Raw genomic sequence first — 69,763 nt, 5'->3', positions numbered from 1 at the left:
GAGGGAATGTAACTAACTAACCTCAGTCTCAGCCAATATGCGTGAAGAACTGAGGGAAAAGGAAATGAATTCAAATGAATGAATATGTCCGTGGCCTGGCACGGGTTAGTCCAAAATAGGCAAAAGAAGGTGTTGTGACTAAGCAGTCACATGGTGGATTCTGGGCGAGTTGCTCTCCCAGAATATTCCCACGCTAACGCAGGAATGTGGCTGTTCAGGTTAACTCCGCTGGAGTACCCTCATAGCACACGGTTCCTCCAACAGTATGCAATGTGCCAGGAGCAGTGGGAGGAAAATTTTGGTCTCTAAAAAGTTGAAAAAAAAAATTTAGGGAAAAAAATCAAAAAAATTCAGGAACTATAGTGCCTTTAAAGTGCTTTCAGGACATATAATTATTTGTGAAATTGAGGAAGAAATGATGGAGAAAAATGGAAAATACTTTTGGAGACCTGAGAAGTAATGAGAACTGAATTGATGGGAAAGTCTGAAAATTGAATAGGAAAGTGAGGGGAAGCCTTGTAGCATTGTTATTTTCTGCTGTTGTGATTTTTCCTGATTGTTCTTGGTCTCACTCCCAGCTGCTCCTGGACCCTCCCAGGAGCTTTCAGGAGCTTCCAGGAGTATTGAGGAGCAGCTGGGAATGAGACCAAGAAGAATCGGGAAAAATCACAACAGCAGAAAATAACAATGCTACAAGGCTTCCCCTCACTTTCCTATTCAATTTTCAGACTTTCCCATCAATTCAGTTCTCATTATTTCTCGGGTCTTCGAAAGTATTTTCCATTTTTCTCCATCATTTCTTCCTCAATTTTGCAAATAATTATATATCCTGAAAGCACTTCAAAGGCACTACAGTTCCTGATTTTTTTTTTGATTTTTTCCCTAATTATTTTTTCAACTTTTTAGAAGTCCCTATTTTTCAAATTTTCCTCATTTCCCTCTATATTCCCCCTCATTCTCCCCCTCATTCCCCCCTCATTCTCCCCTCATTTCCCCCCTCATTTCCCCCCTCATTCTCCCCCATTTCCCCTTCCTCCATATTCTGCAAGTCCGAAAGTGATTAAGTTGCCAGATTAATCATATATCAGGCCATAAATTTTGACTGTGTATTGGTGAGTCTCAGTGTCCTTGATGTATAGTATAGTGTTTGACCTAAATGTTAAGTAGTGTCTTGTTGTGTTAGTCTTGTGGTAGGGGGTATTCATGGGGAGTCTTCCCTCTTTTTTTTTCCTTTTCATTTTCAAATGCTCCAGGAGCTCCCAGAAGCTTCTCACCCCTATACATTTTGAAGCATTAAATTGTATTTACTGGATATGTTTGTGCACAAAGCAATGCCCCATGCCCTCCTGGGAGTGCCCTGGAGTACCTGACCAACTCTGGAGGAAATGAGCTGTTCCTGGACTGGCCAATCTCCTCCTGATTCTCCCAGTGCTCCCCATACTCCGGAGCACTCAGGAGCATAACAATTTTTTGCTGATGGTGTTAGAGACCAGAAGCAAGACAAAGGAGTTGTCTCCATGGCAGAGGGCTTCGGCCTCAGTGACTCAGACCAGGAGCACTGTGCCAAGTTACATGTCCGTGCCCTAATTTTCTTACTGGCAATGAGAACTAAAAAGGGGGATCAACTCTAGTCAATTTTATCACTGGAGTGTAACCTATCTACAAGTTAAGTATATATAGTTACAGCGAGGTGGTCCTGTGAATGGCGGGACCGAGCGGAGCAGAGCTGATGGAGTTAAACATTAGCTGACTGAATATTACCGATGAGTCAGGTTATGGAGTTAGCGGAATGGCAGGCAATAACCCAGAAATGGAAAGGAGGGATAGGCCTGAAGGTAGACTTGCAGGGCAAGCAAGTGAATTGCCCAGCAGGGGTGGGAGTGTGCTAGCAGACATTGGAGCTGTCCGGAAGCCTTTGGGGCTCTGTACTTAGGGAGGCGTAGGTAATATATTGAAAAGAGAGGGTGGTGACCATTGAGGGAGTCGGAGGTGATTGTGGAATATGGGGGCTCTGAGGTTAGTGAAGAAGGAGCGGAGGTAATCCAGAAGGGTCGGAGGTAGTGGAAGATGATGGCCATGGATGGATATGACATTGGGGTTGTTCCCTCATCCAGTCCCCCTTTGTCTCCTTCCAGTTCCCTTTGTCCTCTGACTCCACTCCTGTATTATTATATATACACTCTGTACTTAGTTTCCTGTATCCCTAGTCTGAAATTGACAACAATGTCATGGCCATGCATTCTGGCCTGTTAGCCACCTGTCCCAATGCCGCCTGAGCCCATTCCCACTGCACAAGCATGAGCACGAGCCCTGACCTCAGCCCTATCCTCCCTGAGGACTCCCTGCTCACTCCCCACTTGCCCCTAGGCTCCCCTACACTTGGACGACTCCCCCCACAGCCACACCAGCCTCCCCACTGTAGGAGAAATAATATTCAAAGAATAAAACAATGATCTATCAGAATAGTCAACAATCAGGTGACAAGTTCAGATGTTTAACAGATCTCATGATCTTTATAAATTATCCACACCCATGTAGCATGAGATTTAATCTACTACAAGCATGCCTAGAACCTGGCATAGGTGTAGGAAAATATAATATTCAAAGAATATATCCCTACAACAAGAAAATAGCACATAGACAGCAGAATAAGAAGGAACATTGGGAAAGAAATGTAAATATCTCGGGAACCAGTAAACTTTTGACTGTAATCCTTTTACCATCTAAAAGGACTGTTTCTAAACCTTATCCACGGTTTTGTTTCATTCTAAAAGCTTCAAAACTGACGGATATATTGCTCAAATGGCGAAACACCTTATAATTCATATATATTTGTTTGCTAATTCTTACAAAAAGTAATGTGACTCAAGGGAAATATATTGACGCCCGGAAGTCTGGCAGACCAAATAGCATATGGCAGAGTATCCCCTGGCACGGACGGACAGTTTTTGATCACATCAGAAGAGGAGAAAATGCTAAAACAACTGGATCTTGTATATTTTCCCATGATTCATGAAAACTTTTTGATTTTAAGCTCAAATAAATCGGAACAAAGAAATGATTGATGATCTGGATCTTGGATCATAAGAATAAAGTGATTCAGAAGTCCGTGGATCAGTTAATTAATTGGGAAAGCTCTAGAACATTAGTAATGATGTGGCTTCACAAAAAGGGGTGAATTAGAGAACAGTCTAGAAAGTTCCTTTATAGCTGAGTCATTTCTAAAGATAACTGTTCGTAATTAAGGCGGTGTAGAGCATAGCTTTAGTGCTACAAGATCCCGCTGAGATCGGCCCAAAAGACAAAGAACTGAATTACTTATTGCTGAGTCATGTCCTGAGTCCATTATTAAGCTTACACAGCCCAAGCCCCTATATCATTCTAGAACTATCTATAATACAAATGTAGCACATGTAACTAGTGCAAGGCATGGGAGTAGAGAGGCCTCTGAAAAGCATAAAAGGCTGCCGCTTCTGCCCCCTCTCAAACCCCAGGTAGAAATATAAGTTTAATTCTCCTCACCAGTGGTTGGTTTGTTTGCTCCAAAAGATAAAAGCAAATATTAGTTGTTAGCTAATATAAAACTAACACGTCACTCTAAGCGTGAGTTAGGGTCAGTTAGACACAGCTGAACAAAAGTGTCATAGTGAGAATTAGTGAGAATTTGGTGGAGGGACTTCTTAATTGAATAATCTCTCAGTAATATTTGGTTATCACACCACAGGAGAAAAGTGAGTGATCCTGAACCTGCTAGATAACTAGCATGCACTCTAAGCGATAGAAAGAGCAGTTTGGTCACTCCTGTATTGAGTAACATTTATTGTGGAATTATTTTATTAGTAGATTTCCTTCAGTAAATTACCAGGAAAATCATGTCCTACTGAAAAGTGGTATATTGTCAGGGGATGCCCAGTTATCCGGCCCCCCTTTACTCTAAGCGATATCAATGATGTAATCATTAGCCAAGATTGTGTGAGATAATTATGTCGTTAGAATGCAGATATAACTCATTGTGCTATATTCGCTATCACGTCACCCCTTACCCGATATTCCCTCATTTCCTGCATCTTCTATCTTCCTATTTGATGTCGTGTTTCTATCGGTTACCATCTTCCCAATGTAACTGCGCTCTCGTGAGTTAGCAGAACTCATGTACATAAGGCTACTATGCCAGCTGGGCTAGCCCCCCAGCTTTGATATCAACTAGTTTCCTGGGGATACTCTTATGCTGCGAATAGATGTGCAGACTCTGACATATATCTAGGTGTAATATTGACTAGAAATCATAGTAAAGTCAATATAGAATTTTATCTGTAGACAATCTATACGTCAGGTGAGATCGTTGGGGGTGTTTAGTGTTGTTTAGACAGTGAACAATTATATATTTGGCAACCAAAACATGGTCAGTAAGCAAATCAGCACAAACTCTAATATTGTTATTGGATGTAGGAAACTGGTTACATAAGGTGATCCAGCTCCGGTCCTTCAGCGGTGGTGCCAGAGAAGATGGGGGAGAGCTCAGAGTAACTGTCTTGGTAGGTTTGGAAGTTCGGAACGTAATACTGCTTGGGACCCATGTCAGGGTCCGGCCCTCGTTCCGTGACGGGCCCAAGGGGATCCTCCGAGTCGCTGGGGTATCTAGTCCCAGTCCGAGGTCTTCAAACTCACTGAGGGGGCTAGCCCCAGCCTTCACAGGAAATGAGTTGCTACGCATTTAGGGAGTAGCTTAGTTACACTTGCCTTCACAGGAAATGAGTTGAGAAGAAGGGTAACCTTCTCAACCTCCTGTGAAGCCGCTACAAATGGGAGCCGGGAACTATACAGTTTTCGGCTCTTTGCCAACTTTCCATAATTGGCACCCCCCCGTGGGAAGATTCTGGGCGAGCAGCTTGCCCAGAAAGTTCCCACGGTTGTGGCTGTGATGGTTTCTGGGCGAGTAACTCGCCCAGAACGTTCCCACGGTCTGCATGCATGCGGGATTGTGGAACAGTGAAGGGAAAAATAGGAGAAAATGGGGGAAGGGTACCTGAGGGTGTGTGGGGTCAGGGGCTGTGCCCTGACAACCCAGTCAATCAATGGATTGTAGTGGGTAAGCCAGTTGTGTCCTAGGACTAGAGAACAAGATCCATCCAGCGATGTGACAAAGAAAGTCATGGGGGTGATGTTTCTGGAAGCAAAGTGGAGGGGAATATCAATGGTGTGGGTTATTGTCAGAGTCCGTGCGTCTATTTGCAGCATAAGAGTATCCCCAGGAAACTAGTCGATATCAAAGCTGGGGGGCTAGCCCAGCTGGCATAGTAGCCTTATGTACATGAGTTCTGCTAACTCACAAGAGCGCAGTTACATTGGGAAGATGGTAACCGATAGAAACACAACATCAAATAGGAAGATAGAAGATGCGGGAAATGAGGTGTCAGAGTACAGCCCGGTTAAGTCCGGACTGCTTACACACAACTGATGACACACCTGCCCCATACCCACACAGCCTGATCATCATCCCCGGACTGGCACAGACATTTGTTATATTTCCTTCTGCAGAGTGGCCCCGCTTCGCCGGGTATACTGACTTTATCATTCCCTGGGTAGCGAGTGAGGAAGATAACTTTCTTCTCTCACTTCCCCTTGCTGCTCAGGTATGTTGTACATAGTATATACAATGATATGATCTCACTTCCCCTCGCTGCTCAGCTGGAATCCCTATCGCAATCCGCTTTGCCGGGTTCCCCCATTGAGACTGATCCTGTCCCCCTCGGCCTCAGCTCCAGCGAAGGCTCGGGATCCCTCAACTAAGAGTCCGAGCAGCTCGGTACCCTGACATGAGGGAATATCGGGTAAGGGGTGATGTGATAGTGAATATAGCACAATGAGTTATATCTGCGTTCTAACTATGTAATTATCTCATGCAATCTCAGCTAACAATTACCTCATTGATATCACTTAGAGTAAAGGGGGCCGGATAACCGGGCGTCCCCTGACAGTTATGATTGAGTTGGTGCTACCATCGAAAAGGCATAGTTGTAGAGGTTTTATCTGATATGTTTTCAGGGCCAGCTTCTTCATGAATGTATCATTGATGAAGCAGTCCAAAGACCCAGAGTCTATGAGTGCAGGAACATTCTCATAGGTGTGGAAGAGTTTATTTTTTTGTCCTTACATTGGACAGGGAAGAAACAGGAGAAGAGAAGAGAAGAGAGGTGGAATGATCTACAGAAGTAGTCGGAGGTGGAGGAGGAGGATGTCACATCCATACAACTCCGGACCTCCGCTCCTGTTTCTGGACTTCCATTTCCTCCTCCAGAACTTCACATTCTCCACCTCCTCCCCTGTTGGTTGTTGAGAGCCCACTCTACCTCTGGCTCCAACACAATGTCCAACACTACCTCTGGTCCGACTCTGGTTTACTCCAGGTCTGATCCCAACCTCGTACCTTCCAGACCAGAGTTTGCGATGCTCCATACCTCCAGCTCCGGACTCCTGTACTGGAACCTCATCGCACCTCCACCTCCAGAACTCTGGTCACATCTCCGCCTCCAGACTTTGACCTCCTCCTCCATCTTATCTCCTTGTATTCCTTATTACATTTCATTTATTACATCTTGCCAATATTCCGGACTTAGACTTCCGACTCCAGACCTCTGGAACTTACTCCGGACCCTGCAGTCTCTACTGTATGGTGTCATTTAATCCTCTTCCTTATTTAGACAGCTGCTTCCTTTTGTTAGACACTGGTCCGGGGTCAGCACCGAAGGTCACCGTTGCAGGCCGCTATAGGCCACAATGGCCATGATGCCATGAACAAGGCCTGAGGGTAGGGCATTTGGCCTCAGCGACTCTAAAGGAGCGCTGTGCCCCCTAGCTGTCTCTTGGCCCTCATTTCAGACTTACTGGGGTTGCCTTGTTGGGGTCAGGACTTGAGGGGTCATGGTCAAATCAATATTAGAGCTAAAGTACTATAATGTAGTATACAGGATATATATGTGAAGGCAGAATGAATTGAAGCGGACCTGGGCCGAAGGCCGAAGGGTCTGGAAGCAAAAGGGAACAAGGAGTGGGGTTGGCCGCACAGCAGCTGGCAATGACTGAGGGTCAAAACAAACAATAACAGATAAATAAAGGAAGGAGTGTAGGGCTGCGATAGCGGCGATGGTATCATAGCGGTGCTGGACTCGGAGTTGGGCACGGGAATGGTAGCAGCCCTGTAGGGGCCAAGTGGGCAGGGTAGAGGAGTCATGCTGGGCATGGTGCTGGAGGCAGACTCAGGGCAGGAAGGTTGGTGTGGCTGTGGGGGAGTTGGCCAGGTGCAGGGGAGCCTAGGGGCAAGCAGGGGAGTGAGCAGGGAGTCCTCAGGGAGGATAGGGCTGAGGTCGGGGCTTGTGCTCATGCTTGCATAGTGGGAATGGGCTCGGGCAGCATCAGGACAGGTGGCTAACGGGCTGGAATGCATGGCTGTGACACCTTTCCATATTAGTCAGCTGTCATTCCCCACAACCCCCTCCACTCCTTCCCCTCTTGGCCTTTGTTAGAGACTGGAGCAAGACAAAGGAGTTGTCTCCATGGTGGAGGGCTTTGGCCTCAGCAACTCAGACCAGGAGCGCTGTGCCAAGTTACACATCCATGCCCTAATTTACTTACTGGCAATGAGAACTAAAAAGGGGGATCAACTCTAGTCGATTTTATCACTGGGGTGTAACCTATGTACAAGTTAAGTATATATAGTTACAGTGAGGGTGGGCCTGTGAATGGCAGGGCCAAGCGGAGTTAAACATTAGCCGATTGAATATTACTGATGAGTCAGGTTATGGAGTTAGCAGAATGGCAGGCAATAACCCAGAAATGGAAAGGAGGGATAGGCCCAAAGGTAGACTTGCAGGGCAAGCAAGTGAATTGCCCAGCAGGGGTGGGAGTGCGCTAGCGGACATCAGAGCTGTCTGGAAGCCTTTGGGGCTCTGTACTTAGGGAGGTGTAGGTAATATATTGAAAGGAGGGGGTGGTGACCATTGAGGAGTTGGAGGTGATTGTGGAATACGGGAACTCTGAGGTTAGTGAAGAAGGAGCGGAGGTAGTCTGGAAGGATTGGAGGTAGTGGAAGGTGATGGCTGTGGATGGATATGACAGTATCCCCTTCTTAGGCCTAAACCCTTGAAGGCCCAGAATTAGTAAGGTGAGGGGAGCTGTACTTACAGAAAAAAAGAAAATGGGAATGAGGAGTGGAGAGAAAGGAGAGATGGGAGAGGAGTCGAGGTTCCTAAGGAGCTTCAGGACCAGGCTTGTCTGGGTACCAAGAGTGGAAAGCTTTGACAAGGTCAGAGGCATGATTGAGTTTGCCAGCAAGGAGCCATTGTGTCTCCTTGTCGGTCCCTTCATAGCCTAGCCACTTGACCAGGTAGAGCAACTTGTTGCATCTACATTGGTCGATCTTGGAGTCAAGTATCTCTTTGATCTCAAACTCCATTTTGCCTTCAATTTCTATTGGAGGCAGAGGTGGCTGGTGGTGGTTCAGAATGACGTTTGGGACAGAGGGTTTGATCTGTGAGACATGGAATACTGGGTGAATGGCTCACATGTTTTCCAGCAGGTGGAGAGTGAGGGAGTGGGTTCCAATGCAGGCAATGATCTCAAATGGGCCAAGGTTTTTTTTGGAGAGCTTCTTGGAAGGTCGGGTGGAATGGAAATACTTGGCCTTTACATAGACCGAAGTTCCTGCCTTGAAAGCTGGGGCAGGACTCCAACAGGAGTCTGCTGGGTCCTGGTAACAGATCTGAGTGTGGTGCATTTCCTTGTGAAGGAAGTGGTGGAGGGAGTCAAGATCTACCAAGTACTCTTGGGTGCATACTGATGTTAGGTCTTGCTCCAGGTGAACGGTGATGTTCGGATGGTAGCCCTTATTGGAAAAGAATGGAGAGACGCCTGTTGTGGCATTTGGAGCGTTGTTGTATGCAAACTCCACAAGAGGTAGGAGTTTGGACCAATTATCCTGCTGGTAGTTACTATAGATGTGCAGGTACTGCTCGAGTGTCTGGTTCATCCGTTCGGTCTGTCTGTCTCCTTCCAGATGATAACTGGAGGTGAAGTGGAGGTGGATGTCGAGGGCCTTACCAAGTGAACGGAAAAAGTGAGAAATGAACTCCGGACCCCTGTCAGAGTTGATGTGGTGTCAGGGAAATAGCCCCAAACCCTGAGCCACATGTAATTAGATACATATAGTCACATGAGTAAGCTGTTAGAGATGGGCGGAAATGGACGACTCCGGAGTGGAATCGGAGACTTAGCGTGGAGGGACCTTGGCCTCAGCGACTCAAGCGGAGCGCTGTGCCATTGCTGTTTGTCCATTTGGTCCTTAATTTCACAGTAGGTGAGCAGGAAGTCTCTTGGGGGCATTTCAGGTCGATTTCGGACTGAAACCAGACGAGTATGTACAAGTGCCGATATATATATAAGGAAGGGGCAAAAGCACAAGGAGAAACAAAGGGCGACCGAATCGGAACGAAGACGTCCGAACGGGAACAAAGGGTTAGAGGGAGTGGAGCGGTACCGAAGGTCATAGGGCAAGACCTGTGATACGTCCGAAAGGAGGTAGAGTGGGTGAGGCCCAGAGGGGCAGGAGGATGAGGGGAAGTGGGGGTGATGACTAACTGGCTAGAATAGAAGGAAGCAGTAGTCCAAATAGGGATGAGGGGGAATTGCGAGAAATACATTACAAACGGCGAGAGTGCCGGAGGCGGTCCGCGAAGCTCGGGGGTTGCGGAGCTTACGGAGGTTACGGAGGCAGGATTGGAAGTCCGAGGAATATTGGCAATGGTGTTTACGTAGTATGAGGTCACCAATGCAATGGACTAAGACCGAGGTGGAGTCAAAGTCCGAGGTATGGACTATGACGGAGGCTCGGAGTAAGGTACAAACGGTGTCCGAGTGTGAAGTACGGAACAGCGGTGGATGGTCGTAACTTGGCGGAAGGGTGGCGGAGGAGTGACGGAGGAAGGAGAGAGGGGACAGGTAAGGAAGAGTAGTCAGGTCCGAAGGTGGATATCGGAACGGACGGAGAAAGCGTAGGGGATGACGGGAGGGTGGAGGTGTGGTGAGGGGGGAGCGGAGTTGTAGGAAGGGTGGCGAGTAGGGCGATGTTCGGTCCGAGATGAGTATCGGAACGGACGGAGAAGGGGTTGGAGAGGTAAGAGGAGGGGTGTGTTGCCAAGACCGAAGGTGAGTATCGGAAAGGCAGCGGTAGGTTATGACTCCGGAGGTGAAGAGGGTGGAGGTCCGGAAGTCGGGTCGGGGTCGGGTATGCACGGATATGACATAAGCGGGAACCTCTGGGTAACTGCTTACACACTACTGTAAAATACACACATTTGTATCACTTATGGCTCTGTGTGCTGAGCTACCCCCAGAGACCTCACACTTTTTTAAGTGTATGAGGTGTGTTTTACAACACAACCCACAACAACTATCAAATCTTAACATCTGACTCGGTAGTGCCTATGGTGCCTAAACATGCCCACAAGGGCAAGGTCGCATCTGCAGCGACACTGAAAAGAAACGAGCAGTTTATTAAGAAACTGCAATCTCCCATCATGGGAGATTCAAACCAAAAGCCGTCGTCAGATGACGATGAGGATCAACACGATCCAGCATTAGCAACCACCTCAGGGCTGGCCCCTGAAGGTTTTAGAAACTTACGTGGAGTAAGTGCAGGGCCTAATACCCCTAGAACTCCATGACATACCGATCTAACCCAAGCTGGGGAAGATCCCTCACCTCCTCACGAGGTGATTGACTTGCGTGATAAACGCGTAAGCACCAAACGATCAGCCCAAAAAGCTGATCGGATAGAGTCGCAGGAAACTCCAGGGCCCAACTATCCCCTGGAGTCCCCCCTCATGTCCCCAAGCCAAGCCCCAAAGGCAGACAAAGGGAAACAAAGGGAAGAGCCCCCACGTTGGCTATCCAAAAAACTACTGGACTTGTTCCAGGTTCTGTCCAGATGGAGGACGGAAAGTGAAGACCAACTTCTTCTCAGGCTGAAAGCCCAAGAAGGTGCGAAGATACGCCCTGAGAGCAGGATCTCCCAGAGCATGGAAGCTCCAAAAGAACTTCCGCTGTTTACACTCCCACATGCCATGCCAGACAAGGCAAGGTCACCAACCTTGGAGGAGGTCTCCAAGATAATGAAGAGGAGGCGAACTGAAATGAGGGAGTTCGCTGAGGAAGCCTTACGGAAAAGTAAGGAAAAACCAACGAACAGACCCCTCTATGAAAGGGAAGCACCCTCCGCAATGGCCTCGCCTAAACAAAGCGAGCATGGAGTGTTCACTCCAAGAACCCCTTCTGGAACCCCCAGAAGCGGTAATGTCAACTGGGGAGAGTCTCTGCTCGCCCAACCAAACTTCCTCCTGGAAAACCAGGAATTGCGCATAATAAACACGATAAACTCGATCCAAAAAAAGATCGAGGAAACAAACCACAATAGTATGGCTCATCTAGAGATAACTCTAGAAAGAATGGCCAACACAATCGATGCGTTGACTGAAAAAATCAGCAAACAGACAGACTTGCTGAAGGAAATAAACTTCTCACAAAAAAGTGAGGAAACAAATAAACACCCCTGGACCATGGTCCAGGACATAAATAGAACTTGTGAAAAATTCACGAAAAGAACCACCAGTGAAAGCACACTGGAGTATCATCAGCAACTTGACAGAGATGCTAAAGAGATCCTTCTCCCAAGGATAGGAGAAGATGATGCCAAAAGAAGGCATCGTTCAGAGATTAGGAGGAGAATTGGCATGTACCAAAGGTTCGGCCAAACGTCCACTTACAATGGACCTCTTGAACAGAGAGGTAACTCAAACACACACTCTCAAAACAATGAGAGAATCCAAATACAACTTCAGGCAAATTCGCCTGAAACCAAAGAAATGCTGTGAGGAAGATTTCCCCCAGCAAAAACCCCCCCAAAGGAGAGATCTCCATTGGATAGCAACCCCACGAAGGCAGGGGAGCAAGAGGAGTACCTGGAGAAATGGTACGAAAAGGCCATAAGAATGGCCGAAGTGAGAATACTCACTCCTTACCCAGAAGGAGTGAAGCCTGAAGCCCTAAAAAATCAGCATTCCCTGACAAGAAATGGTCAGGGGAGAATGACATGGAATCATTCTGGCAGTGGTTCACAGAACTACTGGGATTCCTCGCTTCGCAAGGATGCAAAGGTCCCCAATTCAACGAAGTCCATCTGGACTGCTTGATTCATGGATTAGGGGGGCCCGCGTTCAACCTCGGAATAAGACTCTGAGACGAAACCCTCCTCAGAGGAGACGAGGGCATGTTCCTTGAAGTTCTCAACATATTGATGAGAACTTTCATTAAAGCCTCTGCTGCGTTGAATGCGACAAAGAAGTACTGCAACGTCAAATACGAAGTGGAAAAAGGCCTAAAACAGTTCTACCTAGAACTGTCCAAAGCAGTGTCCCAGATGGTGACGCCGCCAGACCAGGCGTCCTTCAACGCCAGGTTCCTAAACTACATTCCCCTCGAATGGAAGAGGGAAATGATTGCTCATGATAGAATCAGAGCAGACTTCTCCTCAAATGAGGAGATGTTAAAAGCAATATCTCGTGTAGACGAGATAATTGATGGGCTGAAGATGTCTTCAGCCTACAAATCAGGATACTATACCCAAACAACTACCATGGCAACCACGAGCTGTGGTAGAGCCCTCCCATCAGGAAAGAAGGCTGAAGAGCTGAAACCCAGATGGAAAGAGGATACATCCTCGAAAAACTTGAGGAAAACTGACCAAAAGTCAGTTCCAATTTGTGGCAAATGCGGCAAAATAGGGCAAACGAAAGATTGCCCAAGACACAATGTAACGAGCAATGAAAAACCAAGGCGCATAGCCGCCATGGAGATCGCAATCACAATGGAAGAAGAGTCAAAAGACTCATCAGATGAGAAACCAGAGAACAACTCTGGTAACTCTGAAGCATCAAGCTTCGAAGTAGAGGACCCATACGAAGGACCTCAATACTCACCTGACTCAGAGGGTGAGGAAATCAACGTTGGGACCATAAGGATGGGCCCAATGTCAGTTGTTGATCATGACAACATAAATTACAAAATCAAACTGGCTGTAGCATGCCAGTTAGAAAACACGGCAGATGAAAAAGTCGCTGAAGCCTTGGTGGAAGCACCAAGAAAAGATGCCTTGGGGAAATACACCAAAGTACCCAAGGAAAACAAGGACAAAGGGAAGAAGGACCAAAAGTCCATCGAAACCCAGTCCCCCTTGTTTGATGCGAAATTCCGCATCTCAAAAGATGCAGGAAAATACCCTGCAAACAGACCGCTCTCAACAAAGAGAACGCTGACAGCTCACATAAAAATAGCAGGCATAAAAGCCTATGCGCTATTCGATAGTGGAGCCGAAACAGATGCTTTATCGCTGGACTTTGTCCGCATGGTCCACATCCCAATTCTCCAATTGGAGAACCCAGTTGTCCTTCAAATGGGGATGAAAGGAACAAGATCACAGATCCTGTTCAGAACAAATGTGGATGTTGAGATTAATGGCCACGTAGAAAAACACTACTTCGATGTAATTAACATCGATAGATATGATGCCATATTCAGTGCCCCCTGGTTAAACAAAAACCAGGTAAGCTTAGACTTCCGGTCCCACAAAGTGGGAACGGTGAACAAGGGCAACATAGACACCCTTGGAGTAAGCGAAGACCATGTGACGAGATCACATGGATGGAAAACTCGAGCAAGAGCTCGAGAACAACCAAAAAAGAAGCCCCCCTGACAGGGAGGCAGGATTGAAACACACCTCAGGGTAATCGAAAGAAAGTACCCTGAAGGTTGGCCCAATCCTAGTCCAGAAGGACTAGAACTTCCAGACGTACCACATCTGGAAGGTCTCTCCATGAACAACCCCGAGTTCAAAATACTCAGGGAGTGGTGGAGAGAGAAATTCGAAACCATAATGGTGCCAGCACCATTAGAAATGCCTCCCTTGAAGGAGGTGAACCATCGAATCCTGTTGAAGGATCTGAACAAGAAATTTTGGGAAAACACCCCGAGATGTCCTGCAGCACTGCAGGAAGCACTAGCAACCAAAATAGATCGCTATGTAAAAGCAGGATGGTGGTATCTGGCGAACAGCGAGCAAGCATGCCCGCTACTGTGTATCTGCAAAGCAGATGGATCTTTGTGCACGGTAATAGACGCGAGGAATTGCAACTCAAACACAATCCTCGACGTCACACCAATGCCAGACATGCGACTGATCCAAGAATCAGTTGCCAGAGCAACATACCAATCCAAGATCAATATGTCAGACACGTACGAACAAATACACATGGATCCAGACAACATCCATAGGACGACATTCTCTATGCCCCTGTCAGGGCCCGGCCTCGGACTCGGAGGCTCCCTGACCTCAACCCCCATCTAACCTGTCCTCACACTATGCGGGGCATGAGATGTATAGTAAAAGGAAAGATAATATATACACTTGCCTATGTGGGGCATGAGATGAGAAGAAGGGTAAAGGTCTCATCTCCCTGCATGGTTGCTATATAAAGGAATGGGTCACATGCCCACAACTATACAGCTCCTAGAGTTGTGTAGTGTGACCCGGAGGGAACATCCAGGTGGCAGTGCCCAGTAAGTGTGGGAACGTTCTGGGCGAGTTGTTCGCCCAGAACTGTGGCTGTGACCTGTGGGAACATTCTGGGCGAGCTGCTCACTCAGAAAGTTCCCACGCTATCCCGTGCGCGTGCATGTACACAACACACAAAGGCAACAACAAGGCAACAGTCAAAGAATAAAAGGGGGTAAAGTAGGTGGGGAGTCCGGGGCACCCTAAGGCAGGGTGCTGAACCCTGACATCCCCACGGGACATACAACTTGAACACGATGCAGCAAGGAGACTGCAACGCTCCCTGCACCTTCCAGTGTGCACTGACCTGGGAACTACGAGGAGAAGTAGGCAGACACCTACACATCTGGTTCGATGATATATTCACCAGCACAAGCTTGGTGGAAAACCACAATAAAGCATTATTGTGGTTGTTCACTCACCTAAAGGGGGCGAAATTCTACATAAGCCGGAAAAAATTCCAGCCATTTGCCCCAATCCTAGACGTTCTAGGAAGCCATGTGGACGAACAGGGCATCCACGCTCAAGCAGATAAAATGGAAAAAATCCGCAACTGGCAAGAGCCAGTAGACCACACAGGAGTCCTAAGATTCCTGGGAATGGTAGAATATCTATTGACATTCATGCCAAACATCAGTGGCTACACAGGACCACTGCAAACAATCTGCTCAAACAAGCAGACATTCAGGTGGACACCACTCCACCAGAAATGCTTCGATGAGATTAAATGTCTAGCATGCAGGGCTCCAATCCTGAAGCCCGTCCAGTGGAATCCAACGGAAAGCCTCTCAGAAGAAGAGAGGACCAAACTCCACATCTGGGTCATAACAGACGCATGCCCAGCAGGCATGGGCGCATTAATTGGACAAGGCGAAAAGTGGCAGACTTGCCACCCAGCTGCATTCATGTCCAAAAAGTTCACCAACACACAATGTAGGTACTTCGCCTACGAGCTCGAGGCACTGGGTGTCCTCGAAGCACTCATGAGATGGCAAGATGATCTCATGGGAGGCCGTGAATTCACAGTAATCACAGACCACAAAGCTTTGGAATATTTCAAAGCGAAAAACCACAACTCAGGTAGACACCTGAGATGGCAAGCCTTCTTCGCAAGCTTCAATTGCGAAATAAAATACATGGAAGGCCACAAGAACAAAGTGGCAGATGCACTCTCACAGTACTACGACTCATCAATGGACAAGGATCTGCATTTCGATGACTATGTGTCAGTGGACATCCATCTGGACAAAAATGCAGAAGATACCATCCCCAACAGAATCGAGGAATATGAAGAACTGCTACTAAGTGTCAGGGCACACCCACTTGACCCACCTCCACCCAGGCCCACCTCACCCGGTACCCCTTCTCCCACCCTGCACCCTTCCTTCATATCCCTTCCCCCTCTATCCCTCTCTCACTTCTATTTCTATTCCTATTTCTATTTCTATTTCACATGGATGACCTTTCCCTTATATCTATGTATTATTGACCCGCCTGTGATGTGCACATGACATGCCTAGCCCTGGACGACCCTGGATGGCTCTAGGGTGCAACCTAGTGTGCATGCATGCAGCATATGCCCTCGGGATCCCCCATGGGGACAGCCAGGTGACTGCAGCTGTATGCAGGGTGACGTGGTGGACCTCATGTGACCCAAGCCGCATGTATATAAACACACCTGGGGTGGGAACCAAAGAAGTAACCTTCTTCTCAACATTCCCACTTCAGGTAAGTAGCATAGTTCTGTCAGGAACGTGCCAGAAGCATATCCGGGTGACCTGCGAGGCGCATGAAGTTGTCTGGGCTCATAAGGTCGGAGGGGTGGGACTTTTAGCTTCAGCGACTCGGGTGGAGCGCTGCGCTTCGTTCTTATGTTGGTGTCCCAATTTCAGACAGAAGCCTTACAATGAGGATAAGAGTTTAGAGGGGGAATCCAAGTCAATATACGAACTGAGGTACATCCGGTGTAACCTACACACGTTATAAACACAAGTAACTAAATGAGACCGGCCCGGAAGGAGTGGCGGATCAAGCATGATATTAATGAAGAAAGAAACAAATAGTTAATATCGGCAAACTTGGTCAACAAAAGGAAGAACAATAGTCCGCAAGCGGACAAAAGAGAAAGAACCATCTGGCCATCTAGCAAGCCGTCCAGCTGGCAAGCGGACAACAATGAAGCAGGCAACCTAGGTTGGAAGGTACGCATGCGAGGGAGGAAGTGTGGGTGATGGTGACGGGTGGATGGATGGGTGGACAGATGATGATGATAGCAGGAGGGACGGGCCAAGTGGCACTAGGACACGTAGAGGGAAGTGATGGATATGTTGGGTCGTGACAGTATCCCCTTCTTAGGGCCGACGCCCCTGGAGGCCCAATTGGTGCACATGGGAATCGTTCGCCCAATTCTGAATTTTGAATCCGCGTGTGAAAACAAACATCCTCTGATCAAGTCCAGTCATTACCCAGCACACTTACTCAATACCCCACCCTCATGTCCAAGAATCTCGAACTAAACAACATCGCGTCCTGGGAGGAGGAGGACATCCAGGAGGCGACGGACGACGAGCCTGCCATGATGCAGGCAAAGCTGAATGAGCGGGTGAGGCGCAAGGTGGTCAAAAAAGTGGCCAAGGCAGCTAGGCGGTGTTAGAATGGGCGGATTCAGACGACTCCGGAGTGGAATCGGAGACTTAGCGTGGAAGGACCTTGGCCTCAGCGACTCATGCGGAGCGCTGTGCCATTGCTGGTTGTCCTAGGGGTCCCTAATTTCGGATCTAGCAGAGGGAAAGTCTCTTGGGGGGAATTCATGTCGATTTCGGACTGAGGTTACAAGTTACTATGTACATTGTATATAAGGAGGGGTCCGGAATCAAAAGGAGCGAGGGTACTCCGAAAGGAGACAAAGGGAGCTGGAAAGAGGAACAACACCGAGGGTCAAAGGTTTGACTCAATGGTGTTTCTCAAAGGAGGAATGAAGGGCCAAGGCCCAAGGAGGAAGGAAGGAGGTTGGGAGTGGGGAATGGCTAGCTGACTGAATAGAAAGGAAGCAGCAGCCCAAATAGGAATGAGGGAGAATAGCGGACTTGAATAGGACAATGCAATAGTTGCAAGGTCCGAGGTAAGTCCGGAAAGTCCGAACTCGGAAGTTAAACTCCGGAATATTGGCAAACATAATTAAATGGAATGAGCTAACCAATACAATGGGTATAAGCAGAGGTGGGGTCAAAGTCCGAGGTCGGAGCTAAGACCGGAGGTTCCGGAGACGGAGATGCGAACAGGATTCCGGAGTGGAGGTCCGGAGTCGAGAGCATAGGTTTTGCGTACTCATCTGGAAGGTGTCGAGGTTGGGGTCGGACCCGGAATGTCCCGGAGTCGGACTGAAGGTGGTGTCGGAGCCGGAGGTGGGATAACCTCTTGGGAGTTGGCAAGGAGGAGGTGATGGAAGGGAAGTAAGACTCCGGAAGTCAGGTTCGGAGTTCCGGGAGCCCGGAGTGGAGGTTGGGATTGTATGGATATGACAGGCGGGCGGCTGAAGAGAAGAAAAGACGTGAGGAAGAGGAAGCCAGGGAGCGGGAGGCAGAGGTGAAGCACCAACAGGTGCGGGCGCCTGGGTTGTCCAAAGGCAAGGTGAGTAGCCAGTATCTGTCATATCCATACAATCCCGACCTCCGCTCCGGGCTCCCGGAACTCCGAACTCCGACTTCCGGAGCCCTACTTCCCTTCTGTCACCTTCTCCTTGCCAACTCCCAAGAGGTTATCCCACCTTCGGCTCGGACACCACCTTCGGTCCGACTCCGGAACACTCCGGGTCCGACCCCAACCTCGACACCTTCCAGACGAGTACGCAAAACCTATGCTCCCGACTCTGGACCTCCGCTCCGGAATCCCGTTCGCATCTCTGTCTCCGGAACCTCCGGTCTTAGCTCCGACCTCGGACTTTGACCCCACCTCCGCTTATACCCATTGTATTGGTTAGCTCATTCCATTTAATTATGTTTGCCAATATTCCGGAGTTTAACTTCCGGGTTCGGACTTTCCGGACTTACCTCAGACCTTGCAACTATTGCATTGTCCTATTCAATTCCGCTATTCTCCCTCATTCCTATTTGGGCTGCTGCTTCCTTTCTATTCAGTCAGCTAGCCATTCCCCACTCCCAACCTCCTTCCTTCCTCCTTGGGCCTTGGCCCTTCATTCCTCCTTTGAGAAACACCATTGAGTCAAACCTTTGACCCTCGGTGTTGTTCCTCTTTCCAGCTCCCTTTGTCTCCTTTTGGAGTACCCTCGCTCCTTTTGATTCCGGACCCCTCCTTATATACAATGTACATAGTAACTTGTAACCTCAGTCCGAAATCGACATGAATTCCCCCCAAGAGACTTTCCCTCTGCTAGATCCGAAATTAGGGACCCCTAGGACAACCAGCAATGGCACAGCGCTCCGCATGAGTTGCTGAGGCTGAGGTCCTTCCACGATAAGTCTCCGATTCCATTCCGGAGTCGTCCGAGTCTGCCCATTCTAACAGTATCTTACAAACACATACTGCCACACGATCCCTGAGGCTAACACAAGTATATTTTTTTTGTTTTTGTTTTTTAGCGCAAGGCCTCAGTCGACCCACCACAGGCTGCAATGGAAAAGCCCCCTTGTGGTCGTTGCATCAAGTCCCAGCTGGTTTGCGAGCGGGGCAGGTACCAGGTGTGCACGAACTGCACGCGTGCCAGGGCCAAATGCGACCTGGTCACAATTCGAGTGGGGACCATGATGCCCTCACAGCAAAAGAAACCATGGGTGATCTCACCCAAGGTGCCAGTACACGCGTCTGAGGATGGGGGAGATGATACGGAGGACGAAGAGGATGATTGGGACAAGGATGGGGGTGATGTGGAGAAGTGGGGTGAGGCGATCGTTGATGCCCTCAAGGAGCTGACTGACGCTGTGAGGCAGTTGCCCAGCAAGGTCGCCGAGATTATGCGGGAGGAGAGGTCGAGGAAGAAGGAGAAGTCGGAGGGTGGGGGAGCGGGTGACCTGCCCATGTATACTTCCCGTGGTGTGGGCACGTCGCCCTGAAATCATCATTTTTTGTTTTTTTTTTTTTTGTTTTTTGTATATACCTCCATTTGTGCCATACCCTAATCAACATGGCCAGTTGATACGTGAGTACTCTAAGAAAAGTGAGGGCCTGGCTTGTCAGGATACAGTGCGTGGAAGTCAGAAACCAAGTCAGAGGCATGGCCAAGCTCTGTGGCCAGCAACCAAGAAGTCTCCTCATCCGTCCCATCATACCCGAGCCAATGTACCAGGTACAGTAACTTGCAGTTACGATGCCTACAATCCAACTTTGAATCTATTATTTCAGCAATCTCATACTCAGGTTCACTGTCAATCTCAACGGGTGGAGGCGGAGGTTGTACGTGGTTGGGGATGGTGTTGGGGATGGCCAGTTCGAGTTGGGACACATGAAAGACCAGGTGCATGGCTCTCATAGTCTCAGGAAGGCGGATGGTGTGGGAGTGGGTTCCTGGCATGGCGATGATCTCAAAGGGCCCGAGGTTCTTTTCTGAGAGTTTCTTCGAGGGTCAGGTGGATCTAAAATACTTAGCCTTAACAAAGACCATAGTACCAACCTCAAAGTCGGGTGCAGGTGAACATCTAGCGTCCGCAGGGCCCTGATAACGCTGTTGTGCTGAGGACATTTCCTCACGTAGGAACTGATGTAAGGAATCGAGATCAACCGAGTACTCTTGGGTGTGTACTGAAGTCAAATCTCGTTCCGGATGGATGGAGAGGGTCGGATGGTATCCCTTGTTGGCAAAGAATGGAGAGACACCAGTAGTAGCATTAGGGGCATTGTTGTACGTGAACTCAGCCAGGGGCAATAGCTCAGCCCAATTATCCTGCTGGTAGTTGCAATACACCTGAAGATACTGTTCTAACGTCTGGTTCATCCGCTCGGTCTGACCATCCCCTTCTGGGTGATAACCCAAAGTGAAGTGAAGGCGGATGTCAAGAGCCTTACCTAGAGAGTGGAAGAAATGGGATACAAACTCGGATCCTCGATCCGAAGTGATGTGGGAGGGTACGCTGTGTTTCGAGAATACATGGAGGAGGAACAGCTTAGCGAGGCCAGGTGCATCAATGGTGCATAGGAATAAAGACACACTGCTTAGAAAGACAGTCAACGACTACCAGGATGGCCATGAAGCCAGAGGATGGGGGAAGCTGTTCGATGAGGTCCATGGATATCGAGTTCCACAGGTGACCGGGGACAGGGAGTTGTTTCAGCAAGCCATAGGGCTTGTGACGAGGGACCTTGGCACAGGCACAGGCAGTACAGGACGAAACATAGTCCTTGACAAATGAACGGATACCCGGCCAAGTATACTCTCGACGGACCAGGTCCAATGTGTGGTTCTGACCAAAGTGTCCGGAGAGTGGATGGTCGTGCTTGTATCTCAAGATCCTGAGACGAAGATCGTTTGCGTCTGGTACATAGATACGCTTATCAAGCCTTAACAGGCCGTCCATGTCTAGGGACCAACAAGAGTCTGCAGGGATAGGATCAGAGAGATATTCAGCAATGGAGGGGTCGGATGGCAGGGCAGTGAGAATGTCCCTGTGGATAGCTTTGACATCAACCATAGAGCTGGCCCGGAGGACCAGGGTGGCTAAACAGGTGGCTCGTAGGGAGGCCAAGAGCTGTTCTGTGGTAAAGACAGGGCGAAAATTCTGTGGATTGACATGGGCATTGTTGTGGGGACAACTCCGTGTACCGCAAAAAGTCGGATTCTGCGGAATTTGGCCACCAACATATACCACATACCCTCTGATGCTCCCTATGTTCATTCTATCACTATCCAACACTCCACAAACTCATTCCTTATTTTTCCCTATTTTCCCCATCATTCCCGACAACCCCAAGCAAAATTCCCACACCCAACCACGCCGCCAATTTCACCCCCTCTCCAGATCTCCATACCTACACATACAACCCAGCCATTTTTCCACCCGATAGTGATGCTCTACCTTCCTTCTTCACCCCCGGAGCATTTCCCAGAATGGCAATCCCATGCCTGGATGGTTCAGCACGGAGTAGAGTCTCACGTGGTCTTGACAGCACCTGTCAATGGCCACATCTCAACAACTACTGCACCAAATGGGACGAATAGGGGCTCGTTGGAAAGCTGGAGACGAGGAGGTTGCTGACGGGAGGATAGGCGGGCGCTGTGGCGAAGCGTTACGGACTTAACTTTTACATTTCCCATTTCGGACCCGTTATGATATATCCCCCATTCATTCATATTTCTTTTATTGTTTCTTTGTTCCCAATTGGATATTCATCATTTACGGTTGCCTAACAGCCCGTTTACATTCCCCCAGTCCATTCATTCCATTTCAAACATATATAAACTAGATAACAGCTTGTACATAACAAGTAAGTATTGAATAGACCTGTGAAGGGACAAGCAGAAGTTGCATCCAAGTGGCAAAGACACCATCCACAACCCTAACGCCCCCATTGAGCTAGTTGATAACGTCTAAGACCCCTCTTATCAGAATCCTCAGCCTTGACGTCCAAGAGAGACATAGGTGAGTGTTTGTTTGAGGTTTTTGCAGACTCAGTAGCGCCCACGGACCAAAACCCGGCCCAACGAACCACACCTGCACACACTACCACCCTCCCCCTTCTCTCTGTCTCGAGTCTAGGCGATAGACCCGTTACAGCATAGTCCCTATCCCCTTCTTTGGGGTAGATGTCCCAGCATCTAGTCAACACATCAGGCTTCGTGCCAAGTCTTCCTGGATGGAAACAGACAACCATGTTAAACTGCGAGAGAAACTCTGACCAGCGCGCCTGCCTGTGGGTCAAGAGTTTGGTAGTGGTGAAATATTCTAAGTTCTTGTGATCCGTGACAACGTCAATAGGAGTGCCAGAGCCTTCAAGATAGTGTCGCCAAGAGCGGAAAGCTTCAAAGATAGCCAGGAGCTCCTTATCATGGGTATCGTAGTTGAGTTCGGGCGCTGTCAGCGTTCTCGAGTGAAAAGCAACCGGGTGAATCTCATCATCCTCACAACGGATGGAGAAAATACCTGAGATTGCATAGTTGGACGCATCAGTTTCAACTATTAGCGGACGATCGGGTACCCAGTGAGTAAGGATGGGGGCGGATGTGAAAGCCTCTTTGAGACAAAGGAAGGCGGAACGACACTCATCAGAGAAGGACCAAGCCACATTTTTACGGGTGAGTCTGGTCAGCAGAAGAACATACTGGAATAATCATGGATGAAACAGTGATAGAAGTTTGCAAATCCCAAGAAGGACTGGATGTCCTTGACCTTACGGGGCTCGGGCCAATCCTGAATGGATTGAATCTTTTCAGGCGACATGGACAAACCAGTCGGCAAAAGGATGTAGCCCAAATACTCTGTAGTGTCAGTTGAGAATTTGCACTTCTGCAGATTGGCAAATAACCCATGCTTGCGTAGCCTACTCAGGACTTCCCGGACATGATCCTCATGCTGAGTCTCATCTTCCGAATAGACCAGGATGTTGTCCAAGTAGACTACCACGTGAGTGTTGAGAAGATCAGCAAAGATGGTATTAATGAAGCGCTGAAAGGCTGTGGGTGCATTGGTCAAACTGAATGGCATGACGAGCCACTTGTAGGATCCGTAGCGCGTGTGGAAGGAAGTCTTCCACTCATCGCCTGCTGCTATCTGCACCAAATGGTATGCATGGCAGAGGTCGAGCTTGGTGTAGATCTTCGCATGGCTAGGAACGTCTAGGAGATCAGAGATACACGGCAGTGGATACCTATCTTTCTTTGTGATCTTGTTGAGGCCCCTGAAGTCCACACAAAGACGTAGAGAACCGTCTTTCTTGCAGATGAAGAGCACTGGCGCGGCGTGGGTTGAAGACGAAGGATGGATGAAACCGGACGCCAAGTGCTCATCAAGGAATGTATGGAGAGCCTCAAGCTCAGACTGGGACAGGGAATATAGGGTGCCAAGGGGAGGATGGGAGCCTTCCTCCAACTCGATCTTCAGGTCATATTCATGGTGCGGTGCGAGAGTATTGGCTTTACTCTTACTGAAAACATCCGCAAACTCGTGATACACCTTAGGAACAGTTGAGGGGTTGACGGGGTCAGAAGAGGTGGATGTCGAGCGCAACTCTGCTAAAGTGGACAGATTTTCCAGGCAGAAAGTGATGGACCCATCGAGTCGGGCAGTCCAGGCAAATACAGCCAGACTGACGATCTCGATGGTGATTGCCTGACGGACGGATGCACACTGTGGGTCGGAGGTCGGATTCCCTTGCATTGGGACTGGGTCCACAACTACAGGAGGAGAGTTCAGGGTGGTTGGACTGGATTGCACAGACGTCTGGAAAGTTATACTGCTCGAGACCCAGTCAATCAACAGATTGTGTCAGGTGAGCCAGTCATGTCCTAGGACGATAGCGCAAGAGCCATCCAACGATGTGACATAACATGTCGTTGGAGTAACCTCACCAGTGGCAAATCGGATGGGCAGATTGACAGCTTGGGTAATCATGGAGTTCATGGTACCGTCAAACAAACAGAGTTGCAGAGGCACGACAGGGTACGTGGAGATGTGGTGTTTATTGACGAAGGATGTATCTACAAATGTGTCAGAAGATCCTGAGTCAATAAGAGTGGGAAAGTTTCCAGATGGAAGAGAAGAAGGAAAAGACATATTTTTACAGGGTTCAGACCCCCTGGAAGAAGGAAACAGAGCAGAGCCGGGAGCATTCTCCCTTGAAGCGGAACATAGATCAGAGCCAGGAGCACACTCCCTCGAAGTTGGAAATCGACCATCATCAGAACAAGGAGAAAAAGAGATCGGAACAGAAAGAGAATGAAGAGCAGATAGTCCAGACGCGTTCAAGTGCAGGACTCTAGACGTACGAGGAGGGTCAGCATGACCAACCGGTTGTACGGGGCCCGGAGGGTCACTATCTAGTTTTTTTCCTCGTCCAAATCCACCACAGAATCCGTGACATCCTCAGCCTGGGCTGCTCTAGCTTTGGCTGCACAAGAGGAGGACTTAGGACACTCTTTGGCCACATGCCCAGAGCGCCCACAGAAGAGGCAGAGGTTGTTCTTGAAGTGATGCTGGCGTTCTTCTTTGGTGAGCTTGCCACTCTTGTCAAGCTTCGAGGACAGGTCAGAGTCGGGTTGCTTTCCCTTAGACTTTTTAGGGTCCTTGGTAGAGCAATCAGCGGAGGTGGAGGGGTCGGATGTGGAGTCAGGAGGGTTGGAGGACTTAGAGTACTTCGGGTTCTTGCCCGATTTCGCATTCTGCTTGGAGGAGTTGGGTGAGGTAGCTCGATCTCTCGGACGGTGCGACAACTTGCCCTTGTGCTCCCAATATCGACCATCGATATCTTGGGCAAGAGAGCGCATGTCGTGCAATGAGCGTGGCTTACCATAACGAGTGATCTCATCCTTGATCCTATCCAGCAACCCATTATAGAAATGGTGCCTCAAGGCAACCTCACCGTATCCGGGTAACTGTGAAGCATTGCGATTAAACTCGACGATGTACTTGGCGATCCTGTGATTATCCGACATAGTCAGAGTACTCAGACGATGCTCAGCATCACCAAAGGGGTCGTGCAGGCCAAAGTTCTCTTCGAGTTCTCGGACGAAAAGTTCATAGTCATCCATCCAACGTGGACGGTGATGCGGGTTACCGTGAAGAAGTTCAGGCTCAAACCAACTCAGAGCGATCCCCTTGAGGAAGGACGTAGCGTAGATGACTTTTGTACGCTCGTTAACAAATGCTTGGGGGCGGTTCTGGAAGTTGAGTTTGCACTGAACAAGGAAAGTGCGGAGTTTCTGAGTGTCAGGGTTCAGCACCCTGCCCTAGGGTGCCCCAGACTCCCCAACCAATCCCTTCCTTCCATTCCTTCATTGTTGCCTTGTTGTTGCCTTTCTGTGTTGTGTATCCGCGCACACGGGATAGCGTGGGAACTTTCTGAGTGAGCAGCTCACCCAGAATGTTCCCACGGATCACAGCCACAGTTCTGGGCAAGCAACTCGCCCAGAACGATCCCACGCTTGGCACTGCCACCTGGATGTTCCCTCCGGGTCACACTACACAACTCTAAGAGCTGTATAGTTGTGGGCATGTGACCCATTCCTTTATATAGCAACCATGCGGGGAGATGAGACCTTTACCCTTCTTCTCATCTCATGCCCCGCATAGGCAAGTGTATATATTCTCTTTCCTTTTACTATACATCTCATGCCCCACATAGTGTGAGGACAGGCCAGATAGGGGTTGAGGTCAGGGAGCCTCCGAGTCCGAGGCCGGGCCCTGACACTGAGGGTCAGTACCGTCAAACTGGTCAGGCTCACAAAGCTTCGTCCTACAGCTGGGGTCTGGAGGTTGATGAGCAGCAGTGGTCGAGTGGGCCAGGGCAGCAATAGCGTCCATCAACTGGGCCAATACATGGCTACCCGGGTCATCTGGCAGCTGATCCTCAGGCAGATCATCACCACCATCACCACCACCACCACCATCACCGTCACCACCACCGTTACCACAGTTGGGTGGGGCATCTGGCGGGTCCAGAGGGTTAGCAGGATCAGGATGTGGAGTAGGGTTATGAGAGGCTTCGGGGTCATAGTCATCAGCTTGGCTGTCCGGGTCGACATCTCTCTCAACAGCAGCCACCTTGTCATGGTCTTGGAATATGGAACGACGAAATCGATGGGAGGGTGCAGGAGTGGAGGAGGTAGGGTCATCACAGTCAGCCGTAAAGCTTTGGAATGGTGGACGTTCAGAAGGGTCTAGATCGTGTCTGCGCAGAAGTTCTTCAAGCATCCTGAGACCTGGAAGCCTAGAAGAACCAGGTTCGGTGCGCATCTGTGAACGGGTTTGATAAGCTCTAGACATAGTTCAGTGAAACAATGATAGAGCAAGGAAAGAACGTAAGAGCGATTTGAGTTCGTATATACTGTCAGGAACGTGCCAGAAGTGTATCCGGGTGACCCATGAGGCACGCGAAGTCATCCAGGCTCATAAGGTCGGAGGGGTGGGACTTTTAGCTTCAGCGACTCAGGTGGAGCACTGCGCTTTGTTCTTACGTTGGTGTCCCAATTTCAGACAGAAGCCTTACGATGAGGATAAGAGTTTAGAGGGGGGATCCAAGTCGATATATGAACTGAGGTACATCCAGTGGAACCTACACACGTTATAAACACAAGTAACTAAATGAGACCAGCCCGGAAGGAGTGGCAGATCAAGCGCGATATTAATGAAGAAAGAAACAAATAGTTAATATCGGCAAACTTGGTCAACAAAAGGAAAGCAAGAAACAAAAGGAAGAACAATAGTGTCAGAGACCAGATTTGAGATGAGGGAGAGTCTCCGTGGCGGAGGGCTTTGGCCTCAGCAACTTATGCCAAGAGCGCTGTGCCTAGTGACACATCCGTGCCCTAACTTACTGACTGGCAATCAGAACTGAAGGGGGGTCACTCTAGTCGATTTTATTACTGGAGTGTAACCTATGTACAAGTTGGATATATATATGGTTACAGTGAAGACGGGTCCACCATTGGCAGAGCCGAACGGAGCGGAGCTAACAGGGTTAAACATTAGCCAACTGAATATTACCAATGAGTTGGGTTGCGGGGTTAGCGGAAAGGCAGGCAATAACCCAGAAACAGAAAGGAGGGATAGGCCCGAAGGTGGGCTCTGCAGGGCAGGCGAGTGTATTGCCCAGCGGAGGCGGGAGTGCGCTAGCAGATGTTGGAGCTGTCTGGAAGTCTTCGGGGCTCCATACTTAGGGAGGCGTTGGTAATAAATTGAAAGGGGGGGTGGTGACCATCGAGGGGTACCAAGAGGATTGCAGAATACGGGAGCTCCAAGGTTAGTGAGGAAGGAGCGAAGTTAGACCAGAGGGATCGGAGGGACCGGAAGTCGATGGCCAGGAATGGATATGACAGTATCCCCTTCTTAGGCCTGAACCCTTAGGGGAGCTGTACTTACAGAAAAAGAAAGAAAAGAAAATGGGAAAATGAAAACGGAAGTGAGGAGTGGAGGGAAAGGGGAAATGGGAGAGGAGTCGGGGTTCCTAAGGAGATTTGGGTCCAGGCTTCGCTGGGTACCGAGAGTGGAACGCTTCGACGAGGTCGGAGGCATGATCGAGTTCGCCAGCAAGGAGCCATTGTGTCTCCTCGTCGGTCCCTTCATAGCCTAGCCACTTGACCAAGTAGAGCAACTTGTTGCATCTACATCGGTCGATCTTGGAGTCGAGTATCTCCTTGATCTCGAACTCCATCTCGCCTTCAATTTCTACAGGAGGCGGAGGTGGCTGGTGGCGGTTTGGAATGATGTTCGGGACGGAGGGTTCGATCTGCGAGACATGGAATACCGGGTGAATGGCTCGCATGTTTTCCGGCAGGCGGAGAGTGAGGGAGTGAGTACCAATGCGGGCGATGATCTCAAATGGGCCGAGGTTTTTCTCGGAGAGCTTTTTGGAAGGTCAGGTGGAGCGGAAGTACTTGGCCTTTACGTAGACCGAGGTTCCTACTTCGAAAGCTGGGGCAGGGCTCCGACGGGAGTCTGCCAGGCCCTGATAACGGATCTGAGTGAGATGCATTTCCTCGCGAAGGAAGTGGTGGAGGGAGTCGAGATTGATGGAGTACTCTTGGGCACATACTGATGTCAGGTCTCGCTCCAGGTGAATGGTGATGTTCAGGTGGTAGCCTTTGTTGGCGAAGAATGGGGAGATGCCCGTGGTGGCATTCGGAGCGTTGTTCTATGCAAACTCTGCGAGAGGCAGGAGTTCGGACCAATTGTCCTGCTGGTAGTTACTGTAGATGTGCAGGTACTGCTCAAGTGTCTGGTTCATCCGTTCGGTCTGACCGTCTCCCTCCGGATGATAACCAGAGGTGAAGTGGAGGCGGATGTCGAGGGCCTTACCAAGTGAACGGAAAAAATGAGAGACAAACTCCGGACCCCTGTCAGAGGTGGCGTGGGATGGAACTCCGTGCTTGGAGAACACATGGAGGAGGAAGAGCTTGGCCAGTTCCGGAGAGGTGATGGTATTGTGGGTAGGGATGAAAATGCACTGTTTGGACAGGCGGTCCACGATGACCAAGATGGAAGTGAATCCGGAAGAGGAGGGTAGCTGTTCGATGAAATCCATGGAGATGGAGTTCCAAGGACATTCGGGGATGGGGAGTTGTTTGAGTAAGCCGTAAGGCTTATGACAGGGGACCTTGGCATGGGCACACGAAGTGCAGGAGGATATGTAACTCTTGACGAAGTTATGGATGCCCGGCCAGGTATACTCACAACGTACTAGATCCAGAGTCCGGTTTTGCCTGAAGTGTCCGGAAAGTTGGTGGTCATGTTTGTCTCACAAAACGCAGAGACAGAGATTGTTAGAATCCGGCACGTAAATGCGATTGTCCAGCCTTAAGAGGCCTTTGGCATCAATGGACCAGCGGGAGTTGGGGAGGTTGGGGGAAGCGAGATGAGAAGAGATTGTGGTGTTGGAGGAGAGGGAGGTTAGGATGTCTCGATGAAGAGCCTCTGTGTCAATGAGTATGGCTGCTCAGATTACTGTGGCAGCTAGGAACGTAGCTCATAAGGACGCAGTGAGCTGCTCCGAAGTGAAGACTGGTCGGAAGTTCTGCGGATTGACGCGAGCGTAGTCCATATCCCCTTCTTTGGGATAGACGTCCCAGCATCTAGTCAACACATCTGGTTTAACTCTGAGTCTTCCGGGACGGAATCGGACAGTCATGTGGAATTGGGAGAGGAACTCTGACCAGCGGGCTTGCCGCTGGGTCAAGAGTTTGGTGGTGGAGAAATACTCGAGGTTCTTGTGGTCAGTGACGACATCGATTGGTGTTCCTGAACCTTCGAGGTAATGACACCATGATCGGAATGCATCATGAATGGCGAGCAGTTCCTTGTCATGGGTGTTGTAATTGAGCTCCGATGCCGAGAGTGTTCTAGAGCAGAAAGCAACGGGGCGAATCTCTCCATCATCACAGCAAATGGAAAGGATTCCGGAGATCGCGTAATCGGAGGCGTCGGTTTCTACAATGAGGGGGGCATCGGGTAGCCAATGTGTGAGGATAGGAGCGGAAGTGAAGGCTTCTTTCAAGGTGTTGAAAGCAGAGCAACAATCGTCAGAGAATAGCCAGGGGGCTCCTTTACGCGTGAGGCACATCAAGGGGACCACAATGTCGGAGTATTGGTGAATGAAACGCCGATAGAAGTTAGCGAAGCCAAGGAAGGATTGGACATCCTTGACTTTACGGGGCTCAGGCCAATCTTGGACAGCTTTGACCTTCTCAATGGACATGGTGAGTCCGGAAGGAGAGAGGCAGTAACTGAGATATTCCGTAGTGTCCATATGAAACTCGCATTTCTTCGGATTGGCATATAGGCCATGTTTGCGGAGTCTCCTAAGAACTTCTCGGACATGCTCCTGATGTGAAGCCATGTCTTCCGAGTAGGTAAGGATGTCGTCTAGGTAGACTACCACAGAAACGTCCAAGAGGTCGGCAAAGATCATGTTGACGAATCGCTGGAAAGCCGCAGGTGCATTTGTGAGACCGAATGGCATGACAAGCCACTCATAGGAACCATAGCGCATGTGGAAGGAGGTCTTCCATTCGTTGCCTGCTGCAATGCGAACCAGGTGGTAAGCATGCCGGAGGTCGAGTCTGGTGTAGACTGTGGCATGGCTAGGTGCATCAAGGAGGTCGGAGATGTGGGGAAGTGGGTAGCGATCCTTTTTGGTGATCTTGTTCAGCCCTCGGAAGTCGACGCAAAGATGGAGGGATCTGTCCTTCTTGTGGACGAAGAGGACCGGAGCCGCGTGAGCGGAAGTAGCAGGGCGAATGAACCCAGAGGCCAGGTGCTCATCTAAGAACGCCCGGAGGGCCTCGAGTTCCGAAGTAGAGAGAGAGTACATGGTACCCAAGGGTGGGGAAGTGCCTTCCTCAAGGTCGATCTTTAGGTCGTGCTCACGGTGTGGTGCCAGCGTCGAGTGCTCTTACTGAACACATCTGCGAACTCATGATACTCTTTCAGAACGGCCGAGAGGTCGATGGAATCGGTGTGGGATGAGGCAGCCCTCAAGCGGCTTTCCTTGGAAGGGATGGTTAGGCTGAAGGATACCAATCCTTCAAGTCAGCAAGCCTTTGCGAATGCGGAACGGCTGACGAACTCGATAGATGGTAATGGAGGAGTAACAGCCTGTGACTGAGGTGCTGGCAAAACATCAGATGGTTGGATGTCGGATGACAGCAGTGGTGCCAGAGACGACGGGGGAGAGCTCGGAGTAACTGTCTTGGTAGGTTCGGAAGTTCGGAACTGTCAGGGACCCGTCCAGGGTAGAGGGGGCCCGGGTGTAGCGTCTGGGACTGAGAGCCTGGCGGGGGGCGGATCGGGCGTGCATACTGATAGGCCCGATGCGGGACAGTGGTCCCTGGCCACTTGGACTGAAGTGGAAAGTTGTTATTGTCATTAAAGGAGAAATATTGTACTACTTACCTGAAGTGGAAAGTTGAGAAGAAGGCTACTTCTTCGGTTCCCACTTCAGGTTCATTTATATACATGCGGCTTGGATCACATGACAGGTGCCACGTCACCCTCGCACACAGCCATAACCACCCGGGTATCTCCGTGGGAGATCCCGAGGGCATCCGGTGCAGGCGTGTGTGCTGGGCACAGCGGGAAGTCACCCGAGGTGCCCGGGCCGGGTACATGGTGGGCGTGCTGCAGATGGGTCAATGGTACATTGATACAGAGGAAGTTGTCCATGTAGAATAAAGAGAGAATAAAGAAGAAGTAAGATAAGGAGAAACTGAGGAGGGAAGGATGAGGGGGAAAGAAGGGAAAGGGGGAGGAGGTAAGGAAGGGTGGACCAGCGGGGTACCGGGTCAGGTTGGGCCGGGTGGAGCCGGGTCAGGTGGGTGTGCCCTGACAGGAACGTAATACTGCTTGAGACCCAGTCAATCAACGGATTGTAGCGGGTAAGCCAGTTGTGTCCTAGGACTAGGGAACATGATCCATCCAGCGATGTGACAAAGAAAGTCGTGGGGGTGATGTTTCCGGAAGCGAAGTGGAGGGGAATATCAACGGCACGGGTTATGATTGAGTTGGTGCTACCATCAAATAGGCATAGTTGTAGGGGTTTAATCTGGTATGTCTTCAAGGCCAACTTTTTTACGAATGTGTCATCGATGAAGCAGTCCAAAGACCCAGAATCTACGAGTGCGGGTACGTTCTCATAGGAGCGGAAAAGTTTATTTTGTGTCCTGATATTGGACGGAGGAGAAACAGGAGGAGAGAAAGAAGAGAAGCGGAGAGAGGTGGATTGATCTACGGAAGTAGTCGGAGGGGGCGGAGGAGAGAGTGGTACATCAGCAACACTATCTACAATGGGTAGAACATTAACTGAAGGGTCAACATTGAGAGGAGAAAATAGACCATTTGAAAGAGAAAAGGAAACAGGAATGTGGAGGGAGGATAAGTCGGAAATGGAAGACACGTTTAAACGCACTTCTTTGAGTGCACGGAAGGAAGGATCGCAACCCCCAGTCTGTGCAGAGTCCATGGGGGTGCGGACTAATTTTTTGCTTCTGCAGAAGCGGATCCTTGCTCCTCAGTCTGGGCCAAGCAGGCCTTAGACACGTGAGAAGAAGACTTGGGACGGTCCTTGACCATGTGGCCAGACTGACCGCAGAACATACAAAGTTTCTCGTCGAGACGACGCTTACGCTCTTGTGGCGTGAGCTTGCCGTTGTCTCTGAGTTGAGACGAGAGGTCCGGTTTAGTGGAGCTGGCCTCGGACTTTTTATTGTCCTTCGGAAGCCTACTACCGGAAGCGGAGTTGAAAGAGGAGGAGGAAGGGATGGGGTCGGAACGAGAAGCGGCAGTGGACTTGTCGAAAACGTTAGAGGAAGAGGGTTTCGCGTGACATGTAACTTCCGATTTACGCTCCCAATAGCATGCATCGAGAGTTTGGGACAGGGTGCAAAGTTCAGAGAGAGTAGAGGGTTTACCTACTCTGGCAATATCGTCCTTAATACGTTCCGGCAATCTGTTATAGAAAAAACAACGAAGCGCGGCTTCTCTGTAACCGTGAAGTTGAGAGGCGTGTCGGTTGAACTCAACAACATATTTATTGATGTGGTGCCCGTCCTTCATGTCCAGGGTCATCAGTTGAACCTCAGCGTCGCCCACAGGATCGTGAGGGCCAAAGTTAGTCTGAAGTTCATTAACGAACTCTTGGTAGTCATTCATCCATCGTGGACGAAGCGTGGAATTCTGGTCAAATAATAGATCCGGCTCGAACCAATCGAGGGCCATTCCCTTGAGGTAGGACTGTGTCAGAGTCCGCGCGTCAGTTCGCGCGTAAGAATCTCCCCGGGAAACTAGTCGTTGTAAAAGCTGGGGGGCCAACCCAGCTGGCGATAAGGCCTTATATACATGAGTTCCGCAACTCATAAGAGCGCGGCTACACTGGGAACACATGGTAGCCGATAGAGAAGCGACATGAAATAGGAGAATAGATCATGCGGATAAGGGGGCGATAACGGGTGAGGGATGACGCGATAGCGGAAATAGCGCATTGAATACAGCCTGCGTTCTAACTACGGCAAATCACACGCAGATATCGACTTACGGGTACTCAACCTATCCGGATAGAGGTCCGGGCCGGCCAGATAACCGTCCGTGCCCTGACAGACTGTGCAAATATGACTTTAGCGCGGTCGCTAGCAAAAGCGAGGGGACGGTCCTGGAAATTGAGCTCGCATTGGACCAAGTGTCAGGATCCGGACCCCAGCTGGGAGTGGCCAGAGGGCGAGGCCGGGTGTGGATGCTGGGGTACTCTCCCCAGGTGCTAACTCCTCGAAGTCACTGAGGGGACTGGCCTCAGCCTTCACAGGGAATGAGCTGGTATTCATTGAAAAGCGGGTAAGTACACTTGCCTTCACAGGGAATGAGCTGAGAAGAAGGGTAAGCTTCTCAGCCCCCTGTGAGGCCGACACAAAAGGACCCTAGGAACTATACAGTTCCCGCTTGCTGCCGACTTTCCATAACGGGTGTGACCCGTGGGAAAGTTCTGGGCAAGCTGCTTGCCCAGAATGTTCTCACGGTTGTGGCTGTACATTTCTGGGCAAGTTGCTCGCCCAGAACGTTCCCACGGGTTCGTGTGCATGCATCATTATGTGAAACAGTGGGGGGAAGGATAAGGGGAATGGGGAAATGTGAAGAGGGGGTGGTTAGGGAAAGGGTGAGGGTGTCTGAGGGTGAGTGGGGTCAAGGGCTGTGCCCTGACACCAAGAATACTCGGAGTTCTCGGGGATCCTTTCCGTCGAACTGTTTGGGTTTGCGGACCTTGGTCCGGAGAGCAGAAGATGGTCGTCATCGTCGTCGTCCGGTGTGACGAGCCAGACTGGCAATGGCTTGGGCCAATTGTGCAATAGCCACGTTGGAGGTGGGTTTGGCATCGTCAGTGGTTGGGACAGTGGGGATGGGAGGATCAGCAGGAGGAGGATCGACGAAGTCGGGGACCTCGGAACCGAGTCCAAAGAAGTGGATGGGGTCTATGGGTTGTTCCATGGTGTCTCCGAAGTCGGAGTCTGCAACTGGTGATCAATTCCTAACAGGGCACATGATCGGAGTCAATGGGAGAGGGGTTTCAAGGTTAGAGAAGCTTCGAAACTCAACTGGGTTTCTGTTATGGAAATGGGAAATTCCCATTTTTAGCCTCTTATGGCCTCTGTTCAGTACATTATCACGTGACATGTAAATAATAGAACTGAACCAACTATTATCACCCAAAACACCCGATGTCCATGTTATTGTAAACCCCACTGTTACAACATCTGTTACATTAATTGTAACAGCTTCTCAATGTCACGGCCCCCTCCTGCACCCAGATGCTATAGAAATGGGCCAATTAGGCCCCATTTTTATAACAGTTCCTCGCCAATCGACTAGGACCAGGCTGAGAGGGTTCTGGGGAAGGTGAGGCAGAGTTGGGGACTAATGTGCGTAGTTGCGAACGAGTGCAAAGGACTTTTGGTGCCATACAAGACGTGTACTAGTCAGGGAGTAATAAAATACTGTCAGAGACCAGATTCGAGACGAGGGAGAGTCTCCGTGGCAGAGGGCTTTGGCCTCAGCGACTTATGCCAAGAGCGCTGTGCCTAGTGACACGTCCATGCCCTAACTTACTGACTGGCAATCAGAACTGAAGGGGGGTCACTCTAGTCAATTTTATTACTGGAGTGTAACCTATGTACAAGTTGGATATATATATGGTTACAGCGAAGATGGGTCCGCCATTGGCAGAGCCAAACGGAGCGAAGCTAATGGGGTTAAACATTAGCCGACTGAATATTACCGACGAGTCGGGTCGTGGGGTTAGTGGAAAGGCAGGCGATAACCCAGAAACGGAAAGGAGGGATAGGCCTGAAGGTGGGCTCTGCAGGGCAGGCGAGTGTATTGCCCAGTGGAGGCGGGAGTGTGCTAGCGGACGTCGGAGCTGTCCGGAAGTCTTCAGGGCTCCGTACTTAGGGAGGCATTGGTAATAAATTGAAAGGAGGGGGTGGTGACCATCAAGGGGTACTGAGAGGATTGCGGAATACGGGAGCTCCGAGGTTAGTGAGGAAGGAGCGGAGTTAGACCGGAGGGATCAGAGGGACTGGAAGTTGATGGCTGGGGATGGATATGACAAATAGTCCGCAAGCGGACAAAAGAGAAAGAACCATCCGGCCATCTAGCAAGCCGTCCAGCTGGCGAGCAGACAACAATGAAGCAGGCAACCTAGGTTGGAAGGTATGCGCACAAGGGAGGAAGTGTGGTGACGGTGACAGGTGGACGGATGGGTGGATGGATGATGATGATAGTGGGAGGGACGGGCCAAGTGGCACTAGGACACGTAGAGGGAAGTGATGGATATGTCGGGTTGTGACAAGTTCCCCTTTTAATAATAACTCAACATTCCCACTTCAGTCTAAGTGGCCAGGGACTGCTGTCCCGCATCGGGCCTGCCAGTACACATGCCTGATCTACCCTGTTACAAAAATGGGGCCGGAAGCGCCCATTTTCATCCGTTCTGGCGCAGGAATAGGGAAGGGGGTTGGACATAAGGGTTTACAGGTTGTTTCACAGATGGTTTAACATGTTGTTGAACAGGTAGTGTGGCAGCGGGTTTTTGTTGATTATTGATTGGTTAAACTATATTACTATATAAATCACATGATACAGAACCCATAAGAGTCTAAAATGGAAATTCCCATTTCCATAACATACCCCCTGTGAGGTCCTTAGCACCGGATGCTATGCCTGGACCACCTCGACCCTGGACACGTCCCTGACACTAAGCAGTACCCTGAGTGAAAACTCAGAGAGAAAGAGACTCGCAGCGATATGTGCGAGAAATACCCTAGAGGAAGCTCTAGGGGGGAGCGCCCAAAATCTGGAAGAAATCATAATTCCAGAAGAAAACCTTTGAAAACAATTTGAAGAGAAAGACCTCATTGAGGCAATAAAATCTGGATACTCGCAAAGCCAGATCCACCGGGAAATCCTAGAGAACCTGGGGAACTTCAAAAACTTCTCTGTAAAAGATGGGCTGACAACCCAACTTGGAGAAGGAGGAACAACCCAAATAGTAGTCCCAAACGGGAACTACGAAAGGAAGTCCATTCGAGGAATAATCCTCAAAAACATCCATGAAACACTTGGACACCTAGGATCCAAGAAAACAGTGGAAACCCTCCATCGACACTTCTGGTGGAAGTTGATGAGCACAAGTTCTGCAGGTCTTGCGGAACTTGTCAAACAACAAAGAAAAGCACCAGGAGAAATCCCGGACTGCTTCACCCACTCCCAACCCCAGAGACACCATGGTCATCAATAGCTATAGACTTCACAGGTGTCAGGGCCCGGCCTCGGACTCGGAGGCTCCCTGACCTCAACCCCTATCTGGCCTGTCCTCACACTATGCGGGGCATGAGATGAGAAGAAGGGTAAAGGTCTCATCTCCCCGCATGGTTGCTATATAAAGGAATGGGTCACATGCCCACAACTATACAGCTCTTAGAGTTGTGTAGTGTGACCCGGAGGGAACATCCAGGTGGCAGTGCCAAGCGTGGGATCGTTCTGGGCAAGTTGCTTGCCCAGAACTGTGGCTGTGACCCGTGGGAACATTCTGGGCGAGCTGCTTGCTCAGAAAGTTCCCACGCTATCCCGTGCGCACGGATACACAACACAGAAAGGCAACAACAAGGCAACAATGAAGGAATGGAAGGAAGGGATTGGTTGGGGAGTCTGGGGCACCCTAGGGCAGGGTGCTGAACCCTGACAACAGGTCTATTCCCAACAAGCTTGGGATATGATTACCTCTGGGTAATCATTTGTAGGTTGACATCCAACGTCCACCTAATTCCAATAAAGACAACAACAAACGCACTAGAACTAGCATTCGTATTTCTTCGTGAAGTTGTAAGACTCCATGGTCTACCACACTCGATCATATCAGATCGAGACTCGAAATTCACATCAAAATTTTGGCACAAACTACACCGAATACTTGGTGTGCAGTTGAAATTCACAACTGCATTCCACCCACAAGGCGACAGCCAAGCGGAAAGAATGATACAAAAAGTAGTACAAATACTATGCGCGATGGTTAGACCAGATCAACGCGACTGGGCAGCAAAACTGTCGATGGTGGAATTCGCGATCAATGCGAGCTCAAACACATCAACAGGATTTGCCCTGTTCGAATTAATCTACGGCCATATGCCAAAGATGTGCCTAACAGCACCACTCTCGGACTACCTGGGAGTAAACAACTTTGCCCAAAAAGCGAAGGAAACCTCATGGCAGCACACAACGCAATAATACACAATTGCGCTGCTCAAACAATCCAGGCAAATAAGAAAAGATGCCCAGACCCACCTTTGAGAAAAGGTGAGCTTGCATACTTATCCACGGATAAGCTGAACCTACCCAAAGGAAGGGCAGGAAAACTAAAGCCCTTATACATAGGGCCTTACGAAATTCTGGAAACTTTTCCAGAGACGTCAAACTACATCCTCAAGTTGCCACCACAACTTGAACAACGCTGTCAGGGCCCGGCCTCTGTCTGGGGGTGGCCCTACCTCAGAACTGGACACTTGCGGTGTCCCAGGCAGCCAAGTGCTGGATCCTACCCCAAGCTCCTCAAACTCACTAAGTGGGGATTGAGTTGAGAAGAAGGGTAAGTTTCCCTATTCCCCACTTGGCTACTATAAAAGGGAAATGTACTATACAGTTTGTAACGTGACTAAGGGTAAGAGCTGAGCATGTTCCCACGATGTGGAAAAGGTGTCACATGGGTTAAGGCGAGTTGCTTGCCTTGACCCACGTGATTTTTCCCACGGGTTCGCGTGCAGGCTGTAGTTGCAAAAGGTGTGTGAAGATGGGAGGATGAGGGAAGTGGGGGGAGGTCAGGGAAGGTGGTTCTGGGTTGTATGGTCAGGTGTGGTTGCCCTGACAAACGCAGAATCCACCCAAGATTCCACATATCCCAGCTCGTACCTCACAAGCCGAATGACCAAGAAATCTTCCCAAATAGGGAAGTAAATATATTCTATGATTTTGGGGAAGACCCTGATCGCAAAGCAGTAGTTCGCGAAATCTTAAACCACGCATGGGTTCACAAGGAACTCTGGTTTAAGGTCAAATGGGAACTAGGGGACACCACATGGGAACCCCTAGGAAATTGCAACGACCTCGTCCACCTGGACAAGTACCTCACTTTACAAAATGTAAGGGAACCAGAAAAACTCCCTATCAAAGAAGACAGGGAACTCTCGGCATCACTACACCCCCAAAAACGGAGGCGGAGGAAGTAAAGCTGAGGGACGATGGCCCACAGCCAAGAGCATGGGAAAGTTCTGGGCAAGTAACTTGCCCAGACAGCCACACCATGTACTAGAGATCACATGGGCCAGGCAAGTAACTCGCCTAGACCACGTGAACCACAGGCTCACATGCAAAAGAACACACAACTGTGGCGAATCCCATGCATGCAAGAACAAAAACCCCTCCCACCACCATGAGAAACATAACAATGAAATGTCATTCTCCAGGGGAGGCAACCCTCAGTTCGATCCAAACAAGCCACCGGACATCGAAATATGACAACCCAGGGAGCAAGGCTCCCTGGAACAACAACAACACCAGGCGCAGATAAGTGCCATGGACTACACAACGCATGCAGCACAAATGAGTGCTGCGAACCAACAACCATCCATGTTGCTAACAGGCACTGCATACCCCCAGCCTCCTCAGAGGGGCTTCCAACCATACACGGTGCAAACTGCACCGATGGTGCAACAAGCGCCATTCCAGGGGCAGCATTTGCTGCTGCAGCCCCAGGCATACTCCCCAGGGAACTTCCCTGGCCAGATCAACCCCTGGATTGGCCAATTCGGCCCAGGTCCAACAACACCCCAGCCAAATGCAGGCTGGGAATCAGCCATCGCGTCAGCGGTAGCTGCTCAGACAGGTCAGCTCCATGAGGAGCTGAAAGAGATGAAGTCCCTCGTAGGAGGGAGACGAGGGAGCGACAGCGGCTCCTCGTCCAGACCGTCCAAACGGGCATGGTCTGATAACTCGAGGGCATCAGAAGACGCCTACGACCATTGCGCCCACTGGAGGTGCAAATACAACAGAGCATGAAGAGATGCTGAGGGCATCTTTGACTCTCTGAAAGACACAGAGAGAGAGGTCAATCTCCAAAAAAGGGAGATCGAATTACTGAAACACAAGCTCAGAGAGGCATGTGCACTGGCAGACCTCGCTGCCAAACCCATTATGATGGGGGCCTCCCAGGTCAGGGGGAGGGGATATGGTTCCAGGCCTCATGAGGCACGACCCCACATGGGGACTAGCGCATCAAGGGGTGGGGCACCGACTATCCCGCCACCCTGTGGGCAGGCGACCCTGTCCAGGTTGCATAAGGGCCCACCCTCAGAAGGGCAAACCCATGTCGAGGGGAAGAGGGAGAGTGGTAGGCAACCCACAGCAGACCCTAAAATGGGGACCACTGCCAGAGGCGGCGGGCCGCTGAGTACCTCAGCACCCTATGGGCAAGCTACCCTGCAGGGAAGTGTCCACATGCTATACGAGACCGCCGAACTCAACGAGTTCAGCAAAGTCGAAGCTCCAGTCGATGTAACAATCAACCCCAACTTCCCCATGAGGAGAATAGTGGGGTCAGAAGCGGCGCATGACACCACATACGCTTGGTGGACAAGCATGAGTGGGAAAGAATTTGTACACTGGTACGAACAGGCCAAAGCTGCCTTCAAAAGCGGCAAGGTACACAGAACCCTTCACGAAAAAGCAAAGGAAACCAAGAAATACTTCTTGGGACTCCTGAGTATTGCAAGACTCGCAGAGGAGTATAATTCCCCAGAGAACAAGGGAAAAATCTCCTGGGAAAGTCTAGGCAAAGCCACCTGTCTAAAGTCCCAGTTCAAACCACTCAGGACTCCTGAGGAACGTGCCGCAAGAACTGCGAAACGGGAAGCGAAAGCTTCCAAACACTGGGAAAGAGACGCAAGTCTCTGCACTGGACAACCAGCCCAACGACCACCCTTCCCCACGGGAAGAACGGTAGACCTACTGTACTCCACACCTGAGCCAAGTAGCTCAGGAACACAACAACCCGCTCCCACCCAGGGAGCGCCCACTTCGTCGAGCCCACAGCCCGACAATGTAGCCCAGGCTACGTCATCGCATCCGACGCAGCAATCAGATGTCCAGATGAACAACCCAGAGGAAAACCCTCCTCCAGGGCAATGACTCCACCCTTGAGAAAAGGGAAAGTGACACGGTAATACACCATCGAGGCACCTGTGAAAACACCTTCCCCCAACTCGAGGCCCTGCACACAATACTGTATGCGAGGAACCGCAAGTAACAATTGCAGAAATCTCTACTCCGTCAAATGACCCACATCCACCACCGCTCATGTGTAAACACCACTTACACATGAACCCTCACGGAACAAGTGAGGAACACCAAAGACATACAACCTTTGGGTCAAAATTCATTTTCAACAAACTCCACTACTTTTCTCCCTGTGATACCCATGTATCGCTGTTCACTTCAAAGTGACAGCCCACACTCACTTATTCCTTAAACCCTTTCTCTCTCCTTCACTGACATGTACAAAAATTGCCCACTTTAAAGTGGCGACAACAAAACACTCATTGATAATTTCAAACTCAATGTAAATCAATTATTAAAACTTTGTTTTATTCACCATCAACCTTGTATGCGTCGCAAATGCAACACAAGGGGGAGAATGTCAGGGCAATAGCCCCAAACCCCGAGCCACATGTAATTAGATACATATAGTCACGTGGGTAAGCAGGAACCTCCGGGTAACTGCTTACACACTACCATAAAATACACACATTTGTATCACTTATGGCTCTGTGTGCTGAGCTACCCCCAGAGACCTCACATGTGGGAAGGAACTCTGTGCTTGGAGAACACATGGAGGAGGAATAGCTTGGCCAGTTCCGGAGAGGTGATGGTATCGTGGGTAGGAATGAAAATGCACTGTTTGGATGGGCAGTCCACAATGACCAAGATGGAAGTGAATCCGGAAGAGGAGGGTAGCTGTTTGATGAAGTCCATTGAAATGGAGTTCCAAGGATGTTTGGGGATGGGGAGTTGTTTGAGTAAGCCGTAAGGCTTGTGATGGGGAACTTTGGCATGGGCACAAGAAGTACAGGAGGACACGTAGCTCTTGACAAAGTTATGGATGCCAAGCCAGGTATAATCACAACAGACTAGGTCCAGAGTCCGGTTTTGACCAAAGTGTCCGGAGAGCTGGTGGTCGTGTTTGTCTCGCAAAACGTGAAGACAAAGATCATTGGAATCCAGAACATAGATGTGGTTGTCCAGCCTTAACAGGCCTTCGGCATCAATGGACCAGTGGGAATTGGGGAGGTTGGGGGAATGTCAGGGGACGGACCCCAGGTCCCCATGACCCCTCTCTACAGTCCACAGTCTGGCCTGTAAACACAGCCCATCTCAGGGCATAGCTACTGTGGGTAAGAAAGTGAGAAGAAGGTTAACTTCTCACTTTCCCACAGTGGCCCCGATATGGCGAAAACTTCCGGGGATACCCGGAAGTCACATGAAGGGTAGGAACCGGGCCCGGAGCATGCGGCGCGTGGAGCGTGCAGGGCGGAGGCGCACATGCGGGTCCAGGTCCGGGTCCGGACACGGGTCCGGGTCCGGGCTAGTCAGGGTGTGTGCCCTGACAGGGAAGTGAGATGAGAAGAGATTGTGGTATCGGAGGAGAGGGAGGCTAGAATGTCTTGATGGAGAGCCTCTGTGTCGACAAGTACAGCTGCCCAGATTACTGTGGCAGCTAGGAATGTGGCTCGTAAGGACACAGTGAGCTGCTCCAAAGTGAAGACCAGTCGGAAGTTCTGCAGATTGACGCAAGTGTAGTCCATATCCCCTTCTTTGGGATAGACATCCCAGCATCTAGTCAATGCATCTGGTTTTACTCCGAGTCTTCTGGGATGGAATCAGACAGTCATGTGGAACTGGGAGAGGAACTCTGACCAGTGGGCTTGCTGCTGGGTCAAGAGTTTGGTGGTAGATAAATACTTGAGGTTCTTGTGGTCGGTGATGTCGTCGATTGGGGTTCCTGAACCTTCAAGGTAGTGATGCCACGATCGGAACACATCGTGAATGGTGAGCAGTTCCTTATCATGGGTGTCATAATTGAGCTCCGGCGCCGAGAGTGTGCTAGAGTGGAAAGCGATGGGGCGAATCTCTCCATCATCGCAATGGATGGACAGGGTTCCGGAGATCGTGTAATCGGAGGCATCGGTTACCCAATGCATCAGGATGGGAGTGGATGTGAATGCTTCTTTCAGGGTGTTGAAAGCAGAACAACAGTCATCTGAGAATAACCAGGGGGCTCCTTTACATGTGAGGCACCTCAAAGGGACCACAATGTCAGAGTAATGGTGGATGAAACGCCAATAGAAGTTGGCAAAGCCAAGGAAGGACTGGACATCCTTGACTTTATGGGGCTTGGGCCAATCTTGGATGGCTTTAACCTTCTCGATGGACATGGTGAGTCCGGAGGGAGAAAGGCAGTATCTGAGATATTCTGTAGTGTCCATATGAAATTTGCATTTCTTCGGATTGGCATATAGGCCATGTTTGCGGAGTCTCCTAAGAACTTCTTGGACATGCTCCTGATGTGAAGCCATGTCTTCTGAGTAGGTAAGGATGTCGTCTAGGTAGACTACCACAGAAACGTCCAAGAGGTCGGCAAAGATCATGTTGATGAATCGCTGGAAGGCCGCAGGTGCATTTGTAAGACTGAATGGCATGACGAGCCACTCATAGTGTAAGGTTGGTTGAGGTTCCGACCTTGGTGTTGACTCCTGCTATCCTCAAGCTGTCAGGAATTAGGCAGTATAGAGCTGTAATTTCGACAGGGGAGGAGAAGAGTGAAAACCTGTTTCACCCTTCCCCGCAATTTATATACATTGTTTACATCGAGAAATAAAGAGTAATAAACAATGAAAGAAAGAAAGCGTGCACAGCACGCATCACCACACATCCATTCCCTACACATAGGAACCATAGTGCATGCAGAAGGAAGTCTTCCACTCATCGCCTGCCACAATGCAAACCAGGTGGTAAGCATGCCGGAGGTTGAGTTGGGTATAGACAGTGGCATGGCTAGGTGCATCAAGGAGGTCTGAGATGCGGGGAAGTGGATAGTGATCTTTCTTGGTGATCTTGTTCAGCCCTCAGAAGTCAATGCAAAGACAGAGGGATCCATCCTTTTTTGCAGACAAAGAGGACTGGTGCTGCATGAGCGGAAGTAGCAGGACGAATGAACCTGGAGGCTGGGCGTTCATCTAAGAACACCTGGAGAGCCTCGAGTTCTGAAGTAGAGAGGGAATACATAGTTCCTGTTATAAAAATGGGGCCTAATTGGCCCATTTCTATAGCGTTCGGGTGCAGGAGGGGCCGTGACATTGAGAAGATGTTACAATTAATGTAACAGATGTTGTAACAGTGGTGTTTACAATAACATGGACATCGGGTGTTTTGGGTGATAATAGTTGGTTAGGTTGTTATTATATACATGTCACGTGATAATATACTGTACAGAGGCCATAAGAGGCTAAAAATGGGAATTTCCCATTTCCATAACAGTTCCCAAGGGTGGTGAAGTGCCTTCCTCAAGGTCGATCTTCAGGTCATGCTCACGGTGTGGTGCTAGCGTTGAGGCTTTGCTCTTACTGAACACATCTGCAAACTCATGGTACTCCTTCGGAATGGCCGAGAGGTCAACGGAATCAGTGTGGGATGAGGCAGCCCTCAAGTGGCTGTCCTTGGAAGGGATGGTTAGGCTGAAGGATACCAATCCTTCAAGTCAACAAGCCTTTGCAAATGCGGAATGGCTGACGAACTCGATAGATGGTATTGGAGGAATGGGAGCCTGGGGCTGAGGTGCTAGCGGAACATCAGATGGTTGGATGTTGGATGACAGCAGTGGTGCCAGAGATGACGGGGGAGAGCTCGGAGTAACTGTCTTGGTAGGTTTGGAAGTGAGGAACGTAATACTGCTTGAGACCCAGTCAATCAACAGATTGTAGCAGGTAAGCCAGTTGTGTCCTAGGACTAGAGAACAAGATCCATCCAGCAATGTGACAAAGAAAGTCGTGGGGGTGACGTTTCCAGAAGCGAAGTGGAGGGGAATATCAATGGCACAGGTTATGATTGAGTTAGTGCTACCATTGAAAAGGTGTAGTTGTAGACTTCAGAATCACAACGGTGTTGAATATTTTATACAGCACCGTGCCCAATACCTCTTCAACGCTGTCTCTGGCAATCGAAGGCTAGCACAATGTCACTTTCCTTCTCATTTTATTCCCATCCATTCCTCCAGCCCCTTTGGTTACAAAAGTCTAAAAGTATATATTGATACCGCAGTTAATTTATGTTGTGGAGATATTTTGGCCAAGTTGCGAATACAGCATCTGAGTCATTCAACCTGAACAACTGGAAAAGCCTAGTCACAAGCAAGGTCAAGGCTGCGCAGCAGCCATTTCTAGTGGCTAATGGGTTCGTAATAGAGGTAGAGGCTGTCAACTCAACCTTGCCTGGCCTGCGTGACCGTGGGAAACAGGCCATCACGGTCGTTGCGTCCGCATGCTCAAGAACCCGGACTCTGGTTCCACGCTCAACTTTTGTCGGAGGGATGCTCGGCGACTTCAAGTCAGTGGTCACCTCTCAGCCGTTCTCTTTGGGACCACTTACTTTGACTCGATACGCTCCAAATGCGCCTATTGCTCGGCAGAAACCCCATGGGCTTGGGCATGTTACATAAGAAAGTTAACGCTCCTGTCTCGACGGAACGGCGCGCTGGACAGAGCTTCTTTAAATTAGTCTCCGAGTTTCAAGGAGACCAGCAGAGGACATTGAGGACACCTGGGGGCTTTGTCCGGCGTTCCTGATGAAGAGCAAACAGACACAAGTCGGCTACTAGGAGGCTGTCCTTGCGCGGACAACATGTCATTATTGGGGTCACATAATAGGTTTTATATCTCCCTCGCAGGTAAATCCTATAGAAGAACAGACCTGGGCGTCCTAAGGCGGGCGTTTTGAGAAACAGGGCGTAGGCTCGAGGGCGTCGTACTACGCGCATGGCATAATGCTGCCTCGGACTGCCAGATCGGTGGTTCTGCTGGAGTGCCAACAACTGAATGACCAATCATGAACGCTTGAGGCAGTTAGCGGGTTGAAGTTGCGTCTTTCGAACGCTCTATGGCTACAGCAGGAGGCACGAAGTGGAGGGTTGGAAACCTTTCCCCGAGAATTTCGTCCGTGGCCATTGAAGTGGCTGGTCGCTCAAGGGTCACTTGGCTTCCATCGTTAGATCTGGCTTCAGGCATGATTTAGTGGTTTCGCACGGATTTTAGACGCCGCCCATCCGCTGCGGAGTTGAGTCCATACAGACCTGGGTATCCCGTTCCGCCAAGACGTCATCCGCAATTTGATCGCACATATATCGGGAATAACTCGATGATCGACGTTTTCAGGGAGCGCTTATTGCTTACTTAACATGAGCGGAGTTACTATGTATAGCCGCATTTAGTCAGAGTAGTGGACGCTGGGGCCCCTCCCTACCTCTTTGGTGGAATCTGTGCTTTTGTCGCCATGCATGGCTGGTCCGGGTCGTACTCCTGTATACACTCGTGTCAACATGGGGTCCAGCCCCTGCATCACTGAGAAAATCTGGTTGAAAAATCCACTCCTATCCGCACAGCTGATCCATCCTCTGCAGTCGATGAGGGGATTTGGTTGGGAAAGTCCACTCCTGCCGGCATGGCAGGTCTGGTCCCACTCCTGTCAGCGCGGCTGCTCCCACCCTTTCCGTCATTGGTTAGAAAAGTCCTCTCCTGTCAGCATGGCTGATCCGTCATTGAGGGAATTTGGTTGGAAAAGCTCTCTCCTGTCAGCATGGCTCGTCTGGTCCCTGCGACAATTTGGCTAAAACAACTCCACTCCTGTCAGCATGGCCGTCATTGTGAGAGGATTTGGGTAAACAAAAAGCATGGCTGGCCCGGTCCCTGTGGCATTGAGATAATTTATTCAAAAAAGTCTACTCCTATCAGCGTCCCTCGTCTGGCTATTGTACCATTGAGAGAGTTTGGTCCTTCCTGTCGGCATGGCTGGTCCGGCCTCGACCTCTATATCTTGGGGGCTGGTCACCCCGTACAAGTCCCCGCGTGCTCCTCACTCTCGTGCCTCCTGCAGGCTTGCCAAAGATGCTGCTTAAATCAATCTTGGCTCTCCCAACCTTACTCGGTGATCTTCTATCATGGGGGTATTCGCTTAGAGTGCCCGAGCAGCAAACCCTCCAAGTCCATCAGTCACCAAAGCGCGTAGCTGTCATAGGTGCTGGAACGTCAGGTCTCTCGTTCCTCAAAGTCGTCAAAGACTATAAAGAGGAGTATGATCTCGACTGGGACGTCGTCCTGTTCGAGAAACGTCACGATGTAGGCGGCATATGGTAGGTGCAACATCTGTTATCACGAGTTCCTATGTCTTGCTGACCTGTAAGAACTTGACCCCAAAGGCTTAAACAAGAGGAAAAACCTGGACCTGATAGGGCTTCCTCAGGCTGTCTACCGGAGACTCCGCTTTACCCTGGGGTTTCTACGAGCACGCCAAATCCTTATAGTAAGTCAGCGCACTAGCACCTCCGCAGTATGAAACTAACGCGATCGTCTCATCAGATACCCTTCCTGGCCTTCCCTTCCCGCCCGGGTTCGACTTGTATCTCCCGGAGCAGGAGATGTACAACTACCACAGAAATCTCTTCGAGATGGTTCTTAAAAAAGACTTTGAACAAAAAATCAAGTGGCAGCATGAGGTCACTAAGGCTCGCTGGGTCGGTACTGCTGAGAGTGGTCAATGGGAACTAACCATCCAAACGCCGAAAAGCGGCGGATCGGCGCAACGTTTTCGTTCTTCGTTCTCTGCTGCGTGTACCCCGGAGTCGGGAAAGGAGACCATACAAGAGAAATTCGATCATCTCATTGTCGCCGTTGGTCAAACCGCGTACCCTCGAACAGATAAACCCCCTGGAATGGACAAGTGGCTTTCGAAAAATTATGAAAACTCAACGCTTCCGAGGCAAATACAACATTCGATGTACTACATGAGCCCAAAATCTTACGCTGGTCGCACCGTTCTTGTCGCGGGCGCTGGTGGCGCTGGCGAGGATGTTGCACGGGACGTTCGCCGACGCGCTAAAAAGGTACGGGCCCCGTTTCCATTTCCACTTTGTTCGTCATTGTCTCCCATTGTAACTCAGTTTTGTCGGTGATAGGTCTATATTGCACGATCGTCAACGAACCCGTGCCCGCGTGCTAGTGACCCTACCCCAGTGGGTCGATTAACACACTTCGAGGAGGATGCCGTCTGCTTCGACGGGGAAACCGGATGTAAGGACGACGTCGATAGCGTTATTCTCGCAATTGGATACGAAACGAAAATCCCCTTCCTCATGACAGGAGGTGCGCTTATGGAGCATCGAGAGAGTGTGTCATGCGATACCAGCGATATTGACGATCCGAAGCTCTCGACCAACGGCAATTACATACGCCCGCTTTACAAACACACGATGAGTTTAAGCTCCGACTTCCCTCCTGACTCCCTTTTCATCCTTGGGCTACCAAGAGATTTTCCGCCTGCACTGTTAGCCGTTGCCCAGTCAATTTTCGCCACTCGAGTGATCAAGGACAAATCTTTGGTGGACAGAGACGCGCTCTTCCGGGAATTGGTGTATGAAGAGAAACGCCAATGTAGTAAGTGCGAAGGTCAAGAGGAGCGGTGCAAGTTTGATCCATTCCAGCTGGGACATCGACTCGTTGAGGTTGCGGAGCGGGACGAATTCAACGTCCTCATGAACGGTCTGATCGATGTTCTCAAACAGAAATGTGCGACGGAGTTGCCACCATTGCCCGGAACCGGAGATCGGTTCGTCGATGATCGGAGGCTTAGAGTGAATCGTAGGAGTATGATTCCAAGGATCAAATGCTACTGGGACAACCTTGAGGACGATGAGAGGGAGAAGCTTCTTAAGGGGAGGGTGAATGAGGATGCTTGGTTTAAACTAGTTAATGATTTGATAGTCCTTTCCGATCCGATGAATCAGTGCAAAAAAGCAACGGGGGGCATCCAGGATGTTTAGCGTAACACCCCCGCACCTGCATTTGACACGGGGAGAACGCCCCCTTGCTCTTTCTTTTGCCATTATGATCTCGTCCCCATATGTACATAAATGTACTTATACTTGACATATCCATGCATGTGTCCTGAAAGCCCAATGCCATGGACCTTTGAAAATCTTATCCCTCCGGATATTTAGAGTCACTTATAGTATAGCTACTCATCTAGTAAGATGGTAGACGCATTGCAAGGAAAGAAAGATGCTGCAGACGAACATAAAGAGCGGCAGCTAGAGGACCCCGAGGGGTCGGAATATATAATTCCAGCTGTATATACTGGACCAAACGAGTTACTTCAAATTAAACCTCCAACAGCTGAACGTACCTCAGTTAGGCAGTGGCTGGGTAATGAGGATTTGAGTTGTGGGCGGCGCGTTGAGACTTCTATTTCCTTCGTCGTTTTGAACGGGTGGCTAGTGAGACCAGCCAATACAAAAAGAAACTCAAAAAAAACACACCGGAAACCAACAAGGGACAACACACAAAAGTGCAATGCCATGCCTGGGAGGAGGGAAAGACGGTATCAAGACAGATGAAACAGTCGAAGGCCCTCCATTTTCCTGAGTAGTGAGGGCGTCTCAGGGTGACGCAAGAGACGCACTAGGGGCACGATCTTGGAGGGAAGCAAGGCCAGGCCTGATACTCGTACTCTGGTATGGCAGGGGACACATTTCTATCCAAGGATGTCGCACAGGGAAGCAGTTTACAAGTGGCACGCTGGAAGGAAAAGGTCCAATCCTGCCAAGCACAGGGCCTCTGTTAGAACCGGTGAGAACAGATCGAGTGGCCGATATTTTGACCGCGAGGCTTATATTAATGAGCAGCTGGGTTGGGAAACACTGAGAGAGTGTCCCCACAAAATAAGTATCAGAGCAGAATGCGGTTGTGGCTCGAAAACGAGAAACACTATATGGCACATTCAATTTGGTCCGGGCAGTTTTCCCACGTAAGCTCCTATCTTCCAAGCACTATCATGGTTGTTTACAGAGCTTAGCTTGCAAATTTAGTTCTTGTTTCTCGATGAAGTGGATGGTGGATATTTTAATGTCCCTGACAATCCCGGAATTGCTCCGGAACACTGCAGGGAATGTTCAGCTACCTGTTAAAGCTGGAAAGGAAGTCGTCATTTCACCTAAGAGGATAGTTGTCGTGGGCGGTGGTGCCGCTGGAATTAGCTTTTTGAAAGTGGTCCGAGAATTCCAGGAGCAACAGAAGGATTTAAACTGGGATGTTGTACTGTATGAGCAGCGGGATGATATGGGTGGTATATGGTAGGTTCTGCATCTTCTCCCTCCATTCGTTCTCGTCCTTGTCTCAATCCTTCTCCTCCGACAGGTACGAGCAAAAGAACAAGCCCGATCCACCTATACTACCTGAGTCGAGTATCTATCCCCGTTTACGAACAAACACCCCGCACCCTCACAGTCAGTCTCCAGCTCTTCGCGATCTAGGATAATTACTGACACAATGGGAACGCGCAGACACCTACTATAAATTCCCATTTCCCCCTGGTACGGATCTATACCCTATTCACACCAAGCTGCATGAGTACATGAAGTCAGTCACCTCACACTTCAAACTCGAGTCTGCTGTACGCTTGAGACATACGTAACATCTGCCCAATGGGTCGGTAATTCCACACAGGGATACTGGCGCCTTAGAATTGAACGACCAATCACATATCGAGAATCTAGCGATCGGCGTTCTTCCAATCCGTTGGATCAACAGATCGATGCGGCGCATGAAACTATGTTCGAGAATTTCGACCATCTTGTTGTTGCCACTGGTCGGTATCACTTCCCTCACGAAGGGAACTTCCCAGGGAGGGAGACATGGCTGGCACATAGAAATAACTTGTCGAACGGGTCTCGGGACATCCGCCACTCCATTTGGTATGAAGACGCTACTCCGTATGTGAACAAAACCGCTCTCGTGGTCGGAGGCGGCGCGAGTGCCCAAGATATTACCAGGTTTGTAGCTGAGGTAGCGTCAAAGGAAAGAATGCGTTCCTTGAAAATGTCATTTACATATTGCTGATATTTGTCTCGTAGGTGTATCAATCTATATCGAAGAAAAGTATTTACCCACCTGGTGGTGACATAATACGGAAAGCACGGCTTTCCCACTTCACTCGCGATGCGGTCCACTTCGAGGATGGATCGTTTGAAACGGATATCGATTCGGTTATTCTCGCTACCGGCTATGAGCTGAGGGTGCCTTTTCTCGAAGTGGGCGGCTCGCTCATTTACGATCCAACAGTCACGTCACGAAATACGACCCACATACACCCACCCCCGCACCTACCTCTCACCTCCAATGGTCCTTACGTGAGACCGCTTTATAGACATACTATGAGCCTTAGCTCGCAATTCCCACCTACCGCGTTGTTTGTCTTGTCCTTCGCCCGACATCCCCCACCACAAGCAACTGCTGTTGCACAGAGTATATTTGCAACGCGCCTTATCGCCAATCCCGCACTTGTTGATCCTCACAGGATCAAGCTTCTAAGGGAACTTGAAGAATACGAGGAACGGCTGCGTAATATTGGTCTTAATCCCGATGTAAGCGGCCATCGGTTGGTTGATTGGAATCATGACTATCAGGAAAGTAGCAACTTTCAAGAAAGTCTCATTAATTTCCTAATGGAAAGGAACGTTACTCGACTCCCTCTTCGAGGAAGTAATCATACATATGTAGAAGACTGGCGGAGAAGGATGGATACGAATCCTTCGTTGGTTGTCACCAATAAAAACTGGCTAGAACTAGAGGCTCGTGGAGAGACCGAGGCGCTTTTACGAGGGAGGGAAAAGGAGGAAGATTGGATCGAGCTTTTGGACTGTTTGAGGGCCCTGGATGGGACGAAACAACCTACTTGCCAGGCATCAACACCCTTGCAGCCTGCTTACATCTCATCTGGTCATAACAGCTGTGCCGTCGAAAGAAGATAATTTCCGGTTGGAATGGGATGGTCGTTTTATTCAAGGTATTTGTAACCGGCAATGACGTCAACGGGTTCAGGATATATACACCTCAATCTGAAAGTCACTAGGTTCACTTATGCAGTCTTGGGGACAAGTTTCTGTGACGGTGAGAGGTATCTTGTGTTGGGAATTCAACAGCTACTTAGGGCGCTTAGAGTGGCTATGGGCTTAAGGTGGTGTGGCCAGAACTTTATTCAATTGCCGTGCCCCACGCGTCTTGATAATCGCTTGGATCGACCTCAACGCGCTAACATAAACGCCGTGCATTTTACTCGTTCTACGCCCCCCTCAGTGAAGCTGAGGTGTGAGCGACATTCTAATTTGTTATGATTTTTACTAACAAAGTCATGTACGATACTTCGATACTTCGCGATCCAGTCCTTAGCACAGATTTTGAGCCTATATGTCTGCCGAACGACGTTGTTAGGTCTAATCTCAACAATGGACCTGGGTGACTCGCCGTTGAATGGTACCCAACTCTCTCGATCTCTGGGATGTAGTCGATCCCGATCGCCAGACCTCTACGCGCCTGACCCGTCTAGTCTCGGTCTTCCCAGTCTTAATCCTCTCGGTCCTCTACTTCCGCCAAGCCCGATTCAGCTGTAGAATGGGATAGGAAGAACCGAAAAGCCCTTTCCCAAATCAGTCTCGTTGTCGGACACCCCTCTTGCTATCGTTGAAGAGAAGGACACGGGACTTCACAAGTCCTAGCTTGGTGACACTAAGCCCATGGAGCCCCAGATCAATCAAATGCGTGAAATGCGCGCGCAAATGGCCACAGAGATCAAGAGAGTCAACCACCATTCTACAGCGAGTCGCCCATGTACGGTAATTGCGGCCAATCTTTTGATGTTGAGGTCGGACTTGACAACGTCATTGGTAGTGTCGTCAGACAGGTGGGCTCGAAACCTATAATAAGGACTAGATCACGAACCCAGCTCCACGTCAGCGAACTGAGGGACGGGTAAAGTGCGCGATATTTATGTTAGAACGCTGAGGTCCAAGCGCGTAGTGCGTAAGGCCAAAGCTGGCGAAAGTGAATCAAAACGAGCATCAAAGCGCGGCGTAAGGATTGAGCGAAGAAGAATAAAAGAAAGTAATATCCTGAAACCCATAGTGGCCGAAAGCCATAGTTCGCGATCTGGGTACATTGGCAAATGCACAGTTCACTGACGTGAAGCTGAGTTCCCGACATCTTGATTGTGCTTGATAAGTATGCTCAATATCTGTGACCGATGCAGATTCGCTTTCCTTGTGGCTAAATTCGATCTCCTTACTAGCGGGTTATCGGAACTTCCTTGCACACTGACTGCCCACATTTCCAAGTCTCGCGAGGATAAACGACTTCCATTATTGCGGTGCACGTGAAGGCACCATTGTTCAGCTGACGGGTCTCCGCAAGGAGTTTCCCACTCCGCACAGCTGGGGAAATTGCATCCGATATCTAAGGTATAAAGACTTACAACTGATAACGTCTCCGAAACATCCTCAATCCTCATTGACCCTCTGAATACTCAACGATTAATGTCCTCCCTTCCTCCCAGACCTGTGGGTTATTTGATTGCCTATCTTCGCGCCGTGCGTTTGTCTTGGTTCCTGAACTATGGCATGTGTTCAGGATCGTGCCGGCAATGCCGCTTCAACGCTAAATCGCTTTGCGAAGCGCGACCCCCAGCTTTATCCGGCAAGTGACAGGATGTATGTCTCTCATGGAATCTGACCTATTAATGGGGCCCTGTAGTTATTCGGTATCATGCTCGGAGTTCTGGGTGTAGCTGGATACTTCATGGCCAACAAGGGAGCCAAAGAGCACGCCAATCCGAATCGCAATCTTCGTCAAACTTCGAAATCTGAGAAACAAAAAGTATTTGGTGCAAAGACCCAGGACTGGAAGGAGCATTACCGAAGGACGCGCGGTGAAGAAGGCGCTGACCTGGAATAATTCATTCAGTTGCACTTGGTTCAAAAGTCAGTCATTGTTTTCGACGTACTCAGGTGTTCACGCTGAGGACACCAATTCGCAGACTCAGCTTTCCCAAATGTTGTGAAATTTTTAATGTCTGTCGACGCTTGTAAGACATCTGTAGCATATTCTGGTTGTCCAATCTTGTAGTAGTAGTCAACTTTACCGGTAATGGAGTGTGTTATACACGCCAGTGGATGTCGGGCCATATGACGTCATTGATAATTTCTAACCCTCAAAACTCGGGTACACTAGCTCCAGACGCATCCACGAGCAATGACGACTGGGTACGAGTCTGGGCACGTTCTACTTATGAACCCAGCCGCTGCCTTGCTCAGTGAACTTCTATCCTGGGGATATTCGCTTAGAGTGCCCGAGCAACAAACCCTCCGAGTCCATCGGTCACCAAAGCGCGTAGCTGTCATTGGTGCCGGAACATCAGGTCTCTCGTTCCTCAAAGTCGTCAAAGACTATAAAAGGGGGTATGATCTCGACTGGGACATCGTCCTGTTTGAGAAACGTCACGATGTAGGCGACCATAAAAAGAGAGCGAGCTCAAAGAAGACTTTGAACAAAAAATCAAATGGCAGCCTAAGGCTCGCTGCCCATTGAAAAAAAAAGGTCGTTCAACAAGCTTCCACCTCATTCAATGTTCCTCAATTTTGGCGACTTCCGCCTTGACATACGCAACAATCTCCTGCATCTTGTTGAATCCAGCCGGAGACAGGATGTCTAAATCCCACCCCCCCTCCAAGAAGTCGGGTGGCAAAACACAGGGGCGGTCGACAAAGCGAGGTGTAATATTGCCCGTGTCCCTGTGGCCACAATAAACACGAAGGGAAGTACCGAGCAGGCTCAACCCATACAGGCGAGGAATAGGGCAATGGCGAAGCAACTCATCGTACCGTTGGCGTATCTGGGCATCCGCCTTCAGGCGTGTACTAAGCCCATCGGATCTGTCGTCTTTGATCTCCGCAATGAGAACTGGCTTCTGTTGTGCAGTGGTAATCACATAAAAGACAACAAAATCTACCGGATCATGCACAAGAATTTCATCGAGGGTGGACTGCGGGCAAAGGAGGAGGGTGAAGGACTCTTTAGTGAGAGAGTAATTAAGTAGCGTGTTATAAGGCCCAGGATAGCGAGATCGGTGGGACCCGTTTTGTTGACGAACGACTTCGAAGAAGTTGAGTAAAAATTCTGGCCAGCTTGTGTCGGTGGAAAAAGGCATGATCCTAACATGCTTGCATCAGTAGCGACACACCGAGCTGCAAGTTAAGGGTTATACCAAGTACGGGGAAGTGGACGAGAAAGGTGACAGCCGCAGCAAGGAACACGTGAATCCGTTGTTTGCCCCCGTGCTTCCCACACTGTAGTTATGTCCTTAACAATCTGATTATTATATGAGATCGATATTCATTCTGGATCACTGATGCCTGAGATTGCAGCTATCTGCCATGGTTTGTGAAATCGACGTCCGGCCGAAGGTAGTTCTCAATTTTTTAATGTCTGTCGACGCTTGTGAGGCATCTGCAGCATATTCTACGTATGCCCCATATGACGTCATTGACATTTTTTTTAACCCTCAAAGCTCGGGCACGCGTCCACGACCGAGCGTTGGCCGGTTGCGAGTTGCTTCGCGCTTGGCTTTACGCTTTCTCACGTTCGTACCCAACCACATCGGCAGCATGCGCAAAAAGCTACGAACGAGCTCCTCCGACTGGTACGAGTCTGCATCGGCAGGTACCGCCAAAATCAACCTCCGAATTGGAGTCCAAAAGTTCGCCTCGTGCCCTCGCTCTCTCGCTCTTTGTATAGGTTTTTTGCGTTGTGCATCTACTTACACTGCTTAATTACCTGGCACTCTTCAATTTGAATTGCTACTGCATATCGGACCGCCATAGATGGACACCGAGTTTGGTGTGTGTGAGTGCAGGCATGGTCTCAGATAAGTGTGGGGAAGCCTCCTTTTCCGCTAGGCTCTTAAAAGACCTTATTCGCACTTCTTGCTAGATAATAATGACGGCATAACAATATTTGATATCACAGACCCTTCCAATCCACGCTGCTGCTTCGTCGCTACTGTTAACGATGGGTCATTCCTTGGTGACATCAATACATTCATGCCTCTCACTGGGGAATCTTTTATTATTTATCCGAGGGGGAGGAAGTGGTTGCCGCTATTGAGTCAATCAAACAGTCCCGTACGAACGTTGTTGGCCAGGCGAGTTTCGTGGGAGCATTCTGGGCAGATTTGAAGGAGGATTAGGCGAGCAACCACAGCGGACCGTTCCCTCCCTCTTTCTTTATGTCCTCATGAAGCTTCCACACATGGAATTGGCACAGGTCCCAGAGCACTTAGTCAGGGCTTGTGCCGAAATTGCAGACACCCACAATCCATTTCCCGAGCCACTCATCCAACGCCTGCTATCAGTTGTCAAGGAGGGAGTGCCCGATCTTAGCAACGTCTCAATTACACTCATAGAAGTCATTCAAGCGGTCCGTGACATCCCTGTTTTGGTACAAAATACTCGTTATCTCAACCTCTCGACCTGGATGAATCCAGAGGGAGGATTGGTAAAGCCCGCTGATCTTGTGGCATTGGGGCGATGCTTCCCGCAGCTCCTCTGCGTAAATGCCATAGGGATTCAGCATTTCGATTCTACCTTAGTCTCAGGATGGTACGGAAGCGATCGTCCCTCATTTTCCATACTTCGATACGAGAAGATGTGTGACTGTAAGTCGGTCGCCGCGGACCTTGCCTACCGCCGAGCCCACACAGCGTGGGGCACAGCCAGTTGCTACGAGCTTTTGAGACTTTATAAGGTCCAGGCGTCTCATCCGCCCCCATTTCGCATTTTTATTCGGTCACATTCGTTTCGGAACGGTGATTCTGTCCTGCGGTTTGGACAGCCATTTGTTCCCTCGGGGTCATCGATATTGCATATCATCTATAACCTTTTAAGGTTAGGCTGTGCGGATATGGCCGTTTGTGATCTAGAGTGGAGTTGCATCATTGGGTCAACCCTGGCCACCGTGGATAATTCCACGATTCCAGTTCTGATGCCTGCTAGGATTGTCGATCACACACTTTCACCGACTGGTTGGACACTTGTGATGAATGGCCCACCGTGGGGAGAAAATTCGCCGTCAAGCCGTCCATGTATGCACCGTGCTTTCGCACATTATGCTTCCGAAGCTGGCGAGCCCGAAGTTATGGGATTTGATGACTTTCTGTCATCACTTGATGTCGGCAAAGTGACCGACTCAGAGACGCTGAGAGTCGTCTCGGATATTCAAAAAATTTTTAAATCGATGGAATTACTTACAAGAAATCAAGTGAAGAGTCTCCTTGCTCTTCCAAATTCGCAATGGAAGGGAGCAATGCCTTCCATGGCTATTGTCTGTATTCCAACATCAAACGCCTGATTTTTTTCTATATCAGTCTCCCCCTTCTCCGTTGTATCATGTCCCTTGGGGTGTACGCACGTATGTGCCATATTTTTCTTTCAACTTTTGACAATGTAGTCATGAATGGGATACTTCAAGCGCGCTCAGTAGCCTTTTGGGCCAGGAGGATAAGGTAACTTTGCTGGAATAGCTAAATGATGACAAAAGCCACCCAAGAACTTGATGGAGTGCCAATGGCACGCCGCTATATACATCTCAAATGAGGAGATATGGTGTGTCAGGAGGTTGGCCCGATATAGAGGGATGCTCTCTGCACGAAGGGTCGATGATGGATAAGCAAACCAAAAGCCTAGCCCACAATGTCCGAATGACCACATGGTGAGCTCATACGAACTACCGGAACGGCCCTCCATATATCAGTTTAGTCTTTGAACCTCGCGAAGAAGACTACCGAATGTGTACAACTCCATTCCCCTGGAGGGAGGTGCTCACTCCGCAAAGTTACGCGCGCCCTAGGAGCTAGCGTGCGGCGTGGTGATCTGCTCAGGAAACGCCTGCTCCCTAATGACCGTGCTCCGAATCAGCATGGCCGGAACCGCGCCGCGAGGTAACGAAGGACTTCCGGTCAACTGACCACAGATAATCCGACCTCCAATCTTTTTAGGGCAACGCTGGCCTGTAGCCGTACTATGCTGGCTATCTCTCCTGGTCCTGATGTCCAACAATCTCCTGCCCCTCAACCACATAGGTATCATGCAAAGGGGGATGCATGGCCTTGCCGATTCGAAAAAAAACTGACAAGGTCTATTCTTCACTCGATCCGAATAACCTTTTGATGCGCCAGCAGCTTTCATAGGCAACCCAAGCAAACATCGATGCAGGAATGAATGGACTTCACAGACTCGAAGCATTTTCCATCGAACAGGTGCTACAGACTGTTCTTCCCGGGTAAGACCCGAGTTACCACTGTGGGGAACGCGCCTTAATTCCTGGTGTTATACTCATGCAGGGGTGACGTCATAAGGGTCCAGAATACAAATACTTTCGTCTCGTTGGAGCAAGTACACGTGCGGAGCATGGGGATCATGCAGTCAAGTACGTCTCACTCGGTAGGAATAACCACATCCGATACAATCGCCGCATGCTGGGCAGAAAGTGGCTCAAGATGATATGGCGTTGGAAGGATTCCCCTATCAATCGTTTTGACAACAAATTATTAAGGATTCATCATGCCAATTGGACAACTAGGATTACACCTACCGGACCATCCCTCCAGTATATTCTGCGGTGGGCAGGATATCCTTCCCATCCGAATCCTTTGCTGGAATGGCACGAGTTGTAGCGAGAAGCGTGACAATGGTGAACCAGACCATCGAATCCGCAAAGTAGATTCCGGGGCATTTCCTAGGCGGAACGGACAGATCTTAGAGTTGTGATTGTCAACATTTAGGAATAAGAGTGCTCCACCTTCGTCCGTACCCAAAAACATATGTTGTAGGATCAAGTGGTGCCTTTCCATCCCCAACGGTGAATTGGAAGGTGGGAGGATCCAAGAAGCGTTCAGGAATGAAGGATTCTGAGTTGGGGTACAGCTCCTCGTCTCGCGTTATGTGCCTGCAGGGATATAAGTGGAGCAAGTATTCCCAAAACTGCTTGCGCGTACCAGGAGTTGGCGATGACAGTTGTATCCTATCATGGGCATGAGGGGTCAATGCTCGTCGATCCACGCAATAGAACAGCTAGAAAGCTTACCTTAGGGATAAAGTACCCTTTTTTGCAGCACTACTAGGTCAATACCAACCCTGTTATCATCGTGGCCACTTACCCTCATATTCAACGCTCTCTGAAGATCGGTATGGGAGGGAAGGCGGCACCGCAGGCTGCCATCGCAATGTTTCTTTCAACACAGCTTCGACGTACGGAAGATACTCTCGGCTTGAGTTAACGAATTAGAAACCTATACGTGGAGAAGTGGGATCGGTGCTGACTCCGAAAATGTAGGCAATCTATGGCGTCCGATTACAGCTTCGATCTCCTGTTGGGCCCGCTTCTGAGCCTCTGGATTAAGGATCATAGCGCGGATGAAAGTCCCAACAGTAGTCGCAGTAGTGTCCACAGAGGCAACCACTGGAAAGGCGTGAAAATGAACCCGGGCATTCCGAAGAAAGCGATTTACCAAGAGCTGCCGAGAGACTCTTGAGGTCTTCGTGATCCGCTTCCAACCCTATACTTCTCAAGATGTTGGCTGTGAAGGATGTATTGTTTGCGCCTTCCAGCTGGAGGGCAGGTATTGTCGTGTAGGAATATCACTGTGGGAAGCGAGGCGATTCAAGTGAGGCGACGTACAACATCTTGCTTGGTTACTTTGAATGGTAATTCCTGAGAATCGTGGGCAATCTTGGCCCAAATCTTTGCTTGACGTTTGAAACCAGCGAACGGGAACCAAGATGGAACGTACTTCACTGAAACCCGATTGATATATATGGTAGAAAGAGTGTTCCAGTTGAATCTCACATGTGGGGAATGCGTCAATGAGGAAAGCTCCAGGTTGGCTTGCTTCGCCGAAAGTAGAGGCCGCGCTGCCCATCATTTTGACGAACTTGATTCATGAGTAGCCGAGTGTTAAAATTGCAAGGTGGTAAATGGGAAATATACTGACGGGGTCTTCAGGGGATGTAGGGGCAATCCCATACAATGATTCAAGCATAATCTTCGACACCGTGCTTAATACAGAACCATTGAGACAGAATCCATAGTACAAGGGAAAAGATGGCCTCACAATTTGAAAATGCTGTCGAAGCTGACCGGCACTGCCCAGCATGGTCCCAAAAGCTTGTGCACCGATTTTTCAATCACCGGAAGGAAGCCTTGGACGGCAGACTTCCCGAGGTGATGATTGGCTGATTTCCGCATCCATGTAAATCGACTACCTTGGTTGGCCAGCCCAAAAGTTTTCTCCCAGCCAACCCTAGTGCGAAGTGTAAGCGCTCTTTAACAGCCAAGGAAATGCATATCCTCTTACAGTTCGCCGCACATCGTCAATTTAGGACGATTGGCAAATATCGCAGCTTTGTTGATGACGAGATCTTGAATCGCCTTGCGAGAATTCAAAATGAGTATGGGTTGTCCCATGGCGGACAAATACACAATGTCCCCTATACATTAGTCTCCTATTAGAAGGCTTCAACCAATAGTGTAGGGTACGTGCCATATTTTTCTTTCAATTTCTGATAATACAGCCATGAATGGGATACCTCAAGTTCGGCAGCATTTCCGATGATTGGATAGCCTTTAGGACCAGGAGGATAAGGTAACTTCCTTTTGTTTGTCTGTTGGAATAGCCAGAAGATAGCAAAGCCCAAACCGAGGAACAAGAGATGGTACATCTCGAACGAGGGGGTACTGGGAGCTGGAGAGCAGAGGCCCAATATATGGAGGGATCTGTCCTTCTATCTATGATGGCCACATGATCCCGGGGCGCATATACTCAAAACCCGGATAACCCACGAGGCTGGTCTTCGAATTCCCTGAATAAGAGATTGGATTAGTTCCGCCCCTGAAGGGCTTGCTTCGCATCAGGCGTCTCCCGAAAGCCAGCATATGGCCGCATGGCAACACGCTAGGAAGCGTATCGATGGTACTCCAAATCGACATAGAACCGGCGGCGAGGCAAAGGCGAATTCCCAATCAGCTAACCAGAGGGGATCTTTCCACTCCTGTCAATAGTTTCGGACAACACTAGGAACTAGGAGCATTATCTCCCGGCCCAAGTATCCGACAATCACTCTGACCCCATGACGCTCTTCTCCACTCGTGAGACGAACGCCCACTCAGCCCACTGAAGGTCTGTCCTTCCGTCCGAATATCCTTTTTTCATATCTCAGCGGTTTTCATGGGCAACTCGAATCACGGACCCCAAGCAGCTCAGACCGCACTACGAGCGCAGCCACGCCTTCACCCCACCAAGGACTTTGATTCACTGTCCGGAAAGGCATTCGGCCGCCTTGCGTGACCCCCGGACAGCACTAAACCGATTCCTCCTAGGTGGGCTGCCGCTTGTGGGCAACCTTAATGCCCAGTGTCCCTTGCGTCTGATCACGGAGGAATGACATCATAAGAGGGCCACAAATAGATACCAACAATGGGAAGATAATATCGCTTGCAGCGTGCTTGAGGCCTGGAGGGACCGATGGACAATCTCACCAAACCCGCGCAGCCCATGCTTCCACACAGCAAACCGCAAAACCTTTAGCAGAGTTATTCCAGTTCTGCACCGGCCGCGCCCACATCGGCGAGCACCCTCACGCAGGAGACAGAGTGTGCCTGCGCACTTGAGACCCAAACAAGAGAACATATCTTACAGGTGTGTCCGAAGTTCAAGAAATGCAGACATATACTGAACCGTGGCTCCCAAACCAGGTTCAGCGCCCTCATGGGGGCATTCTGAGACTGGATCAATTCCTCAAGAAATCCCGTGCGACCGACCCCGGAAGCCAACCCCACCACGCACCAAGGACGGACAGCAACCAGGAGAGAAGGGAGGAGCTGGGCGGAGCTGGGCGGGACACATCCCACCTGACATTATCCAACACGCGGATCCCCCACACCCGACTACACCGACCAGAAAACCCATCATGTATTGACGATGTGGTGAGAAGGGTCCATAGCCGCACTGCCACGTGACAACGAACAAGAGATTCGAAAACAAAACCAAAAAAAAAACAATGCACTTCGTCTCATGGGATTACATCTTACTCGGCGGGAGTGACTAAATCCGATACAATTGTCGCATGCTTGGCAGAAAGTGGTTCAAGATGATACGGCGTTGGAAGAATCTCCCTATCAAGGTATTAGGCATCTGTCATGTTGATTCGACAATGTTGCACATACCGGACCATCCCTCCTGTATATTCCATCGTCGGCAAGATATCCTTCCCACTCGAATCTTTTGCAGGCAAAATACGAGTTGTAGCGAGAAGCGTAACGATGGTGAACCAGAGCATCGAATCGGCAAAGTACATCCCAGGACATTTCCTAGTTGGATGGGCAAATCTTAGACTTGTGATCGTCAAAACTTAGGAATAAGCGTGTTGCACCTTCGCCCGTACCCAAAGGCATATGTCGTAGGATCAAGTGGTGTCTTTCCATCTTCAGCGGCGAATTGGAAGGTGGGAGAGTCCAAGAAACGTTCAGGAATGAAGGATTCTGGGTCACGATGCAGGGTCTCATCTCGCGTTATATGCCTGCAGGGTCGTAAGTAGAGCAATTATTCCTAACATAGCTTGCGCGTACCAGGAGTTCGCGATAACAATTGTGTTCTATCGAGTTGTGCGAGGGGTTAATACTCCAACGGCGCAGTGGAGAGGCTTACCTTTGGGATTAAGTATCCTTTTTTGCCGCGCTACTAGATTAGCCCCAACCTTACCGTATTTGTAGCCACACTTACCCTCATATTCAACGTCCTCCGAAGATCGGTACGGGATGGCAGTTGGCACGATGGGCTGCCATCGTAATGTTTCTTTCAAGATAGCTTCAACGTATGGAAGGCTCTCTCGGCTTGAAAAAAGTAGCATCGAGTTGGCCAATTAGAAACTTAGACATAGAGAAAAAGATTCGGTACTGACTCAGAAAATGTAGGTAATCTACTACATCCTATCACAGATTCAATCTCTTGTTGGGCCCGCTTCTGGGCCTCTGGATTAAGGATCATAGCGCGGATGAAAGTCCCAATTGTAGATGCCGTAGTGTCCACAGAACCACCCGCTGGAAGGGTTGGGAAGAGGAATACTGTGTGTATCTTGACGAAGATATCGGAGGGAGACTTACCGAGAGCTGCTGAGAGGAATTTGAGATCTTCGTGATCTACTCCTAACCCTATATCCCTCAGGATGTTGGCCGTAAAGGACGTGTTGCTTGCTCCTTCAAGCTGAAGAGCAGGCATTAATCATCAAGTGGGAGAAAGGTGCGAGACGACATACAACATCTCTCTCCGTTGTTTTGAATGGTAATTCCACGAAGTCGTGAACGGACTTGGCCCAAATCTTTGCTTGACGTTTGAATCCGGCGAATGGGAACCAAGATGGAACATGCTTTACTGAAACTTGATTAGTGTACACGGTAGCAGTCTTATTCCTGTTAAATCTCACATATGGGAAATGTGTCGACAAGGAACGCTCCGGGCTGGCTCGAATCACCGAAAATATGCGCCGCGCCGCTCAACAGTTTGACGAACTTGATTCATGGACAACCAAGTGTTAGAACCTTAACGAAATAAGTAGGAATTATACAGACCTGGTCTTCAGGTGACTTAGGAGTAATCCCATACAGAGACTCAAGTATAATCTTCGACACGGTGCTTAATGCGGAACTGTTGAGACAAAGGGAAAGAGGGAAAGAGCTACGCACAACTTGAAGATTTTCTCAAAGCTGCCTGGCGATGCCCAGCATGGCCCCAAAAACTCGTGCACTGATTTTTCAATTACCGGGAGAAAGTTTTGCATGGCGGACTTCCCTAGGTATTGGTTGGCTAACTTGCGCATCTGTGTGAACCGATGGCCCTGATTAGTCAGTCCAATAATTTTCTCCCAGCCAACCCTGCGAAACGTAGGCGCTCAACAGGACGGTCAAGAAAAGGACATATATTCTCTTACAGTTCGCCGGCCATCGTCAATTTGGGACGATTGGCAAATATCGCAGCTTTATTGATGACAAGATCTTGAATGGCTTTGCGAGAGTTCAAAATGAGCATGGGTTGTCCCATGGCGGACAAATAGACAACGTCCCCTATACGTTAATTCCTTTCGGCTCTATCACAAGAGTTTAAACCAATGGCGTAAGGTACGTGCCATATTTTTCTTTTAACTTCTGATAATACAGCCATGAATAAGATACTTCGAGTTCGGCAGCATTCCCGATGATTGGATAGCCACTAGGACCGGGGGGAAGGGGTAACTTGCTTTTGTTCTTCTGCTGGAATAGCCAGATGATAGCAAGAGTCGCACCAAGGAGGAAGAGATGATACATCCTAAGCGAGGGGTTAGGATGGAAAAGTACCCAACGGTCTAATATATAGAGGGATTCGTCCCGTGCGCTGGATATATGATTATCAAGCGAGTAAAGGACCAAAGTCGATCTAGTTAATGATCGGGCTCATACGGAGTGCCCGAATAAGCCCATCAACTGGACAGGGTCGGATACCCTGCCGACAAGCTGGTATTCCTGTTCCACTTGCTCCATGCCCATGGCAATAACCCAGTGGCTCAGCAGTATAGTAACTCAGCAACGTGCAGCCCCTTATCTCTATGGAAGAGGATTTACGGAAAGTTCAAAAACACCCCCAGTGAGGCACGAACGTCCTCGTACTTATTATGTTGGAGAGTCGGTCATCCGACTGTCAATATTGACAGCGATGGACATTGTAATTATTCTAATATCACCACAATTATTGGGGTTCAGACCCTCATTCTCTTTATTATACGGCGTAGTCGCCCCTGGCGTATTCGGGTATAAAGAGAGCAAATTTTTCACTCCCTCTCCCTCAGATCTCTTGTACGAGTCTGAGGTGGGAATTTCCTGTATCGTATTGAGAATCGTTCTAAATGTATTTATTGGTGCAATTTAACGCGCCGTAGCCCTTTTACATTTTAAAAATATGCCAAGTCCCAAATGGCCCTGATTATCAGTTGTGCCGTTGAGCAAGAGAGACGTCGCCTGGCAAGATTTGCCAGAAACCGATGCCATTGAGGTCCTAGTATCGGGTTGTGGTCATTGATCCGAGGTTGAAGCACTAGCTAGCACCGTTTATTCACGAGTGCACGCTTCAAGGGCATTTGCCCTGTATGGGTGATGAGGCAAGCTAGAGTGGCATTGTCGTATCAAACCGGACATTAAAAACATGTGGCCCGAAAGCTCGGCCAAACATTCTTCAAGGCTATTCCGCCCGGAGAACTTCGCTGTGGACGCCACCTTTTTGGTATGGGAGTAGGCAGGTGACTAGCCTCTGATATTAATAGTATGGGAGTCCTGAAGCCCCGCCAATCGAATGGTAAGTAGGACGGGTTATGCGATGCGAGTGGATGAGTCGACCATCCTGTCACGCGTCACGGCAGCCGTTGCTTTCAAGTAAAATTTAAGTGCCGATTACCCAGCTGGTTATTGCTCTCAGGCCGTTCAGTTCATTACCTGGTTTGTAATAGGAGGGCTAAAGCGGGAGCTCAGTCTCCGTTAATGAAGAACTGAATTACTACGGTTAATACTAACCTAAAGCGGGAGCTATAGTACAGAAGAGTACAGAGTAAGTAATGTAACAACTAACTAAAAACAATGATACTAACCTCAGTCTCCGTTAATGAAGAACTGAGGAGAAAAGGAAAGTAGACCCAAACAATTACCTATATACAATGCAGTCACGGTATCAATACAACGGAAACGAAAAGTAAGATCATGTGAGTTTGGTTAGTGAGTCACGCATCGTTGTAACTCCAACAGTTTGTTCCTCCTGAAAGAATCTGATATGTCCGGCCTTGGTAATGATGAGTGCATTGCCATTCTCACCCTCCCCATTCTTGCTCACGTCTCTATTTCCTCTGAGCAGATATGTACAACGACCGACTCTGTCCATCACCACAGAGCCCCCCACTATTTTTTTTAGTATCAGTAGAAGTCCTCTCTATAATACTCCATTTCGTCACACCCCACCATTGTATGCACAGAGACATGACATGAATCAGGGTCGTAGAAACGCACTGTCCAAGTCCCACTCTCCTCCATCACCTAGTATGCACCCGTGCATATTTGGGTCCTCTTTCTGACACTTCAGAAGTATGGCCCATCTGTCCGAACAATTATTTATCCCTCCTCAGCTAGCTAAGAACTAACCAAGGAACATCGACTACTTTGTCGATGCCTCGATGCATGCACAGGATTGCACGGCCTTGAAGTATATGGGTACTATCATGTCATTTTCAAAATATTAATATTCAAAGAAAGAGATATGGATCAACCCTTGCCTCAGCCTCTTTCCTGTCGTTCCGATACCATCCTTGCCCTGGGCTCCGGGATACTTCATATGACTTGGTCCTCCACTTCGTCAGGTTGCCTCCAGTCTTGAACACCTTCGAGTATGTTTGCGGTCAACTACCTGCTTGTGGTCCGAATCCAACCTTTCTGCACTCAAATTGCAGCAATCCGTAGAACTGATTGGATGAGACATGACAAACGAGGAGTTACGTCTTGCAACGTGAACATTTCTTTGCGCAGTTCGTATTGAAAGCCACAAGGGTGTTCACTTCTGTCAATACATTACGATATAGCTGTGCTTATCAAACTTTGGGATAGTTTTTGTCCAAACCTTCACTCTGCAATTCTTTCCCTTGTATCTCTTGACGCGTTTGCCTGCCCAGTGCCCTTCGAAACTGCGCAAACTTATGGCTGCTGTCTGGGCATTTTTGCATCATCTAGGGATATCCACGGCATCACAGCCAGGGTCAAGCTTCTTCAGCAGATTTACAACTTTCAAAAACCCTTCTTCCATGTGCACAGTACTGGACATTCTCCGTTGTTGCATATGACATTCGGTACAGCAAACCAGGCCCAGTTATAATGAAATAGGAGCTATCGCGCGTAACTCAGTCTCGAAATAGAGAACTAGTATTAAGATGTTTACCTATCGTGCGTAACTATAACATGAAAATACAATGAGTTATGCACAAACACAGATAGGAAAGAAATGGTATCACCTCAGTCTCGAAATAGAGAACTGAGGGAGGGAGAAAAATTACGGCGTCCAGCGTAACTTATACGACTGGAGCCAATATCGCTTAAAGCGATTGTCAGTGACAACTGGCGATATAAGACAAAGTAAATTGGGAGCGCGTGGTACTGCGACTCTGAAACAAAAAGGTATAGTCGTTGTTAGTCACGACGATATTAAGTTAAAATAAAGACTCCCCAATCCACGCTGCAGCTCGGCTGTTGTCGATGAGCGTTGATATTCCAACACGCCCACCCAACGATCATGACCATCGATAATTCCCATACCTCTGGTGAACTTGTCGTGTTTAGCCAGCGCAAGTCCTTTAGTAAGAATGTCGGCCACCTGATCGGCCATCGGGACGTAATCGAGCTCTACGTCTCCATTGTCGACGCATTCTCGAATGAAATGTTGTCTGACGCGAATGTGTTTAGTCCGCGCATGGAAGGTGGGATTAGCGGCAAGGGCAAGAGCACCCTGATTGTCGCTGAGGATGGTGTGAGGAATAGAAGGGGGTTTGAGGATGTCGCCAAGAAATTGCTGAACCCAAATGGCTTCCTTAGATGCGTGAGTCAATGCCATGTATTCACCTTCTGTGCTGGAAAGAGCCGTTGACGATTGTTTCTTTGAACTCCAAGAGACGGCAGCGCCGGCAATCTTGAACACAAAGCCGGAAATGGATCGATGATCGCGCGAGTCACCCGCCCAATCGGAGTCGGAATAGCCTGTAAAATCATCATCGGGAACTTTACCGTTATAGACTAGCTTGTAGTTCCGTGAATAATTCAAGTATCTGAATACACGATTAACGGCGGCGAGATGTTCCTTCCCAGGATTGGCGGAGTATTGGCTCAGCGTGCCCACTGAATACGCAATATCAGGACATGTACCGAGCATCGCATACATGATGCTACCGATTCGGGATTGATAATCGCGTACATTGACTTCAGGGGCATCGAGACGGGGTAGTTTGAAGTTGGATGCGATGGGAGTGGAAATCGGACGAGAGTCAGCAAAACCAAAACGTGAGAGAATGTCTTTTACGTAGCGGGTCTGGGATATTGAGATTAGGCGCTGGGATCGATCGCGTGTGATCTCAAGTCCTAAAAACCAATGAATGTCCCCGAGATCCTTCATCTTGAAGGCCATCATGAGTTGAGACTTCTTGGCGTTAAGAACCTTGACATCGTTGGATAAGATCATCAGATCATCGACGTATAGCGCGATAATGCAGAGGACATGTCCCTTCCCACGATGGATGAACATGGCATGATCCGAATCACACCGGAGAAAGCCGAGTTTCGCGAATTCTTTCTTAGCCTTCTTGTACCATTCCCGCGAGGCCTGCTTCAAACCGTACAGGCTCCTCTCTAACTTCCATACCACATTCTCCTTCCCATAGTCCGCGCTCCCCGCTGGTGGATCCATGTAGATAGTATGTTGGAGATCGCCATTCAAAAAGGCGGTCTTCACATCCATTTGGTGGACCTCGAGATCAAGTCGCGCGGCGATGGCGAGTAGGATCCGGATAGAGACCCATTTGACCACAGGTGCGAAAGTTTCATCATAGTCAACTTGAAAGATTTGACCAAAACCTTTAGCAACAATCCTTGCCTTGTAACGTTCAACGGAGCTGTCCGCTCCCTTCTTCAAGGCGAATACCCAACGACAACCGACGACATTTCGAACATCAACTTCGTCAGTACTAACCGGAACATAGGTCCGGGTTTCCTTCAAGGACAATAGTTCGTCTTGGCAAGCTTCGAGCCAGGCGTCAGAGTCGGGGCGGTTCATGGCGCTTTTGTAGGTGAGTGGAATATCGGATTGGGCGACGTAGGCGTGGGATTCGCCCACTGGTTGGGTGTCTGTGGAATGGGGCTGATTGGATCGGCTATAGGAACTCACGAAATATCGATTGTCATCATCTCTCGTGCACGCGCGTCGTTCACGTCTTGATCGTCGCGGTCCCTCCGGTACGGATTCTTCCCCGACATCTCCACCGATCACACTATTCAATCCATCCACTTGTCCATCATCATCATTGTCCCTTTCCCCACCGTTCTCGTCACCATCCATGCAACTTCTGTGATCATCATCTTCCCTCTCTACCTCCCCATTACCAGATCCAACCATACTCCCCCTGTCAACCACATGCGAGAGAGAATCCACCACAGGAGATTCGATCGTAACACGTTCAGAATCAGGTGAACCCTCGAAGAAGTGGACGTCGCAAGACTCGTGGATTTTTCGAGCGTCGGGGTCGTATATTACAAAGGCCTTTTTGCCGACGGCGAGACCTAGATGGATTCCCGTAATGGACCGGGCAGCAAGTTTATCCTGTTGACCTTCAGGAACAGCAAGAGTAGCCTTGCATCCAAAGGTGCGTATCGTGGATACTGATGGTTTGTTGCCTGTCCATAGCTCGAAGGGAGAAACATCATCAGGAAGGGCAGAATGGGGAACGACGTTTTTGACGAGTGCAGCGTGCCTGAGCGCGTATGGCCAAGCGGTCCATCCAACAAGGGATTTGACGCTTTCAAGCATCGGAATCACCATCGTGACGAGAGTCTGGTTAACACGCTCGGCTACGCCATTCTCTTGGGGGGTGTGGGGATTGGTTTTCTCGTGGACGATGCCGATGTCTTTGAGGTATTGGGTGAAGTCGTTAGAGAAGTACTCACCACCACCATCGGTACGTAAGATTTTCAGCTTTTTCCCACATTGACGTTCAGCTTGAGCCAGGAACTCCTTGAACTTCTCGAGGGCGTCGCTCTTCTTCTTGATAGGGTAGACAGTGAGATATCGCGAGTGGTCGTCAACGAACGTGATGAAGTATCGATACCCTTCGCGTGTCACGGTCTGTACCTCACATACGTCTGAAAAAACGCGTCCAAGAACTTCGTCAGAATGGGTAAGTGTCGACTTTGGAATGGGGGAACGTGTATGGCCTGACGCTTCACACTCTTCACAGTAGGTAGAACTTCCCTTCCCATCCCCGATCACTTCCATTCCCCTGGCCATTCCACTCCGGACCATCTTCAGAATCGACTGCGTCGAGATGTGTCCGAGTCGGGCATGCCAAACATCAAGAGACGCTGTCGCTGTGGTTGTTCGAGTAACCAGCACGGCTTCA

The 69,763-nt window shown here is 49.5% G+C and overlaps 9 protein-coding genes across 9 annotated transcripts; 6 read left to right on the top strand and 3 right to left on the bottom strand.

Annotated features, from left to right (window-relative positions):
* Positions 1 to 46,556: 46,556 nt before the first annotated feature.
* EI90DRAFT_3138751 (uncharacterized protein) lies at positions 46,557 to 48,487 on the top strand (the record flags this gene model as incomplete). The annotated part of the gene is made up of 4 exons (XM_039064904.1): positions 46,557 to 46,801; positions 46,868 to 46,971; positions 47,028 to 47,551; positions 47,624 to 48,487. 4 exons carry the CDS (start codon positions 46,557 to 46,559, stop codon positions 48,485 to 48,487), a joined length of 1,737 nt encoding a protein of 578 aa, XP_038907749.1.
* Positions 48,488 to 49,478: 991 nt separating this feature from the next.
* Positions 49,479 to 50,196, top strand: EI90DRAFT_3005959 (uncharacterized protein; the record flags this gene model as incomplete). Its single annotated transcript, XM_039056378.1, has 4 exons — positions 49,479 to 49,795; positions 49,860 to 49,948; positions 50,006 to 50,081; positions 50,169 to 50,196. Coding segments are annotated over exons 1-4 (444 nt in total), but the record flags the coding sequence as incomplete, so codon positions are not given.
* Positions 49,894 to 51,903, top strand: EI90DRAFT_3097979 (uncharacterized protein; the record flags this gene model as incomplete). Its single annotated transcript, XM_039062542.1, has 3 exons — positions 49,894 to 49,948; positions 50,256 to 50,517; positions 50,574 to 51,903. Coding segments are annotated over 2 exons (1,161 nt in total), but the record flags the coding sequence as incomplete, so codon positions are not given.
* On the top strand, positions 51,860 to 52,612 carry EI90DRAFT_3097976 (uncharacterized protein). Its single transcript, XM_039062541.1, has 2 exons — positions 51,860 to 51,912; positions 51,966 to 52,612. Exon 2 carries the CDS (start codon positions 52,235 to 52,237, stop codon positions 52,418 to 52,420), a length of 186 nt encoding a protein of 61 aa, XP_038907746.1. The 5' UTR covers positions 51,860 to 51,912; positions 51,966 to 52,234; the 3' UTR covers positions 52,421 to 52,612.
* Positions 52,613 to 53,108: 496 nt separating this feature from the next.
* EI90DRAFT_3023867 (uncharacterized protein) lies at positions 53,109 to 54,080 on the top strand (the record flags this gene model as incomplete). Its single annotated transcript, XM_039057881.1, has 4 exons — positions 53,109 to 53,207; positions 53,247 to 53,421; positions 53,619 to 53,644; positions 53,724 to 54,080. 4 exons carry the CDS (start codon positions 53,109 to 53,111, stop codon positions 54,078 to 54,080), a joined length of 657 nt encoding a protein of 218 aa, XP_038907745.1.
* EI90DRAFT_3097973 (uncharacterized protein) lies at positions 53,697 to 54,764 on the bottom strand. Its single transcript, XM_039062540.1, has one exon. It carries the CDS (start codon positions 54,697 to 54,699, stop codon positions 54,115 to 54,117), a length of 585 nt encoding a protein of 194 aa, XP_038907744.1. The 5' UTR covers positions 54,700 to 54,764; the 3' UTR covers positions 53,697 to 54,114.
* An 818-nt stretch (positions 54,765 to 55,582) lies between these two features.
* Positions 55,583 to 57,174, top strand: EI90DRAFT_1045805 (uncharacterized protein). The gene is made up of 2 exons (XM_039051433.1): positions 55,583 to 56,957; positions 57,018 to 57,174. Exon 1 carries the CDS (start codon positions 55,785 to 55,787, stop codon positions 56,895 to 56,897), a length of 1,113 nt encoding a protein of 370 aa, XP_038907743.1. The 5' UTR covers positions 55,583 to 55,784; the 3' UTR covers positions 56,898 to 56,957; positions 57,018 to 57,174.
* Positions 57,175 to 57,885: 711 nt separating this feature from the next.
* On the bottom strand, positions 57,886 to 60,011 carry EI90DRAFT_3199375 (cytochrome P450; the record flags this gene model as incomplete). The annotated part of the gene is made up of 13 exons (XM_039066415.1): positions 57,886 to 58,069; positions 58,140 to 58,283; positions 58,359 to 58,493; positions 58,543 to 58,568; positions 58,632 to 58,648; positions 58,705 to 58,814; positions 58,868 to 59,006; positions 59,056 to 59,155; positions 59,226 to 59,341; positions 59,394 to 59,478; positions 59,539 to 59,602; positions 59,659 to 59,847; positions 59,902 to 60,011. 13 exons carry the CDS (start codon positions 60,009 to 60,011, stop codon positions 57,982 to 57,984), a joined length of 1,323 nt encoding a protein of 440 aa, XP_038907742.1. The 3' UTR covers positions 57,886 to 57,981.
* Positions 60,012 to 61,630: 1,619 nt separating this feature from the next.
* EI90DRAFT_3138746 (cytochrome P450) lies at positions 61,631 to 63,627 on the bottom strand (the record flags this gene model as incomplete). The annotated part of the gene is made up of 13 exons (XM_039064903.1): positions 61,631 to 61,718; positions 61,770 to 61,913; positions 61,988 to 62,122; positions 62,172 to 62,197; positions 62,251 to 62,267; positions 62,326 to 62,435; positions 62,504 to 62,642; positions 62,706 to 62,805; positions 62,858 to 62,973; positions 63,026 to 63,110; positions 63,171 to 63,234; positions 63,285 to 63,473; positions 63,530 to 63,627. 13 exons carry the CDS (start codon positions 63,625 to 63,627, stop codon positions 61,631 to 61,633), a joined length of 1,311 nt encoding a protein of 436 aa, XP_038907741.1.
* Between the last annotated feature and the right edge of the window lie 6,136 nt (positions 63,628 to 69,763).

Source organism: Cantharellus anzutake (assembly GCF_015039405.1).
Source record: "Cantharellus anzutake strain C23 chromosome Unknown EI90scaffold_237, whole genome shotgun sequence".
Classification (NCBI taxonomy): Eukaryota; Fungi; Basidiomycota; class Agaricomycetes; order Cantharellales; family Hydnaceae; genus Cantharellus; species Cantharellus anzutake.
Note: the sequence above shows the minus strand (reverse complement) of the source record. Positions and strands in the feature narration are given on the sequence as shown.

What these genes read in the sequence shown, in the direction of transcription:
- EI90DRAFT_1045805 (XM_039051433.1), top strand. Translation starts at nt 55,785, where the DNA reads ATGAAGCTTCCACACATGGAATTGGCACAGGTCCCAGAGCACTTAGTC.
- EI90DRAFT_3097976 (XM_039062541.1), top strand. Translation starts at nt 52,235, where the DNA reads ATGGAGCCCCAGATCAATCAAATGCGTGAAATGCGCGCGCAAATGGCC.
- EI90DRAFT_3097973 (XM_039062540.1), bottom strand. Translation starts at nt 54,699, where the DNA reads ATGCCTTTTTCCACCGACACAAGCTGGCCAGAATTTTTACTCAACTTC.